The sequence below is a fragment of the Juglans microcarpa x Juglans regia genome, chromosome 2S (genome assembly GCF_004785595.1).
Source record: "Juglans microcarpa x Juglans regia isolate MS1-56 chromosome 2S, Jm3101_v1.0, whole genome shotgun sequence".
In the NCBI taxonomy this organism is placed as follows: domain Eukaryota; kingdom Viridiplantae; phylum Streptophyta; class Magnoliopsida; order Fagales; family Juglandaceae; genus Juglans; species Juglans microcarpa x Juglans regia.
In genome coordinates this window covers 14,102,134-14,158,609 of record NC_054597.1, presented here as the reverse complement: position 1 = coordinate 14,158,609, position 56,476 = coordinate 14,102,134, and the positions used below count along the sequence as shown (strand labels likewise).

The 56,476-nt window shown below is 35.2% G+C and overlaps 5 protein-coding genes and 1 non-coding gene across 9 annotated transcripts; 2 read left to right on the top strand and 4 right to left on the bottom strand.

Moving 5' to 3' along the window:
• Positions 1–19,726: 19,726 nt before the first annotated feature.
• On the bottom strand, positions 19,727–24,718 carry LOC121253659. Of its 2 annotated transcripts, none has more exons than XM_041153660.1 (4): positions 24,356–24,718; positions 23,703–23,861; positions 21,895–22,113; positions 19,727–20,090 (listed from the first exon to the last, which is right to left on the bottom strand). In XM_041153660.1, the coding sequence occupies exons 1-4, from the start codon at positions 24,548–24,550 to the stop codon at positions 19,749–19,751; spliced, it is 915 nt and encodes a 304-aa protein (XP_041009594.1). In that variant the 5' UTR covers positions 24,551–24,718; the 3' UTR covers positions 19,727–19,748. The 2 variants fall into 2 exon arrangements, with proteins under 2 accessions (XP_041009594.1, XP_041009595.1); XM_041153661.1 differs by having other exon boundaries at positions 23,703–23,842; positions 24,356–24,489.
• A 4,904-nt stretch (positions 24,719–29,622) lies between these two features.
• On the bottom strand, positions 29,623–29,695 carry TRNAV-UAC. The gene has a single exon. It is a non-coding gene; the product is annotated as a tRNA-Val (tRNA).
• Positions 29,696–30,519: 824 nt separating this feature from the next.
• On the top strand, positions 30,520–36,780 carry LOC121252874 (tetraspanin-19). Of its 3 annotated transcripts, XM_041152703.1 has the most exons (6): positions 30,520–30,992; positions 31,696–31,795; positions 34,397–34,477; positions 34,587–34,691; positions 36,038–36,229; positions 36,448–36,780. In XM_041152703.1, the coding sequence occupies exons 1-6, from the start codon at positions 30,826–30,828 to the stop codon at positions 36,457–36,459; spliced, it is 657 nt and encodes a 218-aa protein (XP_041008637.1). In that variant the 5' UTR covers positions 30,520–30,825; the 3' UTR covers positions 36,460–36,780. The 3 variants fall into 3 exon arrangements, with proteins under 3 accessions (XP_041008637.1, XP_041008640.1, XP_041008638.1); XM_041152706.1 differs by lacking the exons at positions 36,038–36,229; positions 36,448–36,780 and adding an exon at positions 35,653–36,036 and having other exon boundaries at positions 30,543–30,992; XM_041152704.1 differs by lacking the exons at positions 36,038–36,229; positions 36,448–36,780 and adding an exon at positions 35,638–36,036 and having other exon boundaries at positions 30,543–30,992.
• A 3,350-nt stretch (positions 36,781–40,130) lies between these two features.
• LOC121253055 (expansin-B3) lies at positions 40,131–41,909 on the top strand. Its single transcript, XM_041152952.1, has 4 exons — positions 40,131–40,460; positions 40,617–40,926; positions 41,111–41,240; positions 41,546–41,909. The coding sequence occupies exons 1-4, from the start codon at positions 40,301–40,303 to the stop codon at positions 41,744–41,746; spliced, it is 801 nt and encodes a 266-aa protein (XP_041008886.1). The 5' UTR covers positions 40,131–40,300; the 3' UTR covers positions 41,747–41,909.
• Positions 41,910–42,360: 451 nt separating this feature from the next.
• Positions 42,361–46,350, bottom strand: LOC121253054 (clathrin light chain 1). The gene is made up of 3 exons (XM_041152951.1): positions 45,923–46,350; positions 43,275–43,428; positions 42,361–43,162 (listed from the first exon to the last, which is right to left on the bottom strand). Exons 1-3 carry the CDS (start codon positions 46,216–46,218, stop codon positions 42,665–42,667), a joined length of 948 nt encoding a protein of 315 aa, XP_041008885.1. The 5' UTR covers positions 46,219–46,350; the 3' UTR covers positions 42,361–42,664.
• A 1,617-nt stretch (positions 46,351–47,967) lies between these two features.
• On the bottom strand, positions 47,968–51,763 carry LOC121252746 (probable polyol transporter 4). The gene is made up of 2 exons (XM_041152530.1): positions 51,321–51,763; positions 47,968–49,922 (listed from the first exon to the last, which is right to left on the bottom strand). The coding sequence occupies exons 1-2, from the start codon at positions 51,541–51,543 to the stop codon at positions 48,550–48,552; spliced, it is 1,596 nt and encodes a 531-aa protein (XP_041008464.1). The 5' UTR covers positions 51,544–51,763; the 3' UTR covers positions 47,968–48,549.
• Positions 51,764–56,476: the final 4,713 nt, after the last annotated feature.

The following is a 56,476-nucleotide window of genomic DNA, read 5'->3' as shown; positions in this document are numbered from 1 at the left end:
TTAAAAAAGAAGGTATCACCGACTTTGAAGAAAATAGTTACATGAAGGCTAAGGTCGTGTTTGGTTGTTAAACTGATCTATGTTTAACTCAGTTCAGTCTATTTTTAAGTTAAGTCTAACATTAAAGTACTTAACTCTCAAATTATTAAATTCATTTTAACTCAAAACTTCTTTACATGTGGGATACATTAACTTTTTTCAACTTCTTATAAATATATATAAACTTTTCTTAATATTTAAACACATTTAAACTCATTTTAAGTAAACTCTATAAAACTCACTCTACCATCTCATGTAACTATTATTCATAAAAAAAAATTCAATTCAACTCAATTTCAGCCTAAAATTCGCTCATGTGATTTTTGCCAAGTAAATGGTGAATTTCAAAGTGAGTAGTAGACTATAATTTGGTCATAAAAACAGATCGAGCGGCCATTATAAAGCTCCAATCGATCATCGTCACGAGGCAAATGTGTCCATCACCTTTTTTTTCCCCTTGCCTGACGTCTTTCCATTGACAAGTTTGTGAAGAAGATGGTAAGAGGGTGGCGGCCGGCCACAGTGACAGGCTGCATGCATGGGAACTTTCCTAGAAAAAGAGGTTATTAACATATACGAGCTATGGAAAAGCAACCAATTAATTTAGAAGCAGTCCTAACCAAGACGTCACTGGTGAAGTAAGAAGGAATCGAGCAGAATTAGCATCGTTCATTCTTCTATACCGGCCGGAAACCAAAAGAAAGAGGAGAGATCATCGGAGAATTATTGATGGAGATGAGAAAGTCGAGGACATGGCGTTACATGACTCATAAAAAAAACATCCAAATAACGAACGAGGTAAAGAGAATCATGTAACTAGAAGTGAATTTTTAAGGATGTCCTTTGCATACCGACTTTCAAATGGAAAAACTCTTTTAATTATATAAGTTTGCTTTCATAGGGATGATTCGAGTCATTGGGATATCATGAATGACTGATCGGATAAAAAGCTCGTTAGCAAATAATTATTTTGATTAAATTTTCACTTATTTTAAAATTCTAATTACATTTTGTTCAGTATTTTTTTTTTTTTTTTTTTATCTTTTTCGCATATGGCATCTGAATGTTGATTATAGCCACTTATTAGAAAAACAAATTGACATTAAAATTTGAAGATAGAGTAGAGTGAAATTTAGAATTTAATTTGAAGATATATCCAACATTATTCAATACATGATACAAGGTTTTTTGTGCATAGACAAGTCTAAGAAGGCAGGGGGCCCTCCAAAAAAAAAAAAAAAAAAATTTAAAAAAGGAAATAAAAAAGAAAAAAAGAAAAGTAGGACGAAACAACCACGTGCACGTTCTTTGACTTAAGTCTAGTTCTGGGTTCTGGGTAACAGCAAGTCTTCCTAAAAGTATCCTGCCTCACGTGTTTCGTTGTTTTTTGGTTTGCTGAAATTTTAATGGTTTTTTTAATAAAAATACAGAAAAGAATTTTCTCTCCTCTTGAGTTTAGACTTACAAAATTAGACCAAAATATATCTAATTATTTTTAATAATAGATTGAAAAACAAAATAGGCATACGTTTCTAAGGGGAGGATCTTCTGGTAAAGAGTACGTATTAAATTTAAATTTTTTTCCAATCTCATGTTTATTCTTTTATTTTTTATTTTTAAAGGAAGTTGTCATCATTCATTCATAAAAAAAACTTATATTTATGATTGGATATATTCTGAAATGTCCTCACAACAAACATGATATCATAAACTAAAATAATACATTTGGAACTCCACCAGTAGTACATTATTTCCTTTTGTGCTTGGTCTGATCTTCATTATTACTGATATTTTTTACAGACAAACGTTCAAGAAATAATACTTTCTGCTTAAACAGAGACTCAATCTCACCCTTCATAAAAAGAGAGGAGTCAACCTCTACAGACAAACGTTCGAGAGACGAACTCTTTTTAAATTTTAATTAACAATAAGGAAACAAAAAAATAAAAACAGTAAAATAGATACGAAAAAGGACCCAACGCTAGTATTCTATTTCTTATTAATCATATATATATATATACATACACTTAAAACCTTTTCATTCAGATTCTTTCGATATGCAAATGGCTAAATTAGTTTTCTACATTTTAATTTTATGAGTTATTGATCATGATTTGTCATTTTCTTTAGTTTTTAGTTTCAAAACTTAGGTTCAACAACATGGTAGGTCAAAATTATTGAATCTTTTTTTCCCAGAAAATAGACATTGATTTGAATCTGCAGCCTCTAATGCTAATATTGACACTTCAACTCTAATATATTATAATGTTCTCTATTAAAATACCCACCGCTGGAATTGATACTTCAACTCCTATGCAGCTTTCACCTAAAACACTAAGAATTCAACATTGAAGAATTTTTTTGTTTTTCTTTGAAATGAACCAAATCTTTATTCATAACTGAAGACTTATTGCATCTCGCTGATAACAGTGGACTGAATATATTGAGAAAAATCTTTCAAAATATACATGTCTATTAGCACCTCTAGTACTAGTGTGAAATGTGAATCACTGACCAAGTAGCAAAGGATTTAAGGACTTTTCTTGCATCCTCGATCATCAATAAGCCCCCTAAACTCCAATAGCATCAATAACAGAGGCATATCTAAAAGGTGCGTGTCCCGTAGAAATTTGATATATATGTGTTATATATATATATATATATGGAAATGTATTTGTTAAGATATAAAATAATAAAATCTACCTCTTCCCATCAGCTTAAGCTTTTGGGATAAGTAGTGATTTCACATAGTATCAGAGCAGAGATCCTGAGTTCGAACCTTGACTCTACACTCTATCCCATTTAATTAAATATTTCATTTGTTGGGCCTACTCATTGAGGGAAAGTCTGGCTTACAAGTGAGGGAGAGTGTTAAGATATAAAATAATAAAATCTATCTCTTCCCATCAACTTAAGGTTTTGGGACAAGTGGTGATTTCATATGTCCCAAAAGCTTAAGCTGACGAGAAGAGGTAAATTTTATTATTTTATATCTTAACAGTATTCATATTCTGGAAAAATTAAACCATCATTATGGAAATGAAATGGAAGATGACTTTTTAATTACAGATTAGAATTATTTAGTAGTCTATATTGTGAATGAAGTAATTCCTGAAAGATAATGAATAATATTTTTATATTTTTTATTATATATTCAAACTTGTAGCTAGCAAGATATATTTTTATGTACGCTTTTAATTATCTTTTTAAGTTTTGCTAGCTCTAAATGAATTTTTTTATATATTAGCCCCTACACAAGAATCCATCATCTATATATTACATTAAATAATATTTTTTAAAATAATAAATTTAAAAGTTATAGAACTTTTCAATAATTTTAAAAAGTCTTACAGATACAAAAAGATTATACAAAATAAATTTATAAACTGACGTGGTTTCATGAAATCCATTAAATCTACTTTATAATAAAAAATAATTTTATAATATGATATATTATATCAAATCACATCAATTTATAAATTTATTTTTATATAATTTATACGTAGTTAAAGTATTTTCCTATTCCAAATGAGAAGTTTATGATGATCAATGCCACCACCTACTCTCCCAATTTTATGGTTGAATTCTCCGGTACTCTTTAATTTGTTTGTTTTTTTATCCTCGTCGGGCCGGGGGTCCATCATCCATGAGCTTTTAGGCCAATTTGATAATTCTATATTATTTTAATCATTTTAAAATTATCTGGCAGTAATTTCTGACTTATAATTTATTGCTACTGTTGAAACTATACCTGATATTTTTTCTTTTTATTTTTCTGATCATGTGCCTTTATTAATCTACAAATTTAAATAAAATTATTTTTACGATATTTTATACAATTATTTTTAATTAAAGATATTTTTATAAAATATTATTATTTTTATAAATTATTTTATAAAAATATTTCTCATTTCAAATAAGCCGAGATTGTGTAAACTGTAAAAGGTTGTATGTGAATAATTTTTCATGTTTTATATAGCCTATCATTTTCTCCCGTTGCGTGCCACAAACATGGTAGTTTGTTGGTTGTTTTACGTCTTAATTAATCTTCTTAAAAAATACAGATGAGATATATATGTTAAAAGAAGGTCATCTTTTTTAACTTCTTTTGGTCACTACTCACTAACATAAAAGATCAAGAGCATTCATTGTCTTTGGTGATTATCTTTTTCGCAAGCTTTTGAATACTTGGACAGTGGCAAAAGCAAGAAAAAAATGACAAACGACACCACCTTTGGGGAAGGGGCCGCCAAAGTTGATAGAGTTTGTTATTTCAATTGTTAAGTGTTAGGTCCCGTTTGGATAGTATAATGACATTAAATAAAAGTTAAAAATTAAAAAAAATACTGTTAAAATATTATTATTATTTTTAAATTTGAAAAAATTGAATTATTTATTATATTTTATGTAAAAATTTAAAAAAATTATAATGATAAAATGAGATGCGATGAGATGAGATGAAACCGTTTCTGTATCCAAACGAGGTCCTCTTCTTTCTAAGTTTTGGCATTTCCTGTTACATTTATTGATATGGTATATTAAATAATTTCATATGCCAATCATTAAATGAACAGTTACTCAAAATGTCTTACACTAATAGATGTAATAAAAAATACAAATTTAAGATTTAAAAAAAAAAAAAAAACATTTCTCGTATTAAAAATTGTCACGTTAAACATAAATTTTCCTTCTCCATTGTGTAAAGGTGTGTGGTTGTAAAGTTGCTCAACCTACTCATCCTCGATATGAAAACCTTTATCTTTATCATCTTGCTTGTGTTCACATTTGCCTTTTCCTTCGCTTTTTAACTCGTTGAAGAGTCCAAAATACCTGCATGTGCACCTTTTATGACAACTTTGGTTTGCCTTTTTTTCTCTCTTTTTCTCAGCAAGTGTAGAGATATTGTCGATCTTTACTACTCTAGTTGAGTTGGGCCCATGTTTGGACTTATTTCCTCTAATGGGTCGTTGGGTCGTTGCTTGTTTCCACATAGGCTTGATTGGGCGCATAAAAAGAAAAATAATGTACAAGATAATTAGAAGCATAGGATAAATTAGGATAATGGGGATAGAATATTAACTTATTCAATATATATTTTTAGTTCTAGTCTAAAATGAACAAAATAAAATTTTCATTATTGTATTAGGGGTTTTGGCATTTTCCTTACCCAGAATTTTATGATTTTGATTTCAAGTGCAATAAAAAAAAACCTGAATTAATCATGGGTGGGTTTTTTTTTTTTGCCTTGTATTTCGACTAGAATAATTATTCTCATCGGTTACTATTCACTGCCTTACACTGCACAGAAAAAAAAAGTCATCAGGTATAAGGATGAATAGTGGCTGATGTATAATAAAATCATGTCGACTAAACTAAGAAGAAAATGATACATCAAGCAAATGAGAAAGTGCATATGATCAACAGGGTCAAAACCCTCTAGAATCTATTCATAGGATATTTTAGAAGTTTTAAAAGACCTCCATCTAAATTTTGTAAAACTATTAATTTGTATTTACTTTTAGGATTTTTTTTTTTATAAGTTTTGAATTTAATATTGTTATTTGCAATCATTATTCAGGCTTTATGGGCTTTGTTAAAAGTGGATCTCAATATTTATGGTTGACGAGGAAGAATAATGGCATTTCACTAACCCTAGAAGGCAATAATTGTTGGGGATTTGTGCTTGGATACTCATGTTAATTAGCTTGTGCTACATAATTGCAGGTATTATGTCAAAGTGAGTATAGGGGAAGATGTTTTCCTTCTTCTTTTCAATGTTTTCCAAATAAATGAAAGTTTATTTTAGTGGTTTTCTTTGGCATGAACCATAGTAGTTTGTTGGTTGTTTCACGTCTTAATCTTAGAGAACAAATGAGATAAATATCATAAAAGAATGTCATCTGTATCAACCTTTTCTTTTGTGATTTAGCATAAAAAGAAAAAAGAAAAAAAAAAAAAAGCCCTTCAACATGAACTGATAGAGTTGTGATTATCTTTCTCATTGGTACCTTTTTCATGAGCTGTTGAGTACTTTGAAAGTGGAAATGATAGAAAAATGAAAAAGCGCAACACCTTTGGTCGAGAAAGGAGAAATTGGGTAAAGTTGATACAGTTGTTATTTCAATAGCTAAAGTACCTTCGGAATTCAATTTATATAACTCTTCGTTCTTGGTTTTGACTAGGAGTAACAAATCGTGTTAATAAGTTATGTTCATGTTAAGTCAAGTCGTGTATATTATACGATATGGGTCAACCCAAACATAACCCGTTAAGATTAACATGTCAAATTTTCAAACCTTAACATGATCCATTAAAATAACGGATTGACACGAAAATATTGAGATCCACTTTCAACAAAGCCCATAAAACAACCCATTTCAACCCGTGTCAACCCGTTTATATAAATGGATTGAATTGACCCAAATAATTTATTTAACCTGATTAATATAATTTCACATAAAAATTAAAATCAAAATATCTCCTAAAAATATAAAAATAACTACATGAGTTTAAAATTACAATCCAAACAATAAAAATACAAAAATTACAATCTAGAGAAAGTGTGAGAAGCGGTTGTGAGTCGTGAGAATTGATTCAATTGAGAATTGAAAGAGTGTGAGGGTCAGAGAGATAGAGAGTTAGGAAATACGTAATAGGGTTAGAGAGTTAAGAAATACGTAATAGGGTTAGGATATTTTTGTTTTTAAGTTAAAAATGATATAATTTTAATTTTTAGTAAAAAAAATAATGGGTCTAAAAGGATTATGCGGGTTAATCCGTTACGGACCTGTTAATGAATCATGTCTTAACGGATCAATCCGTTTTGACCTGAACCTGTTAACATCAAACTCAAGCCCACTAATTTTGTGTCGTGTTCGTGTTAAGTTAACGTATAGTATCATATATTGTCACTCCTAGTTTTGACATCCCTTAGTACATAGATTGATATGACACATTAAATAATTTTATATGCCAACTACTTAAATTAGCAGTTATTTAAAATTTGTTATATCAATAAGTGTGGTCGAAAATAATAAATTAGTATGAAAAACTAGGGGTGATACCCGCCCCCTACGGGGCGGGGCCACCCCTCCCCCGCCCCCCGCCCCCGCATATGCGGGGGTGGGGAATTTCTCCCCGGACCCCGCCCCCGCATGGCGGGGGCGGGGTCCCCCGTCCGTTGGGCCGGGGTGCGGGGGTGGACCCCCACCCGTCCGCACCCCCCACCCCCATACTGGGCCTTCGGCCCAGTACATTTTTCTGGGCCCTAATTGGCCCAGAATCGGTTTTTAGGCCACTTTGGGCCCAGAATTCGTTTTTGGGCCATTTGAGCCCATTATTTAGATTAAAAAGTATATATATTTAAAAACAGGAAAAAAAAATATATATATATATAAGGGATATATAGAATCATACATTGAACTATTACGTTATTAACTAATTAAGTAGTAATCATCACTAAGGCAGTAAGGCACTATGCTAAAATATTTTGTTCACAATTATACAAATTAAGAGAACTAATAAACTATTACACTATTACAAACTCCTCTAAAAGAAATAAATATTACAAATTATACAATTAACTATTGTAGCAACATTACAATCAATGTTAAATGAATAAAATCATAATTTTTCAATTTGATCAATTTGATTTTGGGGTGGAGCCGTAGCGGTGAGTTCACTGAGTGGTGAGTTATGTCGATTGCTGTGAGACTGAAAATCAAGATCATAAAAGTCAATAAGTTATAAAACCTGAAATATTAATAAGTTAAAAATAAAACAAATTCGAATTAAAAAGTTATAAAGATGAAACAAAATTTTAAATGCAAAAAACAATTATGGAAGAAATTGTGCAAAGTGCAAACCATGACAATGGTGGGTCCAATACAAAGTCATACTGCATCGGAGGTAGCCGTAGACGTCGTCTCATGTATCACTATAAGTATTAAATTTGAAATCAAATTAATGAATACCAATTAAATGAAAATAAATAAATTAAAATAAGAAATTATAAAATGAAATTAAAATAAATACCAGATCCAAACTGATCATCACTATCCTCCTCGACGTCGGCCTTCTCATACTCAAGAACATCCGGAACATGAATTGGAGTTCCCTTGATCCAATTCTGCGTGCAAATCAAAGCCTCTACAGTGGCAGGAGCTAATGAACTCCGAAATGAATCTAATACACGTCCTCCCGTGCTAAAGGCTGACTCTGAGGCTACTGTGCTAACAGGGATGGCCAAAAGTGTGCGGGCTATCTCTCCAAGGATGGGATACTTCACGGCATTCACCTTCCACCAACTTAATATATCAAAATCTCGGGAAAATGGTAGAATCTCTGCTGCTAAGTATCTGTCTATCTCTGACTGAGCCTCTATAGAACTCCGAAGGAAGGGGGTCTGCTCATACCTCTCACCCCACTCCAATCTACGTCTTTTCCCAACCTCGACTTCAGGAAACTGTGAGCTTGAGGCTGAGGGGGTAGGTGTAGGTGCCGCAATATTACCACCCCGCAGGGTGGAAAACTCATCAAATAATCTAGTAAGGGTTTCCCGAACCCTTGCTGCAATAAGCTCTGCCCATACTTGCCCGTACGCAAGGCCCAATCCAAATATCATGCCATCCAACTTATACCTCGGGTCAAAGACGACAGCTACATATAACAAAATATTAGCCTTCGTTAAATCTCCCCAATACTTGTCGTACTTTGTCCTCATAATCAATGACATCTCCCGCATTCTAATGTGACCACCCGCGACCATGTCATCTAATTCTTCTTTTACCCTACATATTTGCTGACATACAATATTGGATGTAGGGTACAAAGTTCCAGATAGCCTCATGGTGACATCGTAAAAAAGCCTCAAAAACTCTACAAAATTAGTTACAATTTCCCAATCATCCTCTACGGGTTTCCCCAATCCCCCGTGATCATCAAAATATTTAACATATTGGATGTCTTCGTCACCCAATAATGTAAATGCCAGCTTATATTCTTGGGCCGCCTCCAACATCAGAAATGTTGAGTTCCATCGTGTAGGCATATCAGTACAAAGGCCCCTCTTAGATGTTAGGCCCGCAGATCTCGCAGCAACCTTGAATTTGTCCAACCTCGAAGGAGAAGATCTCACCCATCTCACAGCAGTCCTAACCCGAGCAATCGAGTCATGAAGATCTCTCAAACCATCAGTGACAATCAGATTCAGAATATGTGCCGCACATCTCACATGCAGACACTCACCACCCATGAGTGTCTTATTTGCCTCTCTAAGATAGGTCTTTAGATGTCCCAATGCAACATCGTTAGACGAGGCATTATCGACTGTGACTGTAACCACTCGGGTCAACCCCCACTCCTTTATTGCGGCCTCCAAGGCCTTTCCAATTGTCTCACCCTTATGATCGGTGATTTAACAAAATTTTATAATTTTCTTTTGCAATGTCCAATGACAATCAATAAAATGCACAGTCAAAGACATATAATTAAAATTTTGGATCGATGTCCAAGTGTCAGTGGTGAGACAAACAAATTGATCCGCCAATTGACCCCTCAACTTCTCCTTTTCAATGTAATAATGTTTTTTTACATCCTTTGCCACCGTGTGGCGAGAAGGAATGTTAAACCTTGGTTCCAAGTAGCGAGAATACGCTTGGAACCCTTTCCCATCAACAATTTGAAAAGGTAGCTCGTCCATTATGACCATACGAGCTAGGTGTCTTCTACACTCATCGGGATCATACTTAGTATACCCCTTCAAAGTTGCACCCCCACTAGCCTCATCCGCCATTTTTTTAAGTCCAATTTCTAGCCTAGATTGGCTTTTGTCTTGCAATGATCTTAATATTGGACTTTTTTTGCATTGCTCTTCTAAGTGCACCTTTAATTGTGAGGTGTCATGTTTCCTATAGTGACATCCATAAATTTTTCCACAATAGTTACACTTGGCTTGGGGGTTACTTGAGTCACCACCGGTGAAATGACTCCAAACTATTGAAGCAGGTTTCTTGTTGGGCTTGGGGGCGGGGCAAGGTGCCGTAGGGCTAGGGGTAGGGGTTTGACTAGGAGGGGTAGGTGTAGGTGTAGGGGTAGGGGTAGGGGTAGGGGTGCCCTCGGCCTGGAAAGGAGAGCTCGCACTAGAATCTGCTGGCATATCCATAACTCAAGCAAACAACAAATCTGAAATTATAGAAAACATAGCAAATATATAATGAACATAAAAAAATTAGAATAAAAAATTATAATTATATATATAATTCATCAAACAATTGTAAAAAATTTAAAGTCATAAATTTTAGGCATTAAAAAGACACATTAATTATTCAAGTTATAAAAAGACTTATAGTGGTTTTAGTTATTTATATATATATATATATATATATATATTTATAACTTGAAAGACTATAAGGCATAAGCATAGCAACTATATAAATTATAATGAACATAAAAAAAAAAAAAAAAAAAGTAGAATAAAAAAAAGTACCACTTGACATTCATAATTTTATATATATATATATATATATTTCATCTTAATTCATTATATTGAATTTCGAAATACCCTAGTGCATTCTTTTTTTTTTTTTTTTGTTCAATTTGGTAGGGAACATCAAATTCTGTTTTTAAACCCCTAAATTAATTTTTTAAACCCCTAATGCATAGCAATTTTAAAGATTAAACCCCTAAATTAATTTAGGGGTTCCAAAGATTAAAACCCCTAAATTAATTTAGGGTTTCGGATTGGGCTATTTAGGGAATTTCGAAACCCTAAATTAATTTAGGGGTTTCAAAGATTAAAACCCCTAAATTAATTTAGGGTATTTCGAAACCCTAAATTAATTTAGGGGTTTCAAAGATTAAAACCCCTAAATTAATTTAGGGTTTCGGATTGGGCTATTTAGAGAATTTCGAAACCCTAAATTAATTTAGGGGTTTCAAAGATTAAAACCCCTAAATTAATTTAGGGTTTCAGATTGGGCTATTTAGGGAATTTCGAAACCCTAAATTAATTTAGGGGTTTCAAAGATTAAAACCCCTAAATTAATTTAGGGTTTCGGATTGGGCTATTTAGGGAATTTCGAAACCCTAAATTAATTTAGGGGTTTCAAAGATTAAAACCCCTAAATTAATTTAGGGTATTTCGAAACCCTAAATTAATTTAGGGGTTTCAAAGATTAAAACCCCTAAATTAATTTAGGGTTTCGGATTGGAGCCCTAGACACAATAATATTGAAATTCAGTGATTTACACACATTATATAATGCAAAAAAAAAAAAAAAAATCACAGCACACAATTCACGGGTCACATTCAAAATTTCAAAGATCAAACCACATGCACAATCTAAACTCCACAGCACACAATTCACAAAATCCCATCCTCCATCTCCAATAAACCCCATCCTTCCTCCAATCTCCATTAAATATGTAAATAAAAAAAAATTGATTTAAAAATTTGGGTTTCTTACGGCTTACCTTCGGAGATGAAGAGAGATGAACCGGAGAGAGAGAGAGGTGATGGACCGGGCGGCGGCTCACGGCTGCGAGAAGTAACTCAGAGAGAGAGAGAGGCGAGAGCGAGGCTGCGCCGCTGCGAGCGAGAGTGAGAGCCGAGAGGTGAGAACTGAGATGCGAAGTAGGGGGAGCTGCGTAAGGGACGAAGGGTTTCGGTTTTAATTTTAAACCCAGGCATGAAACGACGTCGTTTCATGCCTGGGTTTTTTTTTTTTTTTTTTAAATATATGTAAATAACGTATAATATATAATATAATTATATATAATTATAATTATATATATTATATATAATAATATCCGCGGGGCGGGGCGGGTTATATCCGGGGCGGGGGTCACCCCAGCCCGCCCCGCCCCCGGATGTTGCCCCAGATGCGGGCGGGTGGCCCCGCCGCCCACATCTGACGGGCGGGGTGATCCGCCCCGCCTAACGGAGGCGGGGCGGAAGCGGGTCGGGGCAGCGGGGGCGGGGCCCCGCTGCCCACCCCTATGAAAAACTATATTTTTTATAACAAAATTGCTCACATTGTCCAACGGTTTAGCACATTTTGTTAATAATGATTTGTAAAAGTTATAAATATACAAATTTCACACCATCATTTTATAAAATAATAAATCACACAATAAAAAAAGTATAACAAAAATTTGCTCTTTTAGCGAGATCTATTTTTTTTTTTTTTAAATAAAGTATCTGTACAAACTTGCATTATTTAAATTTATATTTAACGTTACTCTTTTTATTTTTGGATGTTCCAACTGATCCTCTCTTTATATTAAAACCTTTAAATAATTTTGCTTGCGTTCACATTTGCCTTTTCTTTTCCCTTTGCTTTTTAAGTCATTGAAGCGTCCAAGATACCTATGTACCTTTCGTGACAATCTTTAATTCTTCTTCTTTTTTTTTTTTTTGGAAAGCTTGTATAGGGATGAGCATTCATGTAAAATATATTTTTCTGTAAAATATAAAGACTGTTTTAATAGATTTTGTATTTTGATCTTTATTTTATCTTTTGTTACGGTAATCCTCTAGATTTAGAGAATACTGTTTACAACTCGAAAATACTTTTAATTATTTTCTCTCCTTTGGACCTTTTTTCTCCGCTGTTTTTGTTTATCCGTATTTCAAATTTGCTCTGTTGGGTAACTTTGAAAAATTATAGAAAATATTTTAGAATTAAAAACCTCTTTTTCATCGTAACCAAATAGTTGTTTGGGTTTTGAAGGAAAGGTGCGTATGTCTGGTAACATTTGCTGGTGCACAGCACGGCCGTGCCAAAAACAAAGTGACATCAGTTGCTTATTATTTGTGGTAGTTTGAAGAAATTTGGATTAATGACATAATTATATAATATTGTATATGAAAAGAAATTGTAAATATCAAAAGATATGAAAATATTACAAATTTATTGATAGTTAGAAAAAATATTTGAAATGAATAAAAAATATTAAAAAAAATATATAAATGATATAGAAAAAAAATAGATAAGTTGATGTATGACCTATTATAAAAATCAGTATGTAAAATAAAATAAAATAAAAAGTGAGTTTTGATGATATATTTTGAAGGATCCTATTATAAAAATCAGTATGTAAAATAAAATAAAAAAAAAAAAGTGAGTTTTGATGATAAATTTTGAAGGATAGGATAAAGAAATCATTGGGAATACTCTCGGCCTTAGTATTTGGCATCCGTGGAGGTATAGTTTAAGGATGATAAGTTATCTATTACCCTGTTCTAGAGTTAGGAAAGGGAACAAATAAATTAATAATGGCTTTTATTTAAGGAAGATTAATTTATGTAAGCGAACAAAGAACTACATATTTGTATGTCACTCTAGCTCTAGGCAACTAATTTAAAATCATTATTTTCTCTCTTCAACAAAATTTATCTGTATAAGATATAAATTTTATTTAATTTAATGTATTTTGATACTTTTTTTTTTTATGGATACATTTTGATGTATAGGTTCTTTTTTAAAAATAATTAAAATAAAGCTAATTTGATGGATTTAATATATGCATTAAAATAGGTTAAGAATAAATAAAATTAGGATCATTCTACGGAGGACGATGGTCTACGGATAGAATGACCGATTGTTGTATTTTTTTTCTTTTTATTTTTTTGTTTTATTCTTAAACATTAAGAGAAAAAACAAAATAAAAAACCAATTCAATATATTTCTTAACATTCAAGGAAAAAAAAAAAAAAAATGCACCTAAATCAAAGCCTAGTAGGATGCTAGTGCTCTAAGGCAAAGAGCCCGAACCCACTATACGTGTTTGGGGTTCTTAATGAATCTGCCTTGCTGATCTTTCCTATTCTGGTTGGATTGGGCCAATGTTTGGACTTATTTTTAATAATGGGTCGTTGCTAGTTTCCACTTAAGCCTCATTGGGCACATAATGGGCTCATGTTTGGACTTATCATGGGTGGGTTTTCCGTCGTGTTTCGACTATCCTTGCAAGAAACAGGATCAAAACCCTCTGGAATTCTATTCCTAGAATTATTTTAAGAAATCTTCAAAACACCTCGATCTAAATTTTCGAAAATATTTCAACTCTTTTTACTTTTAGAAATATTCTTTTTTTTTTTTTTAAATATTTGAGTTTATCACGATTGCTAGTTTTTAAGATTATAAAATTTCCTTAATTTCTCTCTCTTTTCAAAATAATTCATAACTTTTGAAAATAAATCCTAAAATATTATTAATAATAAATATATAATATATATATATATATTATTTTAAAAATATTACCATAGGCTTTAGAAAGTCTAGTTTCATACTACGATTTTAATAACACAGGTACGTGTAAATCTTGGATTGTCCACTTTCAGTTTCAGATATTGACGAGTACATGATAATCCTTACAAACCAAGCAAACGACACAATTATGGTATATTGTAATTTTCCCAACCACTCCTTTTTTTTCTTGAGAAGAAGACAAGAGTTCAGAAACCTGTGATAGCTCTATATGTACTCGTTCCTATTATTGATATTGTGCATAAAAAACTGTTGAACCCAAAGGGTATACAAGTCAGAAGCCACATGCAAGTTGCAACCTTGATTTTCTTACTATCAAAATTATCAATTGGCTCAAAAGTTCTTTGTTTATACTCTTAAGCAACCTCCTGGATCCAAAACCATTAAACTATGGCACCTTGCTTTCCTTGAGCTAAGATATTATAAAAGATGACTACTTAATTCACAAATAAATTATATAAAAATAATCTCATAAACTACGTTACTTCATCTGATCCGTTATATCTAATTTATAATAAAAATAATTTTATAATCTGACAAATCACATCAAGTTACGTTAGTTTATAGGATTATTTTTGTGTAATCAATTTGTGGCTAAACTATTTTCCTTTAACAAAAGAGAGCTGACCTAAACTTCCTTCCAGCAACATCATCAACTCACACACTAGAGTACAAAGAAGAAGTAGAATCGTGTCAATATGTGTGTGATTGTTTCTGATCTAAACTTTCTGTTTAACTTCAACAAAGATTTGATTAAGGATCTTGAGTATCATGAATTCAACCATCATAAGTTGGACTTTCTTAGGCACCGACCCTTCAAAGAAAAAAAGAATTCCAGTGAGTTGGGAGTTGGGTCTAGTTTGGTTCACTTTTAGGCAATTAGGGATGCTCTCTCCAGATCTAGATCCAATAAACTGGATCCAGATGATCAAATTGTATCATGAACAATAAACTCTCACTAGTTTGCATGACTATATAATAAAGAGATTCATTCATTCATTCCTGGCTAGTCTTCTGCTTTCTGCATGCAAATGATTTGTGAAATTGCATGCCAAAACTAACAATTCGCAACAACAGTTGTTTCCCATCACAGACAAGGAAAATATTATTTTTCACATTAATAAAGACAATACAAACCAATAAGATCTAAAAATTAACATCAGCCAAACTTGAAGTTCATAACCCAGATATATGAAGTAGTATCGAAAAACAAAAAACCAAGCTTGACCCATTCAACAAAACACCCAGAATCTCCAGACTTCATAACTAACCGTAAAAATAAAAGAAAAACAAAGGAAAAAACATACCAAAACACAAAGCTAGACAAAAAAAAAGGGGGGGAACTAAGTGATGGACTTAGATCTTTACAATAAAAGCATAGGAAATTGGGTATTGAACAAGGGACTGAGAACAGCCATGATGAATACTAATCAGCCTTTCATATGCTTGACCTTGTTCCACCCTTTCCTGCATGAATCCCCAACAATCTTCACCCCCTTCTTGAACAAGATCTTGAGCCCCTTGGCCCTCTCCTTCACCTGCTGCTCGAATCCAGCCATTTCAAGTTTTCAACACAGAGGGAGAGAGAGAGAGAGAGAGAGAGAGTATTTATTAAGGATTTGCTAGGTTTTATTTCTAGCTCGGAAGTCTCTCCCAACCTAGCAGCTACAACAGAGGTAGAAGTAGAACTGTCCAGTGGTTGTGCTGCGCTGGGAGTCAAACTTTTAAGACGATAATCTCGTGGGATCCAACTCAGCATGGACACATGGCATGGATCAAGCATCTGATTCGACGCTAATCCTGGGCTTTTGATCTTTTCTTTGTAATTAATTAGCTACGTTGATTGCGGGATTAGCACGAGCAGTGTGTCCATGTGTGGATGGGAGTGTCCGTCTGCGGTTTAAATTAAGAGATCTGGTAAGTTGGGAATTTTTACGTATTTTTTATATATTTTATTAATATGATTAGTCAAAATAATTATTTTATATTAAAAAAATAATACAATTAATTACATTGATAAAATATAAAAAAAATGACTACACATAATAGAGTTTTTGTTAAATTAATGAGTAGGACTCCTTTAACCCCACATGGACAACTGTAGCTTTTTCTTTATTTATTTGATTTTTCAGTTTTTTATTTTTGCTAAAGAGATACTTTTTATTTATAAGAAATTAGAGTATTAATAATTAATTTTTTTTATATGTAATTTCCAAACAATTCGTTATTATTGCTTAAACAATTTGGGGGATTAGTTTTTTGTATAATATATATGTTTTTTTTTTCTCTAATTACGAAGCCAACGTAACCACAGCTCATAGCAAAACAGGGAATTGATTTCACCAGCTGGAATATGCTTTAAATAATCAAAAGGTGAGAGACTCTTTTCATATTTTGAGTTTGAGGTCATTAAATAGTAAACAAATGAGTTTGAAAGTAAATTAAAGTTATAAATTATAAAAAGAAGAGAGAGAGAGAGAGAGAGAGAGAGAGAGTTTTGAAGTTCAAATAAATATGATCCACAGCTAAATCTGGCTGTCAATTTTTTAAGATATTGGGAGAACAATGTTTTTAGAGTTGTTATGAGGTGCACCAATTGGATTTCTTGTCGAATTTCTAAAGCATTATTGAAAGTTGGTTTATAAAAGTAGAAAATAAATGATTACAGAAAGAGTAAATTGGGACAGAAAGAGGAGAGATTTCTCCAGAAGAATGATGACATGAAGCAGACTCACCATGCCCATGAGAGAAAATTTTATGATCCATGGATACCATTGGATCGGGTTTGAATACATAAAATTATCTTATTTCATCTTATCATTATAATTTTTTTAAATTTTTATATAAAATATAATAAATAATTTAATTTTTTCAAATCTTAAAATCAAAATAATATTAAAAAATTATATTCTAATAATATTTTATTCAATTTCTAATAAAATATCTAATTTATTTCATCTAAACTGCATAACCAAATGAGTTGTGTATTTAAGTGTCAAGTTATGAACCCAAATTGTTCATGAATCCTTCAAACTCGATCAAGCTAAGCATCGATAGAGTCCTGATCCCAAAAACAGATTTCCAACCCCTTTGCAAGCACCGCATACTTTTTTTAAAATATAGTAGAGTTTAGTGTTAAAAAATTAAATTTTTTTTATAAGATTTATATTTACTTGCTTTTTTTTAAAAAAAAAAGTATGCGCATATGCAACCTATAACTATAAATATCATTTCTCTTTTACAATAGGATATTTGGTACAATAAAAGCTTCAAATGTTCCCAAGTTAAATAGTGTATCTTCTTGTTACTCCACAAAAGAGATTTTCTTTTTATTCCTTTGAGTTTAAGCCACCACAAGAGAAAATAACAGATTTTAGGCTACAAGTAAATTAGGCCAGAATATCCATAGGGTCTTCTTTCTAATTCTAAATAAAGAGGATTTCTGAGTTTGTGGGCACCAAAAGAATAAGGAAAATATTATTCTTATCGCTAGTTTCCACCGCTGTGAATTTTTTATTTTTTTATTTTTACTTAATGATTAAGTAAATATTTTTTAATAATATTATAAATTTTTTTATTTTTTTAAATATATTTAAATATATTAAAAAAAATACATGTTAAAAAATACAAAAAAAAAACATTCTAAATACATTAGCGGGAGCTCCAAGCGGTGAGAGTAGCACCGCTCAAAGAATAATACCAAATGAAGGCCGGCCCTAGCAAGATTAAGCAAGGCCACCAATGGACTTTGGTCTTTGATAAGCAATTGACTCGAAATGCTTATTATAATACAATACATTATTCAATCAGCTTAGAGAGGCTAAAAAGAAATAAACAACTACCTCTAGTGGATTCAAAATAATCTGTCATCGACATATTGTAAGTCACGATTAATATATCAAAGTAGACATATTTGACATGCGACTTCACAACTACCTCAAGATTAGACTTTGTTTATTTTCGCAGATAAAATTAGATGAATTGAGATAAAAGTTAAAAGTTGAATAAAATAGTATTAGAATATATTTTTTTTAATATTATTTTTGTTTTGGAATTATAAAAAGTTGAATTATTTATTTTATTTTGTATGAAATTTTGAAAAAGTTGTAATAATGAGATAAGATGAGTTGAGAAATTTTGTAAAAATGAACGAGGCAGAATTAATTACAATAAATAGTTGTAAGTTTTAGTTATTTAAGTATAACGGAATTATTTTCTTCTTCTAATTCAAGCATACTCTGTATATTGAAATTCATAAGTAACTTCATAAGTTCTTAGGTTGGATCTTTATCACTGTCAATATACAAAATACATCTAGGTAATGTATTTAGAAATATAAATCCTATTACGCCACAAAGTGCGCATATCAATTTTGTACTCTGAAATTTTTTTAACGCTCCAATAACCGCACTTTCGTAAATTTTGATTGAGGTTATTTGCCATACTGACGAGGGATGAGTAGTCTGCATCTTCTATTTAATACTCGATCTCTCAATGCCAATATGCCAATTTTGAATCTCTATTTCATATAAAGATTATCATCAGATTGACATTTGTCAAATTCTATTACTAATCGCGAATATAGTATATGAGCTTGGAACAACACAATAAATACTCAATTTAATCTCTAAAAATAAATAATTTTATTTAATATAAAAAGTCAGAATTACAGATTCCTTTCGGGACATATTCCTAACCATTTTTCCATGATTTTGGTTATAAAGTCAAGTACATCTTTGACAGGCACGTTGGCAAACACAAGAGAGCAGAGGACGGCTTAGACAAATGATCAGATTCCTAGCCATTCTATGCGGGCTGATTCCTAAAATTACCCTCCGGAAAATTCCATCCTGCTATGATCTCTTTCATTGGGTTGCTTTTGGAGTGGTTGTAAGGTATCATAGAGGAAGACTTATGAATTGCAATGAACATAAGATTATGCAAAATGCAACTCTTAGGACAGAAGTATCGAAGAATGCTATGCATCAGTCACTATTTACTCTACACCCCACACTTGTAGTTTTTTTTTTCATAGAGTGTGAACATGTTTTTCATAAGATATGGGATGTAAGGTAGTGAATAATTACTGATAAGTAAGACTTTTCTTTTCAAAATTATGGGTAAGGCACTAGGATGGGCATTGGGCACCATCCATTTGTAGATCAGAACCAATCAGCTCCAACGTTCTTGGAGCTCTTGGGAACTTGGCTTCTTTCAAGCACAGTGGTTTCATAGATGATTCAGACAGAAATATTGATTTTCTTTTGAACTTCAAGCAGCATACTTCTTGTCATCCACTGCAAATTAACCTGGCTTAAGAAAAATTACTTCTTGTCATAGAAAAATTAACCTTTCTACTTTCGTATCGGCCTGCAAGTGGGAAAACTCTTCTAGGGATCATCGGGCAAAACTCTTATCAAAATGGATTAAATTTTATAATCATGACAGCAACGTTAACATGAGGGTCAAGGCATTGTACAGAGAATGTATGACAATGGAGGAACTTAAGTTTCCAGTCCAGCAATAAGAACATCCAAGGACGCACCCGATGATGGACAACTGTAAAAAGTTCTCGCCCGAGAAATGTGCAGCGCTAAAGATGACTGAACTTACGAAGATTGCTTTCTGCCATTTCATTGTTGATGAAATTGATGTCAAAAGAAAACCTCTATAAACAGTTTCTTCCAAAAGAGGTGTCACAATACAGTAAACAGCTACACAAGCTGCTCTTGAGATGTCACTGCTCAGGAGGATCTCCCTCACTATGGGGTTGTTAACAGCCTGCATGCATATTGCATAAGAGGTGTAACTTGATAAGGGAAAATAGAAAAGGAAAACTCTAAAATCAAAGCACCAAAATTTTCAAAACTAAGCCCCCCTGATAAACATATCCTAAAGACATTTATATACGAGAAATAGACAAATAGACAAGCCCCAACTAGTACAAGCCCCATACAAGCCTTTGTAAAAAAGTAGACCCCACTTTAAAAAAGTGTAAAAAAACTATTATTTATTAGTGGGACCCATTGTTTTATAAAAGGCTTGTATGGGGCTTGTATCTAGCATTACTCTTTATATACCTTATATTGAGAGATATAGAAAAATATTAAAGAGGAGGACAATGAAAAACTAGAATCAGAATCCACATTAGAAACTTGTTGAATAGTATGAAGTTCCTACTATGGCAATGAAGTATTGCATGCTTGCTTGCTTATGATAATGCCATGATGCACACCTATATTTATGACATATATAACTTTGGAAACACAAATTTTTGCTCCTTTTGAGTCGCCATCGATTCTTACATTAGATAGCCATAAATTTGGCCATTTAAGTTTAGAATAATTTGAAAGGCCATATCAATAAAGAAAAATTCTAGACATAAGCCTCACACTCCTGCACACCACTTAAAAACATGTGATTTTACTCTTTTACCCTTAGATTTCATGAAATCTGAAATATGAAATATGAGGATAAAAAGATAAAATCACATGTTTTTAAGTGGAGTGCAGAGTGTGGAGTTTCTGTGTAGCACGACTCATCAATAAATATTATACAATTTGGAATTTGAAAATCTGGAACACTTCGTCCTTTTCCCTATACAACACTTCATCTTCTTTCATTTATAGCTAATTTATTTCAATTAGTAATCAAAACGACTCCAAGTCATGTTACGAGTATAATTAAAATATAAAAGAAAAAAAAAATTAACCATTTTTCCAGTGCATCACAAGGATACATAACTAGTTACTATATCATTTTCAAAACATGAAGCTTTTGTTAATATGAAGTTCTGGATCCCTCTCTTCCCTCAAACATATTTTGTGAGGTTTCTCATAATTAACATAGAAACAAATAGGCGTAAGAAAATAGAAGATCAAATAGCTCAACCAAAAATGAAAAATGTTGGAGATCAAAACGTTAATATTGCACTCATTTAAAGGTTTCTATCTATTCCATAATACTTCAACGCATGCTAATTAAAGCTTCAAGGCATGCTAACTTAATTACAGAAGTTTTCATTTAATAAATTTAACCATTCTTGTGCATCACGCATGCTTAAGACTAGTTATTCAGCAATGACTGAGATGAAGTTCATTCCATTCCATTCCATTCCATTATCCACTTCTTTTTTTCAACAACCACAATATACTGACTCCAATTTCTAGTACATTAAACATACATATCAAAAAACTTCTAGCACACTAAACATGCATATATTAGGTAATTGGAGAGTAAATCCTCAAATTTATTTTTGACACACTCCACTTAATTTTATTTTTGACACACACAGCCCCTACGCCTGTCCTTAAATGGCACAAATCAACAGGTACATTCATTCAAGATAATCTTACTTTGCTTTCTGAAAACTCAACAACAAAAGGGAAAAAATTGTCTCAGTTGTTGGTGTTGGATCAAGGTGTCAAATAAAAGTCTTTCATGATTTTCTTGTTTTTCTAGTGCTTGCTAGGTAGGTATCTTTCTTGTATCATCCTGTATACTTAGATTGTGCATTTTCAACTCTTTAATGAAATTTATATCAAAGAAAAAAGCAAAGCAAAAGGAGAAACCTTATTGCACCAACCTTGGGTCCAATCAATCTGTCAGCTAGGATTGATGTAAGAAACACCAACAGAAATAGAAACCCAAATCCTAGTACGGAAGCCAAAAACCAGTTCCGCTCTCTTGATAATTTGTTGGCTCTAAATAAGTTCAAAAACTTGTATCTGGGCTTAGCAGTCCACTGTAGAAGCAACAGAGTTGCAATGAGCTCTAGAATTTGAGCTATAAGAAGTGATATTGCCTGTAATGGTTAAGAAAGTAAGTTAAAATAAAACAAAACATTATTGTGCAACTTCATGCATAAAAAACTCAGACAAATTGAGAATTTGAACAAAGAAATTGTTACCTTCTAGCGATATTGAGCGTGTAACTGGCCTACTGACAACAGAAAAAATAGATAGTTTGCATTTTGTTTTTAGATTGACGTATGTTGGAAACAAAATTGGTCTACCAATGAAATAGACATTCGTTGGAGGCCAAACAAGAATTTTTTCCGAAAAGCTAATTTTGGGGCCAGGACCGTAAGCGCTATACCCTTTATAAAGAAGGGACCAACTTGACCGCAGCACAGAGGAACAACAGTCTAAAAATGATTGCACTTCATTCCTAATGCTCTCTTTTCAATTCACTAATAAAACACCTCACTTTTGGCGACGTAGGATACCTGGATCTACTCAGCAGCCACTTGATTGCCCATGGTATTCAAGGACAAAACCATGTCGTTTCAATATGTTAAGGTCACTGAAAATATCTTCGAGTTGCACAAGGCAGTCTCTTAGGATCTCCCAAGAGACTTCCTCTATGTCTTCCTAGTAAAATTGAAACCAAAATTCCGCTTCACCTTCCAAGTGATTAGTGCAAGCATCACAATTTGTCATCTATCACATATCAAGTCTTATTAAGGCTTCTTCAACCTGAAAGACTTGGTTCCTTAACAATTCCAGCACCACCCAATATCATGAGATCCATGACACAAGCCTATCAAATCCTCAACTTCAGAGTCTTGATTTGATTTGTTCAAGGAAGTCACATGACTGAATTAGGCCCATGATAAAGAGTTATATATAATGCAAATGATTTTTTAACACAGCACAACATGATTTTTTATTATACTGCAACATTTAAAAAAAAGAGTATCACATCATATTTATTTGAGTATTGCTACATCCATAAAAGACTTACACAAAATAATCCCACAAAATGATGTGGCTTCATTTGATTTGTTAGATCTATTTTATAATAAAAATAACTTTACAATCTGACGAATCACATCAAGCCACATCGGTTTGTGAGATTACTTTTGTATAATTCTTTTGTGGCTAGAGTATTTCCCTATTTAATATCTCCATGCTCATGGAAACAGGAGTAACTGGCTTCAAGTCTGAGTCCTCGTTCTAAGTAGATAGTGAAGATTATGGGAAAATCAATTATATGGTATGTTTGTCAAAATAAATAAACTATAAGGTTTTATTAGAATCACTTTATGGCCGATGCCCATCCAAACTATTGTCCCAAAATAAACATATCAGATCCCCACAGACCCCCCAAAAAAAAAAAAAAACTAAGGAAAAAAACTCAGACTAAGGTCAGATAGACTACTCCTACACCACTCTACAATGCAAGCGTTGATCATGGACAGCATCATTTGATTACATCTTCTGGAAAAAAAAAGGTGAAAAATCATATCAAAATAATATCAAAACAGAAAAGAAACAAGAAGAATAGGATAGATCTTTAATGATCATGATGACATTCACAACATTACTGCTTCAGTACTCAAACAGAATGTGATAAATGCAATTATTGATCTTATAGATCCACTGCACTCACCTCAGTCTGTGGATCAAGACGAGGTTCATGCAATATCGCAGCAACCACAGACAAGCCTCCGAAACTCAAAGGAATATGCAGACAGAACATGTAAAAGGCCATTGTGCTCCATATACTCCCTCTATCCCAAGGAATATCTCCTGCCAGCACCGAGAACCCCTATAATCCAGAATCACAAAAAACCCTATTCACGTATTTGAATCAACATACAGAGAACTCGAAAGGTATATAGTTAAAACTCGCTAATTACCTAACCAATACATTCAAATACATTACGTTTCTAAAGTAACGAAGAAAATCTAAACTTGTTCACATTTACAAGAGAAAATAACCGAAATCGAATATGCAGGAAAGTAAGAAATGACCATAAATCCATTATGAAAACGAGAACATTTTTTGGTATATTTTTTAAAACCCATTTGTAAGTAGACATTCCCCAAAATGTTTCCTTTGTTCACTCGAAGAGAACCTCTATGCAAACGAAATCGTAAAATACCATTATCTTAAACCTTCAAAAAGTCTTTTTTTCACCAATTAATAGCAGGAAAAAAAAAAAAAAAAAAAAAAGTCTCCACTAAAACAACAGAGCGAATGAAAATAGAAATGAATTAAGATTTGAAAACAAAGAAGTGTAGCCGCAGAAGTGAATCTACCTGAATAGAGGCTTCGTGGGCGTCTTCATTTTGCGTGCAAGAAGGCTTGAAAGAGGCTTTCGAGCTTGGCTTAGATTTGAATATGGAGGAACGGAGGAGAGAATTTGGAGATAGAAAGGAATCTGGCAGCTTCCTAGGTTCTATGCTAAATTTGGGTGGTGTAAGACAAAGAGAAGCGCACTGTAACAATATCATTTCATTTCAAGCTCTCTCGTCTCCTCCCCCAACAAGAACTAAACTTTTTTATCTTCAAGCGTTCAGCATCACCACTCACCAGCGAGGTGAATCGGTGATGGAGCGAGCCACTTTTGCCTTCTCCTCGTTACGAAAACGCGACCCATCAACAACGATAACGAGATAGACAGTAAAATAAATATAAAAAGAAAAATACTATAGACATAAAGGATTCTACAAAGAGATCCACACAATAACGTGGCACACTCCCACGTTTCTCTCTTTTTTTTTTTTTTTTTTTTAATCTGTCCTGCGAGCCCCCTCCCCTCCTCCCCCTTTCCCTCTCTCGTCTCTGCCCGTCTTCGCCCTTTGCATCATCACCATAGTGGTTGGGAATCACATCAAGGCCGATAGAATCCGCTAGCGGTCTAAGTGGCACCGTCCGGCGGGGGGATGAGAGCTCCCATGCACGGCAAGTTGCGACTTGCACGCGACTGTGAGTAAGACATTGCTGCTTGGACTGCCGGCAGCTTCTGCCGGCTTTAAGGTGGTCCCCGACCACTATGGCGGCCACAGAGAGGGCAGAGATAGGTAGAGACAGAGGGAGGAGTGGAGGGGAGACGCGGAAGGGAGGAAAAAAAAAAGAAAGTGGGGAGACGTGCACATTGTGAGTATGCCACATCAGTGTGTGAGATCTATTTGTGTCTGTAGCAGCCCTCATATAAAAATACAGGAATTATTCACACACAATTAGATATAAGATTTACATATCAATAACGTGTATTTGTCTATAGAGTTGTAGAAGATTTGATTAAGAGGAGATTACAACGCACACAGTGAGCTACTAAAGTTTTCCTTTACTTACAATCTCAACTCTCTCTCTCTCTCTCTCTCTGTCTCTCTCGCTAGGGTTTTTGTCTCTCTCATGAATGCTTACAAGACACCTCTCTGAGTTTCTGTCGTTTCACTCTTTTCAATCTTACTCTAAACATAAAACATAACATATATTTAGTGCATCACATCAGAAAACCCTAAGGCAACAAAACAAGGTTATTTGCTCAAACAGAATGTTGAGCTCGCCTTGAGCGAACAATCTGTCAAATATTCACTTGAACCAACCATTGAGCGAGTCTTGAGTGAATACTCTGTCTGAGCTTCCCTCGAGCCAACTGTCGAGTGTACCTTGAGCGAACTCTCTGCATGAGTTTTGCTTGAGCATTTTGTCGAGCGAGAGTCAAGCGAACTCTTTGCTTGACGTCTTCTTAGCTCAAAACCAAGCTCCATAACCCAACAATCTCTCACTTAGAGATTGGTTCTTCACATGCCAACCATTGTCTCTAGCACAAGCATTATCACCTCTGCAGCTCACAACACCCATCTTTAAGCTAGAAGACAAACTGAAGTTGAGCACGAAGTCAATCTCTTATGCACAGCGCCCTCAGCCAACTCATAACTCCCACTGCACTAGGAATATTTGGTCTCGAATTGACCCTGGCATACATAAGAGAAATTGTTGTTGATGTCCCCTTCTTTGATCTAGACGACTGATCCCATCTCCTAGTGCCAACTTGTTCTATCTCCAATAGACGTGCCCATCTCTTGTGCAGTGTATGCTTCCTCCCTAGAAGTCCAATAAGCTTCCTCCCTGGAAATCCAGTAAGCTTCCTCTCAACAAACTCGCACTTGTTCAATCTCCCGTCTCGCAAGATTTTTCTATTGTTTAATGGTTCACCACCTTCAGTCAGTTGAATATAATATAGTTCAAGGTGGGTAACCACTATGGAGGTCTGATCGTCCTGACAGTTCTGCGAGCAAGAACTGTAGGTGTAGACATCCCTAGAATATGAGACGCTTTATCCCCGTCTCTCACACCTCCACTCCACACCGTAGTCTTGAGAGATTTCTCCAAACTTACGTGAGGAACTACAAAATTGATTCCCTTTTCTTTCTCATTTGATTTGTGTGACCAAGCTTGCTCTACCTTAGCTCTTTATTTTCTTACACATCATTGGACCCTAATGTCAAATACAAAGTATCAGTTCTCTTACCTCGCACCAAGACCAGGGCACCCTTTGTGACCTTCCATGCTCCTCTAGAAAACACTACTGTATGACCGTTGTCGTCAAGCTGTCTTACAGAGATAAACTTTTCTTCAGGTTTGGAACGTGTCTAACTTGCTGCAAAGTCCACACGCTCCTGTTTGGGAATGCAATGCACACGTCTTGCACTTCCATTACATCTAGTGCCTTTCTATCAATTGTGTACATTTTCTCAAAATCACTAGCAACATAATTCTGCATGATTTCTCAATGTGAGGTGCTATGGAATAAAGCTCCTAAGTCCAACACCCAATTATCAACTGAACTATGCACTGCAAGAAATAAAGCATTATGTGTCTCTTCAGCCACTGCGTTCACAGTGTCATCCTTAGTACTTTTTTGATTTAGGTAGTCTCTTTTGATGTGGCTCGACTTGCCACAATTCCAGCAAGTGATCTACTGCCCAGATCTCCACTTGCCCATGCCCTTGTTCCTGGATTTGCCATGTCCCCTGCCCTAATCATCAACACTCAAGGCCAAACTTGTACCAATAAACTCCCTAGAGTCTTTCTTGCGTACCTCCTCATCAAGAATTATATCACAAAACTCACCGTAATTCAATTTTATCTTGCCAACTGGATTACTCATCACCATTCTTATGGCCTTCAAACTATTTGGCAACGATGCCAACTGAATCAATGCTCTAATTTCATCATGACTCAATATCGACCGAAAACAATTGATTTGTGATTGTATTAAAACCATTCAAATGCTGAGCCACAGATGTACATTATGTCATTATCAGATTGAATAGTTTTTTCATGAGATGTACCTTGTTATTCACAGATTGTTTTTCATACATACTTGATAAAGCTGCCATGAGATTCGCCATGGTTCTCTCTTTAATAACATTGTGCGCCACTGAACTAGATAGGGTGAGTCGAATAGAACCTATTGATTCAACAGATTCCAATTAGCATCGTCCATGCTTTCCGGCTTCTTTCCCAACATAGAAAGGTGGAGCCTCTTCCTATGAAGATAATCCTCGCTCTGCATCCTCTAGTATCCAAACTATGTGCAATCAAACTTCTCGATTCCAATATTCACATCTTCTTCAGTCATTGTTCAACCCCAAATCCCAAAATCTTGGCACTGATACCAATAGTTGCGAAAACGCCACACTAACTAACAACGATAACGAGACAGACAGTGAAATAAATGCGAGAACAGAGGAATCAGTCACAAACAATTACACGACATAAAATTTACGTCGTTCGGCAACGTGCTTACGTCCATAGAGCTTAGGAAATTTTATTCATAAGAGATTATAACGTATACAGTGAATTACAAAAGTTTTCCTCTACTCACAATCTCAACTCTCTCTAGGGTTTTTTTTTCTCTCTCAAGAATGCTTATAAGACACCTCTCTCAATTTTTGTCGTTTCACTCTGTTCAATCTTACATACTCTGAACATAAAACATAACACGTATATAGTGCATGACATTAGAAAACCATAAGGTAGCAAAACAAGGTTATTCGCTTAAGTGGAGTGTCAAGCGCCACTCGAGTGAACAATTTGTCCAGCATTCGCTTGAGCCAACTATTGAGCAAGTCTTGAGCGAACTCTTTGCTTGAATTTTGCTCGAACACCTTGTTGAATGGAGTCGAACGAACTCTCAGTTTGACGTCTTCTTAGCTCAAAACTAGGCTCCATAACCCAACACTCCTTTCTCAGTGGACCTTGCAAACAATTGGGTCAAATCAAGTTGGATTCACTAACGACTCGATCTAGTTCGAACACTTTTCCTCCATATCAAGAATAAGTATGACCTCTAATTTGGGTGCAAAAAGTATCACCTCTTTTAAAATTCAATCCAAATAGAAGAATTCAATATTGAGAAAAGAAAAGAAAAAAGCAGCATGTTAGGAAAAAGAGCAATAGTATTTGAAGTCTTTTAAGCATACATCATCCACATGATATAATTTGATTGTAAAATTCAAATTATACCACGTGAATAATGTGTGGTATAAAGGCTTTTCAATAAAATTATTCTGTGAAAAGAAATGAGGTGTATGTGATAACTTTGTGCATTTGAGATTTGTTTTTAACATTACTCTAAAATGAATACTAATAGTCATTGGGTTTGTTAACAATATAATTCCCATAATGAAATAAAATCATAATTGATCCGGGAACTTTCTATATATAGTAATAAGCCTGCCTGTAGAATATTTTTTTTAAAAAAGAAAAAAAAAACTGTAGAATGTTTCCATAATTGGATTTAATGCCAAGTACTTTACACCCCTCTGAACAGGAGTTAATTTTTCAAGATATGTTTTGAATCATGCAGCATAATTAAGAGGCTATTATTTAACTGATTGATATATAAAACTATTTAAAATGTAACATACAAATTTGAAAATGATAACATTTAAGATGAAGGTAGCGATAACGTTGTGTTTAGTCGTATATTTGTAAAAGAGTCGTGCTACACCCACCGAGGGTATAGCCTGATGATGGGTCCTGATAAGGCCATTTGGCCTTTTTTTCATTCATTTTTTATACCCTTAAACATTTAAAAATAAAATTTACAACATCATTAAAACACAGTTCTTTAATCATTAACTAAAAAAAAATTGATCAAGAACCATCCTCGAGAAAACTAGTATTTCCCATTTGCAAAAATACAAGCATAGTTATTTTTATGAAGGAGAATGTTAGTGGAACTTCTCAAAATTATTGATTAATTATTTTAGTTTTTTTACTTAATAGTTAAAAAGTGAATAATGGTAAAATTGTGTATTTTTTTATTAATATTAAAAAATTGTTAAAAAAAAAATAAAAGAAAAAAAAAATTAAATAGACTAGCGCAAGGTTGGCCGGCCTGCTAGCACCATCCGCTTATGAACTGCAAGTATTTTCAATTGTTACATCTCCAGAAATTGTGTACTTTCAGCTCAGAGAGTAGGCTTCTAGAAAGAGAGGTTGGGAAGGGCCCATATTAACTTTAGCACTATAGCAGATGAAAAATGTACAAAAGAAATAAGAGAGATGTTGCTGCCCAGGATCGAACTGGAGACCTTCAGTGTGTAAGACTGACGTGATAACCACTACACCACAGCAACACGTTCCATTTAGAGCGCACTTATTTATTTTTAGTAATAATAATTAACCCCAAATAACATAAGAAAGTCTTCTGTACATTCAACCAGTAAAACACTCCAATTTTTTATATTAAAAAAAAAAAGAATAAATCAACGAAATCTTTAAAGATATAATATTGAATATCTACACTCATCTCATATTTTTTTTTTTGAAAACTTTGAGATTTAGTTTGACACATTAAACTATTTTATAAATACTACTATGCTGTCTGAATATACTATTGGAGTTGTCCCATTAATATGTCACACCATCATGTAGTGTCACATGATTTATTAAAAAAATTCGAATTATAAACATAAAAGAGTAAAAAGAATTTAGAATTTTATTTTTTCTTATATTTTCAAATTTTATTTTATTTTTTTAATAAACCACGTGACACCAAATAATTGTGCCAAATCAATGGGGGCAACTCTAACAGTATACTTTTAGGCAGCAGGCTAGCAAGACTCAAACTATTTTCAGCACCATTATTAAAATATATGGAAAATGTTATTCTTTATTTTAAATTTTATCATTTTTATTTATTCTAAATTAAATTTATTGATATAATATATATTAATTTTTTTGATAGGACATAATATATGTTAATTGATTGTTAAGTTAAATGGTCAAAATAAGAAATCACTTAAGTATATCAAACCAATAAGTAAAGATAATGTCAAAAAAAAAAACAATAAGTAAAGACAATAGAAATTAAGATCAAAATGAATATTATTAATTAAAATCATATATAATTTCACGTTATAATTTAGCCTTTACTTAGTTAAAAGCTTATATAGCAAATTATTTCTAATTCAAGTAAACATTCTGTCTCATTCTCTCATCCGTGAGGCTGTGGCGGTGTGCTTCTGTTTTTCCAAAAATGAATCCTTAAAATCCTCGAAACTAAACTATAAAACCTTGAACAACACATCCTCCTTGGTGTCTGGTGACGTTCGGCGCACAAAATCTCCTCTGTCCACGTATCTTCCACGCGTTTTTGAGCCCTAGATATCATCTTGGCCTTCCTGCAATTATCCTTTCCCAGTTCTTTTGCCTTCTGTTTTTCGCGAGTAGCAGTGTTTCGGCTGGCATTGAGTTTGTGCGGAAAATGGCTAGGATAGTGAGGAGCTGTATGCAATCGATATTGAAACTGGTGAATTCATTGATAGGGATGGTTGGGATGGCCATGATTTTGTATGCCGTGTGGATGATAACTGTTTGGCAGAGGCATATGGGCGAGTTGCCTTTTGATGGGTCTGATCACCCAGCTCCATGGTGATTTTTTCTTCCTTTTCTTTTTTCTGGGTTTTGTTCGAGTTTTGTTATTTTTTGTAAGGTTATTGCATTTGGGGACTATTTGGTTATTGAGAAAATGGGGGAAATGACGAGAAAATCTAGTGTATTGATGGTTGTTTGGTTGATCAAGAAATGTGGATTTGGGGATAGAGAACAATGGAAATATAGAGGACTATTGTCTAATTATAGTCGAAGTGTGTTCCACTAATTTGAACTCTCTCCCGGATCAAATACCAGTTTTATAGGCTCAGAAGATTGGTGGTCCCTTTCTTGTCTTCTGATCTTGATGTGTTAATTAACCACCATTGTCTAATTGGTGCCGTCTTGAAGAATTCTTAAGAGTTGATTATGGTATGAATGAGGTCATTACTTCGCAAATACACAAATTAACAAAAATAGATGATTTTTTTTTTTCTTGGAGTACATGGATTAATTGGAAGGAAGTGTTACCCCATTGAATTATTTTTTCTTATCTCCGCTATTATAAGGATTTCGTTTTCCAACGTCTACCTATTGTTCTTTATAGATCACTTCGGACATTACCTATTGAAGTACATAGATTATTGAAGGAAGTTTGCCTCTTTTTTTTCTGTTAGGTCTGAGGAGGTATAGTTTAACATTTCTTTTAGCTGCTTTCATTAAATTTACCTTTAGAGAAACTACTTCTTTGTGTGAATCGCAGGTTCATTTACACTTTCCTTGGCCTTGGGATCACTTTATGTGTGATAACATGCACAGGTCATATTGCTGCAGAGACTGCGAATGGATGTTGCCTTTATATAGTATCCTTTTCTAGAATGAATCGAGCAACAATGTCCCTGCTTTCATCTTCTCTCTAAAGTGCTTATAGTGCTTGAATTTACCGGTCTTATCGTTTTTTACTTGTGTTTAGATTATATTATCCACTCTTATATTATCTAAATATTTTGATTCGATAGTTTTTGCCCCTTTATTATATCCATCAGATTTGAACTCTTTTGTAAAATGTCACCATGTAAGTTGCAATGCAGTCATATCTGGAAAATGATAATTGTGTCCATGCTCGGTTTATTGCTAAAATTATGGTCGATCCATTAGCCTAAATTCTATTAGCCCATCTATTCTTTGAAAACCCATATATGATGTCATGAGTCCACCTTGATTCATTTAGGGTCCTTACGATAAACAGATTATAAATTATATTATTGATAAGAAAAGGCAAAACTCGAGTACACAAGATGGTATACAAGAGGCAAGACCTATCTAGGTCACAGAAGTGAAAACAAGAAAATCATGTAAATTAAGGCCATTAAAATCTATAGCTATGGCCCAAAGAAATAAAGTACAGAAAAATAAAGATCTAATCTCCTCTAGTGTCCTCTTCTTATCTTCAAATGTCCGATCGTTACGCTCTCGCTATATGCATCACATAATGCAGATATGAACCATCTTCCACACGGCTTTGATTTGTGGAGCACCTCCCAGAGATGTCCAGCTGGCCAATAACTCAACCACTGTGGCAGACATTACCCAATTTAACTCTACTCGGCTGAACACTTCGTTCCACAAGGCTCTAGCTGTCTCACAATGTAGCAAGAGATGATCCACTGACTCGCCAGCTTTCTTACACATACAACACCAATCTAAGATAATGTCATGGCGCTTCTCAGATGTCAGAATCTTGCCTAGAGAAGCTGTCCAGGTGAAGAAGTGTGTTTTTTTTTTTTTTTTGGGGGGGGGGGGGGGGGGGGGCGCGGTGTCTTATTCCAAAGTTTCCTTCATGGGAAATGAGTATTCGGTAAATGAGTAAGGGATTTATAGAAGGATCGGACTGAGAAAGTTCCCTTACCTGCTGGTGCCCACCACAACTTATCGTCTCGTATTCCATTTAGCTTCACGGAATACATTAGGCTGAAAAAAGTCTCAAAGTTGTCTACTTCCCAGTCTTGGGCCGCTCTACTGAAGGTGACGTTCCATTGGACTTGGTCTCCTGATCGAACCATGAGGTCCACCACTGAAACTTCTTGGTCACATGCCACCTAGAAGACGGATGGAAAGGAGTCCTTTAGAGCCTCCTCCCCCCCCCCCCCCCCCCAAAAAAAAATTTTTTTTTTCCATATTTGCAATCAACCACCAATTTCCATAGGGCTTCCGGTTCCATATTATATCTCCATAGTCACTTCCCGAGTAGGGCACAATTGAAAGTTCTCATATTTTTTATCCCCAACCCACCAGAAGAAATTGGCCTACACACCTTGTCCCAACTGACTAAATGGAACTTGAATTCGTCCCCCATCTCGCTCCATAAGAAATCACGATGGAGTTTTTCAATCTTTTTCACCACACAAGCTGGAATTGGAAATAAAGATGAAATAAGTTGGTAAGTTAGAAAGAGTACTCTCGATTACAGTCACCCGGCCTCCTTTCGACAAGTACAATCTCTTACACCCTGCCAATCTTCGTTCTATATTCTCGATAACTGTATCCCAAATTGAAAGAGCCCGTGAGGCTGTCCCCAATGGCAATCCCAAGTATTTCATAGGAAGAGAAGCGACCTTACACCCAAGTGTGCTGGCCAATTGCCGAGTGTTGTTGACATTACCAACCGGCACTAGTTTTGATTTATCAAAGTTCGTTCTCAAGCCTAACGCTGCTTTGAAGCATAATAAGAGTGTCTTCAGTGCCCTGAGTTGGTTTTGATTTGCTCGTAGAAAATTAAAGTGTCATATGCAAATAATAAATGAGAAAATGATAGAAAGCCTCTATTGGGGTCACCTACAAAAAATCCAGTCACAAAACCGTTTCTAACCATGGCCGATAGCATCTGACTAAGGGCCTCCATAATAACAACAAAGAGAAGTGGGGACACCAAATCTCCTTGTCTCAGGCCACAAGAACTGCTGAAGAAACCAGCTGAGCTGCCATTTATCATAACTGAGAACCTTGCCATTGAGATGCACCATCTAATCCACATACACCATCTCTCCCCTAAACAGATTATACCTTTTTCTTTTTCTTTTATAATGTGTGTAGATATATCCAAAATTGATCTGCTTTTGTTGTTTACTTTTTTGGATCTTGGTTTTGGAGTTGAATTGTGATTTCCCTGGTGGGTAATGCTCAACTTAGGTTAAGAATTCTATTAACTGGGGTCAATGTTAAGTAATTTGAGCAAGGAAAAAAATAGTTTAAGAGCCATTGATATTCAACAACTTAGCCATTTTGAATAGCTCGTCCTGAATCATTGTGTTATATACTTCTGGGGTTTTAGGTTTGTCAAACTATTTGATGTTCTCATTTTTTAAAACGAAAGAAAAAATTGGGGGAGAGTGGGGTTGGAACTACTTAACGAAGTATGACATGTATAATGGTTAATGGATCATAGTTAACCTTAATGAAAGCAGTATATGATTTTTGTCTTCTTGCTCCTCATGCTGGAGGCTGGAGTCACTGCTGATATATTTCTGAACCGTAACTGGGAGGAGGTATTTGATGTGCACACTCGTTCTGTTATTTCTTATGTGATGACTGATTAGTTGAAAAGTGATTTTAAAGAATACGGTAATTATGCTTCTTTCACTAACTTGTAACCAGGACTTTCCAGAGGATCCTAGTGGGAGTTTTGCTCAATTCAAAGATTTTGTGGGATCGAACTTTGAGATCTGCAAGGGGATAGGCTTGACCATTGTATCTGTCCAGGTCTCTCTCTCTCTCTCTCTCTCTCAGTAGTGCCTTCAAATGACCAAGGATCTACCACTCAATAAATGAAAAAACTATGTTTCCAAAGACTGTTGACTTATTTTCTCAAAATTTCTTAGTGCATTTCCTTGTCTTTGCTGATTGCCAAGGTTCTATTGTTTTTCTTCTTAGACTTTAGTTGGTTATTCATTTATTTTATAAATTTCCTTGGTGCCTCTTAGGGTTATGCTTTCCCCAGTACTTAGATAAAAGAATGAGAATATCTTCTAACCGGTGTTTCCATTAAAGCCTTAAAAACAGCCTCAAATGAATGGTTGCCACGTCGTTATCCCATAGTACTTACACTGAGCTGCATAACACATGATGACCCTCCACTTCCCAAATGCTCACACGGCCTCGCCCAAGAACATCTTCAGAACTGAGTTTCTTTTCCAAAAATTCCCAAGACCCTCTCTATCCCAAGACCCTCATTTCTTCTCGACCATGTTCCCTCTCTGTCCCAAATTCTGTCGCCCATCAAGTTCCCTCGCCGCAATCCTTGCCGCAGTTTCTACACAAAAATGATTCCTGTGGTTTTTTTTTTGCTAATTAATTTCAATGGAGAAAAGAAAGTATTTTTAGCGTATTCTATTTGGAGACTGAGGCTACGAAAGCAACCGGACCTCCTCAATGTTGAATGTTCGTAGTATTTAGTGAGGAGGACAATTCTTAGAGGTTTAAATTTGCAGATTCACATATGGGGTTAGATTGGTAAAGATTTTTCTTGTTTGAGAGATAGAAGAAAAGATAGGTGGGAATCGATGACGAAATTATTCTTTGCATTTTTCTTGCGAAAATTTATCCGTCAAAATTTGTTCTTTTCCCTTTCGTTTTAATCTGATATAAGCGACAGTCTCGAGCACTTTGAAGCTTCTCCGAAAGTGGTTGAAGGAGTATTTTTTCTTAGATTTCCATGCCGCAGAAACTGTGGCGAGGGAAACTTGGTGGGCGATGGAACTTTACTTTGTCTGGTGACACTGTTGTCTGGTTGTGGCAGTGACAGAACTGTGTCATGCAGCTGTCTGGAATTTGCTACTGGTTCCCAAAGTTCACATACAAATAGGACGATGACTGCTTTGCTTTGTTAGACCTTCACTTATGTTGATTTTATCGGATGTGAGGAGTCTCATAATGTGCAGTGTAGTATTGCTGGCATGGCTGGCTATTATTGGGGGCTGTTAAATGCCCAAGAACGGAACGACCATTTTGAAGCGGAACTGTAAAAGAATTACCTAATTTCTTCAGTAGTATGGTAAAGAACACTTTGGATTATAATAAAGAAGTTTGCTTCTCATATTACATGGCAGGGACTCTCTCTATTATTGTCAATGGTTCTGAAAGCTCTGGGGCCACATCAATATTATGACAGCGATGATGATTATGCTCCTGATCGTAGAGTTCCACTCCTAAATCAAACTGTTCAGCCACATCCTTATGTTGTTGGTGACCCTATCTATGGATCGAAAAATGATGCATGGAAGATAAGAGTTAACGACAAGGTAAATTTTAAAATGTAAACTGCTTTATTAAGTCTTCAGCCAAAACTGTTGCTTTATACCGAACTATAGTACTATTCCCAGGTTCTATTTTTTGTTTTTTCCCGCTTTATATATTCTTTTTGTTTGCATCGTCATGGGTTCTTATTTGCTCAAGATGGCCGGGTTGTCGTTACTGTTTGTGATTTTATTTTCTTCTTGTGCTTTACTTTATTTATCAGACAAACAGGTAACATGATCAAAATCAGGATGAAGCTCACTTCTGGATCAAAAGGAAGTACAGGAATGTAAAAGGACATGTTATTTGATGCTCCTTAGCCCAGCTAATCGACGTTGGTTGAGATTGGAAAGCCTTCAAGTGTACTTTCAGAGGAGTTGATGATGAAGTACATGTTCATGTTGTAATACTCTCCATTATAGTTATAGCTTAGAAGTCATGAGAATGACCGTACCATATCACATGTATTTCTATTTTTCTCGGCTTACACCACATGCTTGTCTTGCTAAAAAATATCGCAATATGTTGTGAGATAATAAGATGGGCAGTTCAATAATTGAAGGATTAAACCTCCAGTTCTCTATTGCTACATTATAAGGCGTTCTGGTCTCATATTGGTGTAGCAAATCATTTACTTGCTTTTCAACAGACCTAATGGAAAGCAGTATCCCATGATCGATGAATATTGAAGGAAAAACAAAAGTTACCGTCCACACGCAAGGACCTGTTGGAATCTCGGTATAATGATGGAATTACATTTGCACCAAGATCATGATCATTTTTATTCTTATATGTATATTACACATTTGAAGGGGATGAAAGGAAAAAGGTTTTGTGAGTGTTTGGCTGCTGTGAAATTTCTGATGGGTTTGCTTCAAGTACTTTTCTGTATGTTAGTATTAGTGATTGCAAAATGATAGGTATCAGAAGTCACGAGTGTCAATATTTTCTTACAAATACTTCTTGTGGCCATTGGTGCATACTTGAGACAAGAGATACACTTGGTTTTGACAGAATTTAGCCCCTTTTTCAGGGAATTGAGGGCACAAACACTGTCCTTGGATGTGTTAAAGCTTCTTGAGGGTTAAATCGCTATCATTCTTTGCAAGCTTGAGATGATATTTTTCTCTGCTTAATTTCTTTTTTAGGTAATGGTACACCTAGCCATTTATCCATTGCATGATAGATTACTTGCATGTCCAATACAATATAGGTGAATGTATCCATTCGAGAGTTGGATGTATTGGGCAAATTCAAGCATTATGTGAAAAACGAAGCTGGTCCAAAAGGCTCCATTTCTGAGGCTTGTATTCATGTCAAATGTTTGACATCATGTTTGATGTAAATCCATGATGTTGAGACATATTTCAATTGAGATGAACAAAAGAATGATGATGGTGACACCTAGGAAATAGAAGGATTATCTGTCTTCTCACAGAATGTGCTTTGTCGCTATTACTTACTACATTTCTGAAGGTTTACTGCCTATTTGCTTATCCTCCTCGAGCATTGCAGACTAATTTTGACACAGACAGTTGGTGCCAATAAAAAAAAAATTATAACACGGTATTTTCGATGATTTGTCGGCGACACAAACAAGTAGTAAATGAGCTTTTGCCACTGCTTTTGGTTTCTTCTGGCGACTGCACGTAATAGCAAATAGGCTAATATGTTGTAGTGGCCCATGAATCTCCTTCTTGACAACTTATCCCTCAAAACAAGAAAGGGAAAGGTAAAGAAACAAATTTTAAAGGATCAAAGTAGACTTTCTTGAGCTTCTTATTCATAATTCTGAACACTCATATATATATATATATATATATAAAAGGACTGCATGCTGTATAAAATATATGGAACAATAACGCAGGCACACATTAACAAAAAGAGGGATTGCATGCAGTTTTACTACCAATATTATCTTTGAATGCTTACTATCTTTTCTTAAGGAACCTTTTAGGTCTTGGTGTCTCATTTTCTGTTTTTATGCTTCATTTGGTTATACAGATAGGATGAGATAGAAGTTGAAAGTTGAATAAAATATTATCAGAATATAATTTTTTAATATTACTTTTATTTTAAGATTTATAAAAATTGAATTATTTATTATAATTTTGTTTGGAAGTTTGAAAAAATTGAAATGATTATATGAGATATCTCATCTCATCTACCATTTTCATTTTCAATAATTCAAGTTCTTCAAGAGTCAAAAGAAAGGATAGTATAAATGAACTAAAATCTTCTTTCAAGAGCACTAATTAAGTACCCTTCAAGTAGCTAGTTAGTATTGTTTACTTAAAACTAGAGCTTTTATATTTGTACCCATGTGAATGGTATGTTTTTTATTAGTGTGTTTTTGTTTTTTGGTAAAATTAATGTTGGCTTCAAGTAATTAAGGGATGGCAACCTTAATGAACGAACATGTTTGAATGGAGACAGGCACAGATTCTTCCACCCATGGCAACCATGCTAATCACATGTTATTAAACCTAGTAGACAAACTAATTAAGAATAAAAATACTTTAGCTATAAAAGAATTATATAAAAGTAAAGCAATTAAAATGGCTTGATGTAGTACGTCTCATTGTAAGTTATTTTTATTATAAAATAGATCTAACGAATCACATGAAACTACGTCAGTTTATTAATTTATTTTATATAATCTTTTTATATCTGTAACAATTCTTAATTAAAAAAAACCTTCAAAATTGGTGGAGAGTCGAGACTCGAGTTGAATTTTCCATTCATTATGGTAATCAACATCTTTTTTGTTTGCAAAGAAGAAAAGAAATAAGAAATTGTTGGTATATGACTTCTATCCTAAATAAATGTAATATGGGTCAATAAAAGCAGCTAAATCCTGCACACAAATTTTACACACCAACCATATTAAGAGAATTTTAAAATTTGATATCTTACAAATCAAATCTTTTTGTGACAATAGTGTGAACGGCGTTCGTGTCTTCTACGTTGGCTTGTAACTAAAATATATTATATAAGAAACTATAATTAAACTAATAATAGATAATTAACTAATTATATAAAATACACCAAACATAAAGTACATATAACATAAATATGCATTACATAGTGCACTATTAGATTAGATCGAACCGAGTCAAACTTATACTGATTTAAATTGATTTGTTAGAATTTTTACGAGTTTTACTCTTTCAACATTTAGCCAATATTAGTGTTTACTAACTAATTTATTTACTTAATGAACTAAACTCCAATATAGTATATGTAAAGAAAAGTGTTACAATCACAAAAAGATTTCATAATATTTAACTTACAAGCTGATGTAATTTCATGTGATAAATTAGATTTAATTTTTATAATAAAAATAACTTTACAATCAAAGTCACGTTTATGAATTTACTTTTTTTTAAATAGTTTTATTACTAAAGCATTTCTAGTACACAAACAAAATTTAAGACTACTCATTTACAGCCCAGCATGGAGACCGTTTTCTTTGGATGATTAAAATAGAAGAAAAATTCTACTTATCATTCTCATACCACACTATACATAATTTTTATTTTTTATTTTTTTATCTTACCAAATGTGTGGTGTATGGGTGGTAAATAGAAGAAATCAATTAGTTTAGGCAAAAAAAAATGATGTGTGATGTTTGGAGATGAGGATTAACAAAACTAAAAGGATAAAAAAAAACAATAAAAATATAAATAACCAACGGTTTTTTTTAAATGACCAAAACATCCTTAGCCTTGTGGGCACAAACAAAGACGTACGGTCGTGCGGAATTAACGGCTTAACCGTCCATGGAACCCCCTCGCTGGCATTCCCGTAAATAAAGCTAACAACAGCCTCGTAAACGTAATGCCTCCAACATAAACCTTCCCGCTCTCTCGACATCCTATATATATAGAGAGAAATTCTTATCCTTCCCACCAACCTATACCTTTAAAGCGCTTTCACCCAGCAAAAACCAACGTCGGCAGAGCTCACTCCGGTCATCTGCCAACTGCTTGTATCAGGCTTTGTGCTTCGTGCAAGCGGTCATTGTGAGCTGAGACCTGAGGAGTTGGGTATTGTTGCCGCCGCCGCCAGACACAATGTCACGCCGCTTTGGCTTTCGCAGCCTGCCGTTGGTTTTGTTGTTGTTCAAGTGTTTGGTTGGGTCTCGGGCTCACCCTCAGAAGCCTGCATTAGACGTACATTGGTACCCAGCCACCGCCACCTGGTACGGCAGCCCGGAAGGCGATGGCAGCAACGGTATGTCACTATTCCCCCCTCACCCAACCCCATTTTCGTTTTCCGAATTGATAGTTAATTGATTCCCTCCCGCATTGCTTGTTTTGCTTGAATTGGCTTGGAAAATCGATGTACGTATAAAGTCATATGATTGAGCAAGGATGTTGCTTTTTGCAGGTGGGGCATGCGGGTACGGTACCTTAGTGAACATGAAGCCGATGAGGGCCAGGGTTACTGCAGTGAGCCCGGCGCTGTACAGGAATGGTGCAGGATGTGGGTCTTGCTTTAAGGTGAAGTGCCTAGACAAGAGCATATGCTCCAGACGCGCAGTGACCGTAATTGTGACGGACGAGTGCCCCAACGGAGGCTACTGCGCCATTGGCCGCACCCACTTCGACCTCAGTGGCGCCGCCTTCGGCCACATGGCCGTGTCTGGGGAGGGTGGTCAGCTTCGGAACCGAGGTGTGCTCCCAATTGTTTACCGACGGTACGTACATATATGCGAGTCGTCTTCTTTATCTTTAACTGTTTGTGTTTTGTTTTTTTTTTTTTTTTGTCACCTTTTGCCTGCAGGCGACCCATATTATAAATGATTTTCATTTTTTTTTTTAATCCCATGAAGTAAATTGATTTTATTAACCCATTTGTTCATTTCCGTCTGGTAACTACAGTACACCATGCAAGTATCATGGAAAAAGCGTTACCTTCCAGGTAAATGAAGGTTCATCAGATTACTGGCTATCAATTCTCGTGCTCTTTGCGGATGGAGATGGAGACATCGGATCAGTGCAAATTAAACATGTACGCACTCTTTTTCTTTTCTTCAATCTTTTTAATTTCCACCATTTTTTACTCTCTTAATTTCCAATATATATATATATATATATATATGTATTAATCCACCATCTACAAAAGTGCACATCACTAATTTCTTTAATATATATATATATATATATCACTAAATATTGCAATATTTTGATAGAAAATATATACCAATTTATTAACAGTACTTTGCTAATAATTGCATGCCAAATACATTATTATAAGTAGAAACTTATCACATAATCAATTAAATTAAGTTATTCATGTAATGTTAATGTTGGCAGGCAAGTTCTACAGATTGGGAAGAGATGACACATCTTTGGGGTGCAAACTGGTGCCTTAATAAGGGACCCTTGAAAGGGCCATTTTCTGTAAGGGTAACAACACAAACAACAGGAACAACTCTCTCTGCCACAAATATCATCCCCACCAATTGGGCACCTAAAGCCACTTACACAGCCTCTAGCCTCAAGTTCTTAACCTAATCTCTGCTACTTTCTTTAGCACTTGTTTTTCTTCCCAAAATGGCTTCTCTTCTCTACATGGCCAATCGCAAAAAGTAGACGTTGTTCTACTTCGATATACATAATCTTAGTTTTATTCTTTTATTTTTTCAAAAGAAAAGAAAGTTTCTTTTCTTTTTAACTCTTTCTGATTTGTCACTACTTTTGCTTTGGGTAACCATGAAAATGCAGCCCTCTCCAAAGGAGGGGGAGAGCGTGCTGTATTATATGTTGGGGTTGTAGCTAGGTTTATGGGTCCTGTAATTTTTAATGAATCTGCACCGTTCAATGCATATTTCGTCAATGTTTCAGTATGTTAATTAGCTGAAAAAATATTAAAAAGCACATGATCAGTGCATAAAGGAGGACCAAACTGTTAAAAGCCATGCGCGCTCTCCAAGTGAGCTAACGACACAGCTAGCTTGATGCTAGACCGATCAGTGGATTAATATCGTCGTTCCTATTAAAAAAAATAGGACTTTCACATGCTAAAAGGACAAATGAAAATTTAATTTCCTCTAATCTAGTTTGGAGGAAAACTTTGTCCAGTAAATATAATGACCTGGAATGTCTAATGCTGAGAAAATGGCAAGCAATTAAAGACAATAGAATGCATCCAAAGCAAATCCACAAACCTATAAAGTACAGGTGTAAATTGGGAGAGATTATATGGCTAGATAAAGAATGCCAAAGCAAGTGGAGAGAGGCAAAAAATTGCATGTTACCTAATCTTGGAAAAAATAAGGGTTAGGAAGAAAACCCTCCACAGCCATCTGACAGACTCTACTGCATCTACAGATGGTCGTTCTTATTTCAACCTCACAAATGCGAAGCAGAGAAACTACATTGATTTAAGTGAACAAAGAAGATGTTAATAATAAAAGAAAATATGTGGTGTCATCACTTAGCAGGGGCTGGATCGGTTTCAGCAACTTGATCAGCCTCCACAGCTGCAGCAGCCTGCTCACCTTCAGCAGCTGCAGCAGCCTCTGGTTTGGAAGGGTCAGAAGCAACATTAGCTGCAGCATCTTTTGCAAGTGAAGCAGATGCATTTCCTCCAGCAGCCTCTGTTGTAGTTGGCGTGGGACTTTTCCCATTCTTGGCATCCTTCCCTTCCTTCGGGTTCTTACCATCTTTGACGGGCGTGGGTGGGGGAGGCATCATGTGTGGGGGAGGATTTTGTTTTAGCTTGGAGAGAATCTGCCGCAATCTTGAAAGATCAGTGGGTTTCCCGGGCTTTGGACCCTGAATGACAATAACTGAAGGCTTCTTGTCAGCATCTTTTTTCCCTCGCTTCTTCTCAATGTTAGGGACCTCATGTGGAATGAGCTCTGCTATTGCTTTCCAGTGATGCTTGTGGGCTTCTTTGTAGAACTTCTCTTGGTCAGCCAAGTAAAGCTATGCAAAATATCAAGTCCATTTATATTAGATATAAAGCACAGAAAGTGATGTGAGAGAGAGAGTAGGGCCAGAGGGAAAAAGGGAAAATAATAACATTTGAAACTGGTACCTTCTCCCTTTCTCTATTGTTAGTCTTATTTGTTTCACAATTCAATCTCCTTTTCTCATAAAAGGATTGTTTATACTCTTCAGCTTCTTCAATAATTTGATTTCGCAACTCCTTTTCTCTCTTTTCCTTTTCTTCGAGATGGATGGCATTTTGACTGCACCAGTAATGTCAAGGGCTTTAAAATGTACCAGTAAGTAGGCTAGCGCTAAATATGATAGTGAAACATCCATATAAACTCATGCAAACACTTGGCAGACTTCCTTGTGTCGTTGGCTAAAGACATGTACCAGGTGAATAGGGGTGTAAAAAAAACCAGAAAACCAGTTGAACCAACCAAACCGGTGGGTTCGGTCTGGTACCGGTTCTTAGGTGAATGCGAGCTTTCCATGTAATCAGCTCTTGGCTAACCCTAAATACTATTTTCCACATGCTCATTATATAAGAGAGAAAAAGGTAGAGAAAAGTGGAAATCTAGCCAAAGACCTGAATTGAAATGCTACCCTGAGCAGACATACCACCATCCATCCCTCGGTAGCAGAATACAATTTCATAAACTCACAAGTCCATTCCAGAGGGAGTACTTTGGCTCCCAGGGTAGCTTCGCCACTCACCAACCATCATCCCTCCTTGGTAGTGCCAAATTAAGATTTTCTTTCAATCAGTGCAAACTCTAACAAAGAAGCTTAAACAAACATATTGCTTGGTATGATGTTGGCTGTCTCTAGAGAAACTTATTAAGAAGTTTCAAAAATAATAAATTTAATAAACCTAAAAAGTTGTCTAGAATGTAAATATATACTCGTCAAAGGGAAAGCCTACCATGAATTTTGCACTAATCCATATAATCTCATGCTTAAAAAACAACACAATAGATACAAATTATATTAGCCCCTCCCCCGAGGTTTAGGAAAATATCAAGGGCTTATCTCCTATTTTCAGAAACTATACTCTGCCCCTTAAAAAATGTGATCCATACAATATGTAAACCTTTACAACCACTCACGTGCCTTTACAAGCAATACAAAGTATTCTTTTCCCAAGTTGACTTTCCATGTTGGAGCATAGCATCCAAGATTGAACAAATGGAATTGAAGTCTAAAGCAGCACGTGTTAAAATGAAAGAAGAAGAGAGTTAGTTAGTCAGTCAGTTAGTTTATTTTCTTCTGGTACTTGTATATAAATACAGAGCCCTATTTTGAAATTAATTAATTCAGTCAATTTCATAAAAGCAATTTTCTCAGTTTCCAAGTCTCTCTGCTTCATCTCGAGTTCCATTTTCAAGCTTGATTCATGTCTTCATCTAAAACTTAACATGGTATCAGATTGAGAACATTCTCTGCTTCCGCAACTTTACATTCTTGCCACGATTACAAAGTTTTTGCTCTGAAATCTTTGTAATCTCCAGAAATTTCTCTTACATTTCTTGGAAATTTCCAGAAATGAGTTCCTCTGACGATGATCTCTCTGTTCACTCCTCTAATTCTCGTCGAAATCCTTTGGACGATTCTTCTAGTCCATACCATTTGCATCCAAGTGATAATCCTGGTGCGCTGCTTGTTGCGGAAATATTTGCTGGTGATAATTACATCGCGTGGAGTCGATCGACGATCGATTACCATTACATTAACCATCAAGAACAAAGTCGCATTCATCGATGGATCGATTCTTGCTCCTGCTGATCAAGTGTTCTTCACACTGCTTGGCTGTGAGCCAATAATTTGGTACTTTCTTGGCTCATGAATTCTATATCGAAAGAAATAAGAAATAGCCTGCTTTATGTTGCCTCTGCTGTCGATCTATGGAATGAATTGAAAACCAAATATTTGAGAAGTGATGGTCCTAGAGTTTTTCATCTTGAAAAATCTCTAAGTTCCATTACTCAAGGTTCTTTGACGATCACTGAGTACTTCAGTTCGTTCAAGACACTATGGGATGAATATCTCAATTACAGACCATTTCCAACTTGTATATAAATACAGAGCCCTCCTTTGTAATTAATTAATTCAGTCATTTTCATAAAAGCATTTTTCTCAGTTTCCAAGTCTCTCTGCCCCATCTCGAGTTCCATTTTCAAGCTTGATTCATGTCTTCATCTGAAACTTAACATTCCATCCAAAGCCTCATCTTATGGTTGCTAACCAAACTGGTTAGATGATGAAATAGAAAAGTGTTATCCAAAGCCTCATCTTAGGGCCAAAGTGTTATTTTCGGGAAAATAGAAAAGGTAAGTTCATTATAATATTTCCTCTAACCTTGAGGAAGGTTGGTGTAATTATACCAAAAAACAGAATAAAACAATCGATTTCAAGTCTACTCAATAATTGTTATTGCAATTGAATCATATAAATCACAACAAAAGTAACAAAATGATTATTATAATCGATGTAAAGAAACATGCATAAATACTAATGTTTTAGGTTATAGGAACTGCTCAGATCTCAACCATCTCAATTTCCTAATGAACAATAACAAATTCATTCATAACAATCATCAATCAGTGAAAACCCAGTTAACAAATTCATTCATAAATCACAATTCATAATTAGCTAACCTATTGAAACCCAGCTATGCAGTCATAAATCAAGCATAGTTTTTCTTCTTTTTTTCACGTCATAGCCGAAAACTCAACCGGATTTTTAAACACTCACCGCCTCCACTCGCGCAGCTTGGACCCTTCCTCGCGCATCGCCTCAGGCGGTGGCAAAACGGGGCCGTCCGGAACAAAAGGCCCGCCATCATCAACGTCATCATCTCCAATAGAAGCGGACTGGAAGGGAGAACCGTAGTCCGGGTCGGTTGGAGCAGGGATCCCGTAAACGTCGTCGTTGTAACCATTGGAGCTGTCGTGATGGTCGGTGTTCAGGTCATCGGAGGAAATAGGCGGTGGTTCCCCAGCGTATTCGTAGCCAACGTAACCGTCGTCGTTGTCGTCGAAGGACGCCATTTCTGAGCTCTCTGGCTCTGTGTCTGTGTATTGGGGGGAAGTGGGAGTCGAATGGTTAGTTTGTCGTTGTCTGAGTTCAAAGGCCAAAGGAATTAACGGCGTGTTCAGGGAGGGCGTTGTTTGTTTTGTAGGAACCAGATTGAAGGCAGATGGATTGAATTCCAAACAAACACTTGTTTATTACATTTGTTGACTGGGAAATAAATCTGTGACGTGGACTGACGATATTTTTTTAAAAAAATTTTAAAGAAATTTCACGATAATAAATTAAATGCACGTTTTACATCTTCACAATCATCTTCGTCTTCTATCTCTTTAAAGAAATTTCTTCTACGCATGATTCGAGTTTGAACTTGTTTAGGCTGTCTTTGCATGTTGGGCTACGTTCTCTATGAACAATAAAGAGTTGATTAAAAATATATATAAAATGAGTTTAGATATATTTAGATATTAATATGAGTTTAGTACTATTTATGAGAATATATTGAATTAAAAAAATTATAAATTTCACGTGTAAAAATGTTTTAAATTAAGATGAATTTAATAATTTGAAAGTTGAATATTTAACTGTTAGACTCAATTTAAAATTATACTGAATTAAGTTGATCTCAACTAAATCTTGAAATCAAACGGAACCTTAATAGTAATATTGTTGAAACTATTGTCTACTGTTTCACCTTGTACTGTGTTTCATGATGCTAAAACTCTTTCTCGAAAGGTTTTTTTTGGCCATTTATATTTTTTATCAAGACTGCGTTTGGATGTTAAACTGAATTGAATTGAGTTAAAATGATAAAATATTGTTAAAATATTATTTTTTAATATTATTATTAGTTTGAGATTTGAAAAAATTGAATTCTTTATTATATTTTATATTGAAACTTAAAAAATTTATAATGATGAGTTGAGATGAGTTTAGAAATCAAACGAAACCAAATAAGACAATTTTTTTTTTTTTTTTTTGGGTAGAAGGAGGACAGGACCTCCAAGCTTTACTGATAAATCTTCAGAACACGTGGTTACAAAACTTTCCACGGAAAAATTAACAAAGAATACCAACGAAATAAACCAACAACCAATGAACTCTACAGCACCAAGGTCAAGGCATAGCCGCATCCATATTTAAATTAAGCATTCCGGATATGAGGCAAACCAAGCTTATCTGTTTTTAGAAGACCCCGCAATCTCCATGGCAGCTCTGCAAAAGAATTCCACTTTGAATTGCAGCCCTCCGAAGCCATTCTCGCCAACATGTCTGCTTGGCCATTCCCTTCTCTATACACGTGTGATATAGTTATAACCATTTCATTCATCATCTCTTGCAGCTCCTCCCAGAAATCTTCAACATACCATAGTCCACATACTGATTTACGCAACCAGTTCACAATAGTAATGGAATCAAGCTCCAGGTCTAAATCATTAATACCCAGATCTTCTGCTATTTTTAGGCCATGAAAAACACCCATAAATTCTGCAAAGGAACTAGTACCTTGTCCTATTGGAACTGAAAAAGCTGTTACCAACTTACCATTGGAATCACGAATAAGACCCCCTGCCCCTGCTGCACCCAGATTTCGTCTACTACTGCCATCTGAGTTTAGTTTATACCGACCTACATTTGGGCGACACCATCGAACAAACTGCATTTTTTTTCTTTTTTCCAGGTTTAGAAGGAATACTCCACCCCTTTAGAATAAGACCAAATAGGGCTTACAAGTTCTTGATTGAACATTGTTTGCAAAGAATATAGATAACTCCATAGCTTGGATGGTACACTTCTATTAAAAGAATCATCTCAGAAAATTACAAGTAGAAATGAAGGCAACAATATCAGGATTGCTTACAACTTCAATGCTTATACAATTATGTCAATTGTTCTAGACGTAATCCAATCCAATAAAAGTAGATGAACAGCTCAGATAAGCAACAGTTTGCTCTCCTCAGTACAACAAGGATGATAAATCCAAAACCACTTTGTATTTTCTCTCTTTGGTTGCTAACAGAGAGAGACTGGATCTTCGAGAAATGCTACTCATCATCCCTACACCACATACCAATATGTGATTTGTCATTTTCGTCCTTCTATTTAAGCACACATGTTTATACATCAATATATGTGTATTTAAATAAAATGGTAAAAATGACAAATCACATGGTGCGTGGTGTAGGGGATGAAAAGTAGAAATTTTCATTTTGAAAACCCCACATTCTGCAAGACTAAATCCAGTAGCCATATGCAAATTCTAATCCCTTGAAAGCTGTTAGGCAGCCTCATTCAAACCAACTAGTCATAGGACCAGGAAGATTTTGGGTCGTTTTGTAAACACCCCTTTAACCAGTCATTTCTTTCTGCACAAGATGCTCCACATCTTCCAGCTCCACTTCACTTCCTTGCCATCCATGTTCGTTCTGAAATAGCAACTCAATCTGCTCCAATGATTTGCCTTTAGTTTCAGGAACAAGCTTATAGACAAAGAGAACAGAAAGAGCTGAAATAGCAGAGAAGGTGAAAAAGGTTCCAGCCACTGTAATTGCATTTGATACAGAGAGGAAAGACATGGCAACCAGTCCACTGCACACCCTATTACCCACTGCCCCAAGGGCAGCTGCTTGAGCACGGAGTCTTAAAGGGAAGATTTCAGATGTCAAAACCCAGCAAACAGGGCCGATTCCCACAGAAAAGAAAGCTACATTACCACAGACAGACAGAATTGACAAGGCAACTCCAATCTGTCCTTTCCCAAGTAGAGATAGAGATATTCCCAAACTGAACAAACAAATAGTCATTCCAATTGTGCTCACATAGAGCAAGGGCTTCCTGCCAAGTTTGTCAATACAACTAATAGCAACCAATATAAAAACGGTCTTTGTAACACCAACAGCGACAGTAGCAGCAAGGAGATTTGAGTTCCCCTTGACCCCAGCTTCTTTGAAGATTTCAGGACTGTAATACACAGTTGCGTCAATTCCCGTGATCTGTTGGAAACACTGGATTCCAAAACCAGTGACCAGCATCCGGCGAAGTGAAGGAGAAGGGCTCAACAGTTCACGCCAAACAGCTTTCTCTTCGGACTTGTCTACATTAGGATTTCCAGCAGCAAGTTGTATTTCGGCAAGTCTCTCCTCCACCTCTCTCTCATCCTCATTAGTTTTTAACAACACTAATCTTGCTTCATCAACTCGGTTCTGCATCACCAACCACCTTGGTGACTCGGGAATTACGAAGAGTGCAAGCCCAATGAACACCGAGGGCAGAATTCCCACACCAAGCATTATTCTCCAATTTATGTGTGCTGGAAGTCCAGAAAACATGTAGTTTGAGACATAGCCAAGTAGGATTCCTAAGTTTATAAAAATCTCAGGGAATGAGGTTAGTGCGCCTCTAGCAACGGTGGGCGATATTTCAACAATATAAACAGGAGCAATCATGACTCCAAAGCCAATTCCAATCCCAGCCAGGAGTCTTCCGATCATTAGTACTTCAAATGAATGAGCAAGAGTCATTACAGCAGCACCGGCTTGGAAGACAACAGCTGCTAAAGCCATTGTCCATTTTCTACCAATAACATCTGATGTTCTACCACCAGCTAAACTTCCAAAAAGCGAAACAATGCTCAAAATCCCGACAAGTACTTCTTCTTGCACCTCAGTTATCTTCAGATCTTCTTGTATAAATATAATTGCTCCACTCATGACCCCTACATCTACATATTGTAAACACCAAAAATGACAATTGATCATTATTAGAGTAGGACAGTATAAACATACATGATATACATAGAAGCTGGCTCATTAATAGAACAAAGGATCTTGATAGTTCATTTTTCACCACTATGATGATTGGAACAGGAGTTCGTTGTAATGGATTATTAACACAACAAAGAAGACAACAGCCATGTCAAATGTTGAGGTAGATTAGTGAACAAGAGCAGCCAACATGTGTTTTTCTATTACTGGAAAAGAAAGAGAGATAGTAGTTAGCATACCAGTTGACAACCCATTTTCACTTATGGAATAATTTTAATTTCTGTCTTTTCTTAAATAAAAATAACTCATCTAACAGACTTTTCTTCTAAAAATTCGAAAATTAAAAAAAGAAAAAAAAAGTTTTTATTGATTCAGTTAAATTGAATTGTCAAATGATATGCCTTCTAGAATGATCCAAAAATAAAGCACTAGAATTTAACAGTTTCCCCGTATGGAAACTTTCCATTTAAATCTGAGTTTAGCTATCGCAGAGTAATGTGAAACAGATCGAAGATCTTAAAATCAAAACTAGGTTTGCAAATTAATCTAGTTAAATTTTCGAAAGTAAAATATGAGATTGCAGTTTTCTTTTGTCGATGTGTATTGCCCAGGAGAGAGAGAGAGAGAGAGAGAGGGAGCAGAACTTTTCTCAACAACTTCTGCTCCTGATGTACCTCGATGCTGAGACTAAAGATGTACGATAAAATTCCAGGAGGCGCACATAAATGAAAAATGAAAAGTAAGGTTAGGTGGCTTTCCACTAGTGACTAGTTACCCTCATCTACAAAACCAAAAGTTTGCATTTTTATATGTACCATTAATGTTTAACTCAAACAATGACCCATCAAAGTAACAAAAGAATCCATTCAGTTCATGATAACTGTGTTCCTTAACATGTCGGTTCTGACCCTAGTAAAAAAAACCATATATATGAAATAAAAATCGGAATTCCCACGGATGATTGGAAAAAAGGCAAAAAACTAGACATAAACGTTGGAATCATACAAGAGTTTGTGTTTGAATTGTCGGTCATAGGATACCGAGGTTTCTTTTCCCTGCTAATCTAAAAAAGCGGATAAAGAGCTTCACTTGTTTTTTCCCGATCTCTAAATAAAAATCAAATCAAATCAATCATAAAGTACAGATACTTATGGGTGCTCTCCACAAATGGAATTCATTCTTCATCCAAATTGAAAAGATATAGGTAGAGAGCCCATCCGATTAAGAGCAACAGCAAGGTTTCAAAAATCTTCGATACATTAAATTGTTGAAGGAAACATTTTGACTAGATTAATAGCTGAAAAACAACAACAACAACAACAACCACTCAAAGGCTGACAGATAAAAAAATATACCATAGCCGAGAAGAACAGAGTTGAGAGAAGCAAAGACGGCACAGGCAAAAACATATTTCCTTGTATTCTTACTCCTTCCCTCTTGATGATGATGGTGTGAAGCATCATCAGACGCTTCGGGGAGCTCTGAGTCCATCCTTCTGTATTTATTCTTTGTCCCCAATGGAATACCTGAAAACCCCATCTCTCCATTCCCATTTTCTTGGACACCCACCAACGCCATCTCAGTTGAAAAAACAGAAAACAAGACAGCCCAGAAGTTTTTTTTTTTTTTTGGGGGGGGGGGGGGGGGGAGGAGTTTGACTGATAAACTATCTGAGCCTAAGCATGTATTGGGTTTTAGATCTGAAAGAGGGCAGAGGGAAGGAGAAGACTCGGCAAGTGGGGCCTTTCTTTTTGTCACACAAGCAACCCCACATCCTCGGTCATTTACGTATGCCAATGGTCTGCGTCACAAACTTCGACCTCTCACGTCAGAAAGCTCCAATTGTCCTTTCAAGGTAACAGCTGTGGTCATGGGGAGTAAAATATGGAAATTTTTTCAATGATTATTTTACTAGCCAATCGGCTTTTTCTTCCTTGCTTTTTTCAGGAAACTTGGAGATTCTAGTATATTTATATTCTGAAGTTTTTTCTTTGAACTGTATTTTCTCGAGGTTAAGCACTCGTTTCGATAGTAAAATATGAATCGAGATGACAAATTCCTGAATAATAAAAGGTTGATTTGTAAATGGTAATTAAATAATTTGAATTAAGATTTTTATTAAATTTTAAAATATGATAAAAAAATATTAGATAAAAATATTATAAAATTAAAATATTGTTAAAATATAATTTTTTAATAGAATTTTTATATTTTGAAATTTAAAACAGTTAAATTTTTTTTATATTTTATATAAAAGTCTAAGGAAATTATAATAATTAGATGAAAAAATACGAAAAAAAATTAAATAGTTTTTAGATATTAATCAGATGAAATTAGATAAGATTAAATGAGATGGAATGAGACCAACTGCATATCCAAACGGACCTAAACTTAAAGCTACAAGATATTTAGGAATGGTAGTTTTCAATAGTTTTTTAATCAATAGGATAAGGTTGGGTGTATCGTTATTGTAAACAATTTTTATTTTTTATTTTTATTTTTCATTTAATTTTGAATTTTTTTAAACATATGTAATCATTAATAAAAAATAAAATAAAAATATACAATTTTTTTAATAATTATTTTTTTAATCATTAAAATAAATTAAATAAAATATTCGAACAATAACTTTAAACGGTAAATTTGAGAAAATCAAATATCATTTTCCATAAAATATTAATATCATATGATCCTATGTGTTAGGTGGGGTTCCCAATATTTTTCCCAAACAAATATACATATGGGTAAAAGAAATAAACAAACGTTGCAATGCGATCCCATTTATAGTAAGGCATCATCACTATCAAACAACGCGAAGGCTTATGAATCAGCTCTCAATATTTTTGTACTTCCTCACATTTTTTTTTTTTTCCATTCCGGCCTCTCCATTTTTGACAATTCTAGAAGAGTACTTGCGCGCACACAAAAATTTCTTACTAAGGACACGAGAGGTTGTCACACTTCCATCAACATTAGGGTTGGAGGACGCGAATGAAAGAGGAGTTCGAAGGAATGTTGGTGTTAGGGTTAATAATGGGCTTGTGTAGTAGGCTGGGTTAGGTCTAGTTATGTTAGGTTGTGACGTATGGGCTGTCACTTAAGCCTCATTCTGATTAATAAACATTGAGTCCAGTGTTATGTAAGAGTCCATGAGCCTAAGATCTAGTCCCAATTTTCAGTCAGTATATGTTATTGCTTGGATGTTCTAGAAGGGAATCTAGTTTGTTATTCCCTAGTGTTAGACCCTATTAGAGGGCAGCGTCCCGTGCACGTCGAATTATGCTGAAACTTTATCAAAGTTGTTATTTTAGATCATTCCTTCATTCTCTCTAATTGTTGGAGGTACTCCCCTCTATGGAGATAACCATTTATAGTCATCCATAAACCCTAGCTAAATACATTACAGAATATCAAAGTGTTACAGTTGGTATTAGAGAGTGATCCCTAGTGACTACCTCTTCAGTAGATCGCCATCTTCAACCTTCAAGCTTCATCATGGCAGAGGGTACCCGCCTCAACCAACTCGAGGATGGGCTATCATCCTTGAAGAAGTCCATTGACTCACTGCTCAACAACCTCAAGGCTAGCCACTCCGAGCTGCATTCAATGTGGTCGATCTTACAGGAGATAGGATTCTGGTCTATCTGTTTCTCATTAATGCGTTGTGATTGGAGAAGCCGTTGGCTGCCTTCCCCCTTCTTGAGCCCTTGGGTTCACCTGGGTCTCCTCCTTTGCTATTCCCTAGTCTTCCCCACTATGGGTCATGGGCCTTGGCACGGGAGACCTGGGCACAGCCCGACTGAGTACAAAAATCTCATTTCCAAAACTCATGGAAAGGTGAGATGAGTTAAAAGCATGTAGGCTAATACATACCAATATCTTTGTAGTAATCTTGAAATCACTCAACTCTTTGATATTAAAATGATCTCAATACTCTATTATCACACTATAACAACTTATTATTAAACTAGCTGTTATCGTAAGGATTAGGTTACATAAATGAGTTTACATATATATATATATATATATATATCTATATTATATATCTTGTGCATTGGAAATGCCAATGCTTACTTTAGAATTAGTTTTTTTTTTTTTTTGGTTTTTGTTCAAACAAAAGCTTTTAAATCAAATGTGTCCCTTGTTACCATTGACTATCGAATTCAAACTCTTTGAATAGGCTCTGAAAATAATGCATAACCGATGCAGTAATGGAAAAGGGTTTGTGTTAGGAGCTTGAGCGATCGATCGAGTAACTAGTGGATCAATAGGAAAAGACGCAGAATCAACCCGGCGTGCTTTACCTATTGTGAATAAATCAAAGAGAAAAGTTAGGTTGTTTTCTTAAGGACCCCACCTCAGCAACAAGGTGCTGAAATATTTTCTTGATATCATTCATAATAATATTCCCAAACTTATAAGCAGTAAACTCACAAGGAAGGAATTACAATGACTTATTCAGACGTAAACGTAATTGATGCCAAACTTAACAAAATCATAGCTAATTGATTACATAAAAATAAAGCAAGTCAACGCCTCAATTCCCTTATTCAAAAAGCAGTAAAAATAGAAAGTTGATGTCTTGGAGCTAAACTCCTGTAACATTCCTCCCCTCTTTAAAGTGTTCCTTGTCTTCAAGGAAAAATTTCAGAAATTGAGCCTTGATCAATGCCTAATTCTCTCACCGTTAGATTGCTGCCCTTCTAATGAACCAAAACTTATGCCTGTTGTCCACGCCCACGCTGAGATAAAATAGCCTCTGGAGTGATTGGTGGTGCATTGAGCGGAATTTCAGGTAGTTTAGTAGTTGCTTCAATGTTTTGTCCAAGTTTTAACTTCAAGAGAGAAATGTGAAAATACAAGATGAACTCGCGCACCTTGAGGTAGTTCCAATCGATATGCTACATGTCCCGCTCATGCAATAATCTTGAATGGCCCATAGTACTTAGTCGATAATTTCATATTGGCTCTCTTTTCCATCGTTTGCTGCCTATATAGCTGTAGGCGCACATAGTCATAATCCCTTGGCTGAAAACTCTTTTCACGATGTCCTTTATCGTACTGGACCTTCATTCTATTTTGGGCTTGATGGAGGTTGAGGCGAACTTCCTTAATAAGCCAGTCTCTTTCTTCAAGTGTTTGTGCCACTGATTCAACTCTTGTTGTGCCATGCATGTAGGATAAAATAAGGGGGGTTTACAGCCATAGACAAATTCATATGGGGTTCTTCCCGTACTCAAATGTGCACAGGTATTATAGACGTACTCCACCCATGGCAGCCACATAACCCAGCCTGTTGGTGACTCACTAGTGAAACACCTCAAATACATTTCCAATGTTCGACTAACCACTTTGGTTTGGTCGTCTGTTTGTGAATGATATGACGAACTACAATTAAATTTAATTCCTTGCAACTGGAACAACTCTAGCCAAAACTTGCTAGTGAAAGTTGGATCACGATCACAAACAATGGATACGGGTAGTCCATACAATTTAAATATATTCTAAAAAAAAATCTGGGCCGCTGTCATCGCTGAAAATGATTGTTTGAGTGGTATAAAATGAGCGAACTTGGACAAACGATCAACAACCACAAAGATAACATTTTTTCCATGAGAACTTAGAAGTCCAGTGACAAAATCCATTGATCTATCAGACTAGACTGCTGCTGGTATCAGCAGCGGTTAGAGAAGTCTGACTAGCTTGGTACGCTCGCTCTTGTGTCGTTGGCACACGTTGCATTTTCAAATAAATTTTTTAACTTGTGCTCTTGCCCGAGACCAATAGAATACTACTTTTAATTGTAGCCATAGCTTGTGGAAGCCCTCGTGTGTGCCTGCATGAAATTCATTGAGAATGGTATGAATGAGGGATGAGTTAGCTTGAAATAAATTCAATCCTTGAAGAAAATCATCCATGCTTTTTATCCCCAAGGACCAACGGCCTCCCCATTTTGAATATTTTCTGCCAACTTCTTCAACTCGGGCTTATTCTCAATCTCTTCCTGATTGTGTCCGTCCAACTGGGTAGGGGTGGCTGAGTGCTAGTATTCGTGTCTCTTCCACATTTGAGGATTCATGCTCGTTGCGCCTTGACAAATTGTCTGCCGTTGAGTTCTCCCTCCCTTTTTTATACTCAATGACAAAATCATATCCCATTAATTTCACAAGCCATTTTTGTTGAGCTTTAATGGCGATAGTTTGGCCCCACAAATGCCTCAAGCTCTTGTGATTAGAAAGGACAATGAACTTAGCCCCGAGAAAATATGGTCTCCATTTTTTAATGGTTGCTACCAGTGTCATGACTTCCTTCTCATAAGTTGATTTGCCCAGATTACGTCTTTGAAGAGACTTGCTGAAATAGGCCATGACTTCCCTTCTTTCATGAGTACCGCCCCCCAAGCCTACCTCGGACACGTCACACTCTACCACAAATGGCAAGGAAAAATTTGGAAGTGCCAATACCGGTCCAGTGGTCATATCTCATTTAAGATTTTGAAAGGCTTATTCGG

Excerpts from the sequence above, each read along its gene's own strand:
- LOC121252874 (XM_041152703.1), top strand. The coding sequence starts at position 30,826 with ATGGCTAGGATAGTGAGGAGCTGTATGCAATCGATATTGAAACTGGTG. Across the intron at positions 31,796-34,396 it reads ATGGATGTTGCCTTTATATA|TATATGATTTTTGTCTTCTT; the intron begins GTATCCTTTTCT and ends TAATGAAAGCAG. Across the intron at positions 34,692-36,037 it reads TGACCATTGTATCTGTCCAG|GGACTCTCTCTATTATTGTC; the intron begins GTCTCTCTCTCT and ends ATTACATGGCAG.
- LOC121252746 (XM_041152530.1), bottom strand. The coding sequence starts at position 51,543 with ATGGCGTTGGTGGGTGTCCAAGAAAATGGGAATGGAGAGATGGGGTTT. Across the intron at positions 49,923-51,320 it reads CTCTGTTCTTCTCGGCTATG|ATGTAGGGGTCATGAGTGGA; the intron begins GTATATTTTTTT and ends TACAATATGTAG.
- LOC121253055 (XM_041152952.1), top strand. The coding sequence starts at position 40,301 with ATGTCACGCCGCTTTGGCTTTCGCAGCCTGCCGTTGGTTTTGTTGTTG. Across the intron at positions 40,461-40,616 it reads GGAAGGCGATGGCAGCAACG|GTGGGGCATGCGGGTACGGT; the intron begins GTATGTCACTAT and ends TGCTTTTTGCAG. Across the intron at positions 40,927-41,110 it reads CTCCCAATTGTTTACCGACG|TACACCATGCAAGTATCATG; the intron begins GTACGTACATAT and ends TGGTAACTACAG.
- LOC121253054 (XM_041152951.1), bottom strand. The coding sequence starts at position 46,218 with ATGGCGTCCTTCGACGACAACGACGACGGTTACGTTGGCTACGAATAC. Across the intron at positions 43,429-45,922 it reads AAGCTGCGCGAGTGGAGGCG|TCAAAATGCCATCCATCTCG; the intron begins GTGAGTGTTTAA and ends TTACTGGTGCAG. Across the intron at positions 43,163-43,274 it reads ACAATAGAGAAAGGGAGAAG|CTTTACTTGGCTGACCAAGA; the intron begins GTACCAGTTTCA and ends TATTTTGCATAG.
- LOC121253659 (XM_041153660.1), bottom strand. The coding sequence starts at position 24,550 with ATGATATTGTTACAGTGCGCTTCTCTTTGTCTTACACCACCCAAATTT. Across the intron at positions 23,862-24,355 it reads CCCACGAAGCCTCTATTCAG|GGGTTCTCGGTGCTGGCAGG; the intron begins GTAGATTCACTT and ends TCTGGATTATAG. Across the intron at positions 20,091-21,894 it reads ACAGATTGATTGGACCCAAG|GCTGTTAACAACCCCATAGT; the intron begins GTTGGTGCAATA and ends ATATGCATGCAG.